The sequence below is a fragment of the Microtus oregoni genome, unplaced genomic scaffold (genome assembly GCF_018167655.1).
Source record: "Microtus oregoni isolate MIOR12 unplaced genomic scaffold, Mior012 000019F_ref0000042, whole genome shotgun sequence".
Taxonomy (NCBI): domain Eukaryota; kingdom Metazoa; phylum Chordata; class Mammalia; order Rodentia; family Cricetidae; genus Microtus; species Microtus oregoni.
Window position 1 is genome coordinate 20,300,463 of NW_024543078.1, and position 72,089 is coordinate 20,372,551.

General features: G+C 43.8%; 1 pseudogene; it reads right to left on the reverse strand.

Annotated features, from left to right (window-relative positions):
- Positions 1–31,257: 31,257 nt before the first annotated feature.
- LOC121459251 lies at positions 31,258–38,553 on the reverse strand (annotated as a pseudogene).
- Between the last annotated feature and the right edge of the window lie 33,536 nt (positions 38,554–72,089).

Sequence of the window (72,089 nt, forward strand, 5' to 3'; positions counted from 1 at the left end):
TAATTATCCTAGTGATTTAAGAAACGCTAGGGGCAAATTGCTTGTGGTTGTGTTTTATGGGGGAGATGGGATTCTCTGTTGGCATCATGGCTGACATCTCTACACAGGAAAGACTTTAGCAAGAGAAAAACAAACAGGTCTGCTTGATTATAACTTCCCAGGAGACAAGAATGTTCTGACTGAGCCGGGTGGTGGTCCCAGCACTCAGGAGGCATAGGTAGGCAGATCTCCGTGAGTTCGAGGGCAACCTGGTTTACAGAGCTAGTTCCAAGACAGGCTCCAAAAGCTAAAGAGAAACCCTGTCTCCCCCCCCCCCCCCCCCAAAAAAAAGTTCTGACTGAAGACCTGACAACACAGGGAAGTCTCTTCATATTTATGTTTGCATTTGATTAATTCTAGACAACCATGTAGAAATATTGCTGGTCAACAGGAGTGCAGTGTCAGGCTAACAGACTGAGTGGGAAGCATAGCAAGGCCTGCCTGTCCAGACTCTTTTTGACCTCTCTGTGCAGGAGTCTTCCCTCTGGGTGTACAGCAGGAAGCTGTAAAATGGGAGGCAGGTGATTTACCATCATGCAGAAGGATTACATAATTTCCTTATGACATCCCCCACACAGAAAGCTCGGAAGCAAAGACTCACAGTTTTAGGCTGTATGCCTTACTTTGGGGGAAAGGGGTCTAGTTTGGTCTTCTGCCTTGGTGAGAAATTCTTGTGTTACATGTTAGATTATCCACGGCAGCTGCCGAGGGACAGGGGTGGAAGGAAAGAGCAGCTTGGTCTGGCTTTAGGTGGAACCATGTTTCTTCCCAAAGGGAACATTTTGTCACTGACAGAATGTCTGTGGGGAAGATGGGATGTGGCCATTATAGGGGTAGAAATGACTGCTGTCATCCACAAGGGAAACTGGGAAGTGTAGTCTTCCATCAGGAAATCATCACTATTACTTCCCTTGAGGACAGGGAGAAGCAGACACAAAGACAACAGAAGGTTGGAGAGGAAGACGGCTGCTTGGAGACAGGGCCCCAGGCATTTACTTGGGGGATTGTGGTGGTTTTTTTTTTTTTTTCTCCAATAACTAAGAAAAGGGAGAGACTACAACTGTGGGTGTGTTGGAAATATAATATTGAGTTACCAGTTAATGAAATAATGAACACATTTGTATGCACTTCCCGTCATCACTATGTGTAAGACTGGGGTAAGAAGAGACCTGGTAATTGTTTTCAGTCTGTGATCTTTCAGACTTTCTTTGGAGTAGGCAGGGCATCAAAGCTTGGATGGGGCTTCAGAAACCTTTTATTACTGTCATGCTTCTCTCAAGTCACACAGGGCACTGGGGGAGGGGAGGGGATGGGAGTGGGGTCCTGTGAGAGAAAAGGATCTCTTGATTTTTTTTTTTTTCACAAGATGTAACTAAGACTTTCAAATTGCTTGGTTGTAGCAAGCTAATTGGGTTTTACTTCCTTTTTTATTCCTAAGTAAGAGGAATGTCACTTCCTTTAAAGGCTTTGGGAAGGACAACTTTCCGTTGTCACTTGGGGTGAAAAACTGGATCAAATTTGAATGGTATCATGCTAATCTGTGCTTTCACAGGTGTTGGTCTGAAAGCTCCAAAGCAAAGAGCTCCATCCCCCAGTGGCAGCAGTGGCCCCAACAGCATTCTCACAGCTGGGGGCTGGGGGAGGAAGGGCTGGTTTTCTGGTCTTGGAGTAGACAGGTTGCTTTATGTTGCTCACTAGGAATGCCTCTTTAATTCAGTCTGTGTCTTTAAAGAAAAGCATCCTCAGGCTTTAACTTCACAGGGTTGTATGAGCAAATTATCAATGTTGTTTGTTCTTTGTATCTTTACAGATTTGGATTACAATAATTCCTCCCATTCATATGAGGTTTTCCCATTGTTAAAGAACCTTATGCTTTTAATCCTCACAATAAACACTGGTAGGAGGATTCAGACAGCTCCTAAACTCACAGTGGCTTGACACCTCTGCTTTTATGACCTTAACTACAAAAGTGGCTATCCTGGTGTTGGCCAAATCCTACTCTGGTGTCTGACTGCGTGACTCTCATAGGCAATGAGGGAAAAGAGAGCTTATTCGATGTCAGGTCTAGGAGGTAATGCAGAAAACTTTAGGTCCCTGAATGTAGGGAGGTGAACCCACAATCCTCCACATACCTCCTGCTCTGGAACAACCTGGAAAGGGCTGGAGTGCATCCCTGCTGAAGACATGCTGTTTCTTGACATCAAAAGGAGGCCTCCTTCCAAGAGGACCAATGGGATCACTTTTGGAAGGTATCTGGAAAAACAGAGATGCTTTGGGAAGAAGCCACATTTGATAGAGTTTCTTCAAATAATTTGCCTTCAACATAATTTGCTGAAAATGAAGCATACTGACTGTGTTATAGAATATTGTTTTAACTAGACATAGATGTGTTACATTTGTTTATGCTGTGGGATATTAACTAAGTGAGGATGTGTCGTGTTTGTTTATGCTACATTTGTTTAATTATGTAAAGATGTGTTATTGTTTCACCTTGCCCATCTAAGGCACCTGATTGGTCTAATAAAGAGCTGGATGGCCAATAGTTAGGCAGAAGAGGGATAAGCAGGACTGGCAGGCAGAGAGAATAACTAGGAGGAGAAATCTAGGTGGGAGAGAGAACAAGAGAGAAAGAAGAGAACGAGGAAGAAAGAGAAGGCCATGACAGGGGCCAGAAACCAGGTATCCACCATCCAGTCAGACACAAGAAGCAGGAGAGTGGGACAAGCAGGAAAAAAAGCTAAACAACAACAACAAACCTTGAGGCAAAATGTAGATAAAGAGAAACAGATTAAATAGCAGCTAAGATAAAGACAAGCACTGATAAGTAATAATATCTCCACGTCATGATTTGGGGGCTGGTTGGTGGCCTAAAAGAAAGCCTGGTAACAATACTATGTGCTATAGGTTTGTGTCTTAGTTAGGGCCTCTATTGCTGTGAAGAGACCTTCAGTTCATGATCATCATGGTGGGAAGCGTGGTGGCGTGCAGGCAGACATGGTGCTGGAGGAGTAACTGAGAGTCCTGCATTTTTCAGGCAACAGGAAGTTGACTGAGATACCATCAACTTACAAATGCATCAATGGCTCAATCCATTGATGAGACCAGAGCCCTTGTTTTGCAATCATTGCACAAAAGTCTGTCAGATGGCGGCCAGGCCATTAACGAGCCTTCTGTGGGATGTTTTGTATACAAGCCGCAACTCCAGGGAAGATGCAGGGAATTCTGGCACAGTCTGAGAAGCAGTAGATCCCATGAGACTAAAGTTGATTTATGAGTTTCAATAACTCCTGCCTTTCTTTTTATTGTCCTTCCTGTGGTGGTTTGAATAAGAATAGCCCCCATAGACTCATATATATAAATCCTTAGTTACCAGGGAGGGACACTATTTAGGAAGGAATAGGAGACCTCATTGGAGGAAGTGTGTCACCGGGGATGGGCTTAGAGGTTTCAAGAAGCCCAATCCAGGTTGGTCTCTCTTGCTCTGCCTGCTGCCTGCAGATTTTCTGAGATGGGCTTAATTCACCCATATATATGATTTATATCCAGTTGTGACCAATTTCCTATAAACAACATAACTTCATTCTTCTTTGTGGCTGAAGTCAAATTGCATTGTGTTTATACATCACATTTCTCTCTCTGTTTTTCTGTTGTTGGACACCCAGGTTAGTTCCCTGACTTAGCCACTGTGCATGGTCCTGCCATAAACACTGATGTCTCTGTGACAGGCTGCCTTGGAGTCCTTCAGGTAAACACCCAGGAGAGGGAGAGCTAGTTCATAGGAAGGTCTGGTTTTAGTTTTTTGGGACACTCTATGCTGACTTTCATAGCAGCCCAGTATCCAGTTTGCACCCCCACCAGCTGTGATAGGGCCCCCCTCTCCCCATGTCATCACCAGCATTTGGTTCCTTAATGGCTGCCTTCTGACTGAGGTAAGATAGACCCTAGTTTCGATTTGCTTTTTTCTCATGGCTGCTGAGATTGAAGACATTCTTGCCATGTGTTTGTTAGCCGTTTGTTTTCATTAGCACACTTACTGATTGGCTTGTTCAGTTTCTTGTTGTTTAGGTTTCTTTAGACTCTTTATCTGTTCTAGATAGTAATTTTTTCTCCACTCTGTGGGCTGTCTCTTCACTTCTGTTTCCTTGGTGGCACAAAAACTTTTTAGTCTCATGCGGCCTCATTTGCTGATTGTTGGTATTATTTTCCAGGCACTGGAGCCCTGTTGAGAAAGTCCTTGCCTGTGCCTATACTGGGAAGTATTTTCCCTTTACCCTCTAGCAGTTCAGAGATTCAGGTCCTACTTTAACACACATGGTCCCTTTGGAGATGGTTTTTGGGCAGGGTGAGAGACAGAGATTTCATTCTTCTCCACCTGGACACCCAGGTTCCCAGAACCATTTGTTGAAATGTCTGTCTTTACTCACATCTGTATTTTTGTATCTTGATCAAAAGTCATGTGACTATAGATATATGGTTGATATCTGGGTCTTCTAGTCCATTGATCTATGTGTCTGTTTTTGTTCCAATACCATACTGTTTTTTAAATTTTTTTTATTGATTTTATTGAGCTCTACATTTTTCTCCACTTCCTCTCCTTCCTCTCCCCTCCTCCCTTTTCCATGGTCCCCATGCTCCCAGCTTACTCAGGAGATCTTGTCTTTTTCTACTTCCCATGTAGATTAGATCCATGTATGTCTCCCTTAGAGTCCTCATTGTTGTCTAGGTTCTCTAGGATTGTGTATTATAGACTGGTTTTTCTTTGCTTTATGTCTAAAAGACACTTATGAGTAAGTACATGTGATATTTGTCTTTTTGGATTATTTTACTCAATATGATGTTTTCTAGATTCATCCGTTTGTCTGGAAATTTCAAGATGTCATTTTTTTCTGCTGTGTAGTACTCCTTTGTATAAATGAACCACATTTTCCTACCCATTTTTTGGTCAAGGGGCATTTAGGTTGTTTCCAGGTTCTGGCTATGACAAACAATGCTGATATAAACATAGTTGAGCACATGTCCTTGTAGTACGATTGAACATCCTTTGGGTTTATACCCAAAAGTAGCATTGCTAGGTCTTGAGGAAGGTTGCTTCCTAATTTTCTAAGAAATCACCACACTGACATTCAAAGGGGTTGTACCAGTTTGCACTCCCACCAGCAATGGAGGAGTGTTCCCTACCCCATAACCTCTCCAGCATCGGTGTTTTTGATCTTGGCATCTGTGACACAGGTGTCAGATGGAATCTCAGAGTTGTTTTGATTTGCATTTCTCTGATGGCTAAGGATGTTGAGCATTTCCTCATGTGCCTTTCAGCCATTTTAGACTCCTCTGTTGAGAGTTCTCTGTTTAGGTCTGTACTCATTTCCCTGCACTCACTGAGGCTGCTCACAAGTGCAACTCCTTCTCCTGGAGTTTGACGCTCTCTTCTGCTGCACTCATGGATGGACACACAGACACACACACACAGACACACACACAGACACACACACACAGACACACAGAGACACACACAAACACACACAGACACAGACACATAGACACACACAGACACACAGAGACACACACAAACACACACAGACACAGACACATAGACACACACACAGACACACAGAGACACAGAGACACAGAGACACACACAAACACACACAGACACAGACACATAGACACACACAGACACACAGACACACAGACACACACACAGACACACACACAAACACACACAGACACATAGACACACACAGACACACACACAAACACACACAGACACATAGACACACACAGACACACACACAGACACACACACAGACACACACACAAACACACACAGACACAGACACATAGACACACACAGACACAGACACATAGACACACACAGACACACACAGACACACACACAGACACACAGACACACACAAACACACACAGACACACACACACAGAGACACACACAAACACACACAGACACAGACACATAGACACACACAGACACACAGACACACACACAGACACACAGACACACACACAAACACACACCCAGACACACACACACACAAACACAGAGAGAGAGTCTAAAAAGTTTTGTATTGCACATGATAAACATACAGTATATACTTGTATGAAAATAAAAACAGTGAAAAAGCAAGCAAAAACTTTACTATTTATAATCTCCATTCAAAACATTAATAATAAAAATGTGTCTTACTGAAAAATATCAAGAAGTACTTTATTACAGGGACACTTTGTTGATCACTGGGCATGGTTTTTCAGTGAGGAGGTCATGCTGGATGTCTTGTTTGTCATCTTTAGAAACGGGTGCCTCTGTCTCTAACTGAGGCAAAGTTGACCTGGAAGTTTCCTTTGCCGGCTTCCTCCCTCCTTACTCTACAAGCTCACTATCTCTAGTTTTAGTTTTCCACCGATTATCCCCTGACGTAGACACTTCTGTGTTAGTGTCTTATGATTGCTAAAAACAACTTTACCAAAACGTTTGCTCATTTAAAACAATCTACGCTTATTTTCCTGTGGTTCTGAGATTGGTGCCACTGGGGTAAAGCTGAGGTTAGAGCCGGGTCGATGTCACTGGAGGCTGGAGGGCAGAGTCTGGTCCTTCTTTCTCCCTGTTCCTGGAGGTGTCCTGCTTTCTTCCTTGTGTCCCTGCCACCCCGTGTTCCTGTCACTGCGCTGTCTGTGCTTACAGCTCCTTCTGCCTGTCTTTATGAAGACCCTTAGAGCCCACCCAGATGCTCCAAGACCATCTATCTCAAGATCCCAGATCTAAAACTGTACCAGCAATATAACTTTTTGCCATACAGAGTAATATTTACGAGTAAGTTTGGAGGGTTAGAATCTGGGTGTCTTTGGAGGTCACTATTCAGCTAACATAACCTTTTATCTAACCTCTGGGCTCAGATATGTTTCTTTCTCACCATCACCCATTATCTATAGCCCTGGCTCGTCCAATTCTTTGGATCTAAAGCTGAGGTACAGTACTGAAGTAAAGGACTAGAAATACAGCTCAGTGGTAGAGTGTTTGCCTCACACTGGGTTCAACCTGCAGCACTACAAAAATTACACACTACAGCTATAAATAAGTAAATAAAAACTGATCCATAATTTACCACTCACATCTGTTGGTCTCGCTTCTGTCCACATCAGTGATGTGTCACTCAGCTTTTTGTCCCTGTGACAACCATCATAGAGAAGGAAAGAGGATTTGGGCTAATGGTCTGAGCCTTTTTGAGCACTTGGCTTCATGGTTTCTGGGGCTGTGAGGCAGAGGGTCACACTAGCAACATGAGGTAGAGCAAAGCTGTCGGTCCATAGTGTTCTAGGAGAGGGGGGGGGAAGAGGGGAGGGAGAGACGGATGGAGGGAGAGAGGGGACGGAGAGGGAGGAGGAGAGGAAGAGGGAGGAGGAGAGAGGGAGAAAGGAAGAGGGAGGTAAGGGGAGGGGAAAGGGAGAGCCAGAACAGGATGGAGGGAGGGGATGAGAGGAAAAGGGAGAGATAGGGGGAAGGGAGAGAGAAAAAGAGAAGGAGGGAGGGGAGAGGAAGAGAGAGGGAGAGAGGAAGAGAGGAAGAGAGGGAAAGAGGAAGAGGGAGGGAGGGGTTGGGGGCTTGCTTCTCGGGACCTGTTTCTAGCTGTTACCTCCTAACGTTGTGCTCCTTCTGACACTCCATTTAGCTGCATTAATCAGTGGGTTAACTTATCCATGAGGCTGACCACCTCTCAAAGGAGCCGCTCTGAATGATGCTGCATTAGAGAAGACCCTTGAGAACTAAACCATTGCGTGTAGACTCTCTCACAAATGGACAGTGTTTAAGTCATGTCTATGCTGAATGTGGACATTGCCCTTGTTCATATTCTTGGAACCATATGGTATAACACCTATGATAGAGCTTTAGATTGCACTATGACTCTAAGACATTTCAAGAGGACATAGCTAAACTATATGCAAGTACTATAAGACAGTATACAAAGTACTTGAGCATCTTGGAACCAGTCCCCAGCAGATACCAAGGGACAACCTTATACATTTTTATAATTTTAGTTTTAAATTGATGAATTATAATTACTCTCACACTGTTTTACAACTTTTTTAAATGGCATTACTCCTATGGACAGAGAGCTCACAAAAATATTTGTGTATGGTACCATATATCTGAATACTTGGATGTTTTCATATTATTCTACAATTTATTATCTAATTTTTTTGATTCATACTCAGTATCTGATCAGAGCTACTTTCCAGAGTAGAAAACACACATATAGAAGAACCATCTGCAGGGGGGGCACAGTGGACAATTGATGGGCAGCTGAACGGTGCTCCACAGAGGAACACAGTAAGTGTTTCTGAATTAACAGGGGATGGTTGACCAGCAGGATCCTGAAGAGCTTGGAGCAAGAGAGGTGAAGAAATTTGTAACCCAGTTCATCATTCTGTGTCCTGCGGGTTCTGCACAATATGAAACCTGAGTTAATTTAGACAATCCAGTTCCCAAAACATCTAACATCATCCACAATATCAACCAAAAGTGAGTTATGTTTCAAAATAAAATAATCTCAAAATCCCTTTGCAAGCAAAGTGTTCATGGAAAACAGCTATTTAAACCCAGGGCCACAAAGTCATCTGGGAGTCTGCTCTACAAGATCGCATTGTTTAGGCGCTAGCTACAGTTTTACCTCTTCAGTGGATTTCCCTTAGAAAATGTATTCTAATTAAAACTGAGACCCTAAAAACAAATAAAAATTGGTGGTGGCATCATGTTGTCCCCTTCACTTAGTAGTTGGGCTAAGAGGCTAGTTAGTTATTTTTGTGGTTGACTGATGATGCCCGCTATGAACTTAACTCCATTGATGATAGTGATTTTTTTCTATATGATTTCATCCCCTCAATAGATTGCAAGCTCCACTTACTTCTTTTAAATACAAGGTAATAGGGCTTTCATGGATGCTCCATTATCTGTTCCTTCTTCCCAGCTGAGACGTGTTCCTAAGCATGGCCAAGGATTGTTTCCACTACAAATCCATGGCCCCTCCTACACCAGGGGAACCTCAGTGTTACCAGTGTGGCTTTGAAACGTCACCACAGAGCCATGTTTGGACACGTGTTCTCCAGCTGGTGCTGAAGTTAGGAAAGGTGGCAGAACCTTTGCGGGGCAGAGCCTTGCTTCAGAAAGTGGGTCACTAGGGGCAGGCCTTGAAGTTGTAGAATCTGGTTCCACTTCCTGTTCATTCTGCTTCCTGACTATGGGTGTACTGTGATCAGCTGCCACACCTTGCTGCCATGATGAACTGTATCCCCTAAATCTGCAAGCTAAAGGAACCCCTTTCCCTTAAGATGGTCATCTTGAGCATTACGACATCCCAACAACAAGAAAAGTAACAACACGACTGTGGTCTTTCAGTGCCCGGGAAGCCCCTCTCTCCTCAGTCCGCTAGCTGGGATTCCAAACTTCCTCTCAGTCTTTAGTCTTTCTCTTGCCTTTCTTTTCCCATACTATTAAGTTCCCCCCCTTCCCCACACCTACCCACTTATCTACACCCACATTCTTTGCTCCCTGAAAAATCCCCCAATTTTACCACTATCCAATTATTTTCTCCCTCTTTCACCCCTCATTTTTACCGTAAGTAGAACTTTTCATTTTGTTCATGATTAAATACTCCAGTTTGTTCTGATCCAATCTACCCAGAAACCTCATGTTCTCCACCAGGCTCCCCCACCAACACACATACCCAACAACTTCTCTTTGCCTTATGACTTTCCCCATCAACATACAAGCAAACTATGTCTTAGAACTAAACAAATGCGATGTATAATCAACTCTTCTTTAATCTAGTGTCTCTCTCAAAACCAGACTATCACCCTTTGCTATGAACTACAGGTCCCCGGCAGGCACATTTATGGTCACCTTGGCAGTGAGCATTGTACACCTAAACCACTCCCTGTAGGAGGCCTCTCAAATGACCCACTTTGTCTCTTTCTGTACAGTGACCGGAATAGACAGGATACACAGGAATGCATTAGGAAAGCAGCTTAGGGTCCAGAAAAAAAAATGTTTCTAGCTTCAGTTAGCTTCTGATGGCTGCTGAAGCCTACAGCTTTGCCGAGAGAGCGGTGGGCATTTTACTGTTCTTTGGAGAAAGAAGAATTGATTACAAATGTATTTGAGAGCCAATACTACAGTAAGTCTTTGTAACCATTCCCAAGTTACTTTAAATTGATGCTTTGGCTCAGGGTCATAGTATATATTGGTGCGAGTGTGTTCCCAAATCTCCAAAAGTTTTTCTCGGGGCCTGCCAACGTCTGAACATCTTCCCTTGTGGCAGCATTACATTATAGATGTCTGTGTCCTTCCAAGGAGCTCATCCCGAGGTCCATAGCTTTGTTAAGAAAGCATTCCTCCACAAGTAACGGCTTCTCTGGCACTGCCTATGCAGAAGGGAATAATCATCATTCTACGGGGAACCCCACGAGATACAGTTACAATCCTTGGGGACAATGAAAAGCATCATAAGCTCTTCCATCTTCCTTTGATGAAGGGAACCAAGCATCTCCAAGGCTGCTCTAAGGCTCTTAGTCTGGTTGGGGACCAAGCCTGTGAGATACATGCTAAAACACAGGTTCTGAGGCACAAGCAGTTGCTTCCGGCTTACGTTTTTGTATTCCAGGCCTGAGGACATTCAGGGTGAAGTCCAGCAGAGTGAGCTGACGATCAGCATTGGAGTTGTCTAAGGGTCAGTGTTCTGAGCGCCAGCGAAAATCACACCACTCTTGGAAACATGCACTGGCTGGGAGAGAGAGGTCAAGGGTGCATGGCAAACCAGCACCTGCTGCCTTGACAGCAGCTGTATTGTTTCAGCAGAGCAACGCTACATAGAGGAGGGACTGAATGGAGGATTCAAGCACTTAGATACATCACTCCCAAATTTGGGGGAGATAGTGGTGACATTCCCAAACTTCTTGGATTTTTCTGCATCTTTAGTTGTTGATGAGGTTCCTGCTGTCATGCATGATTTGAGGTCAGATTTCAGGAGACACCCCTGAGCAGCTAAAGCTATGTGCTTGTATAAAAACCATTCTATGATTGTCTGAAACGTCAAATGAGTCCTACGCCGGACTCTCCGCGTTGCTACTTGTCTTCGTACTATTGAATGACATGGGACTCCTTGCTGAACTATCCTTGAGGAAAGCCCCCTTGGAAAGTGGACTTAGATTTTCTTTCAGCAGGAGTTGTCATGCTAAAGCAACTGCACTGTGACAAGTGAACAGACCATTTGTGACGGAGAAAAACGGCTTGCAGTATATTACCCCCAGCTGGCTCTAGAAAAAGTTCTTTGCTTGCTGAACTGAGCAGGGTGGAGGTGAGAGGGCTGGGGGTGGGGAGGCGTGTCTGACTCAGAGTGAAGAGTCCTCTAAATTGCTCAGTGTTAGAAACCCTGGTTGATTGAGTGACTGATTGCAGAAGATGCTGAGGGAGTGCAGGGTCAGAGGGGAACAAGCAAGATGCAGAAGAATCCTAGCAAACTTAGGCCCCCTGTGTAGGCAGGATCGAAGGGTAGGATAGTAGCTGAGGGAACTTCCTGTGGAGATACCAGATTTTAATTTCTATAAAAGTTTGCCATGCTGTGCTTAATCCAGACTTTGCTTGTATCTCCCTGGGAGATCTACAGTTTAAAAAAAGAATCCATGTTTCTCCTTTAAGGTGTTGGAGAAAGTGAATTTGTTCTTGTCAAGAAATGAGAAATATTGAATTCTACTTGAAGTTACCTGTGAGCCTAAAACAGTGCTGCCCAGGAGGCCCAGGCGCATCGGGGTCCCGTGGCTTAGATAGCAACATCTCTCCTCCAGGTGCAGTAGGAAGAAGGACCCAGGAGCCATTGCCGAGGATGGCAGCTCAGCTCCGAGGGGCAAACGTCTAGGTTTACCTGGTAGTAGCACACCAAGTCCGAAATATCTGCGTATCCTCAACAACGGTCCCCACACCTCTGCTCCGAATCCTTTGTTCCGAATGTGTCGCTGGAGCTGCATAACTTGTGTGACAAGTCAAAGGAGGAAAATGTTCCGTAAACGCCAAACAGCTGAGAATTCTTTCCACACTCAGGAAGGCCAACAGCAGCCCCTCTCTGAGTTTGCCTGCCAAGAGAGGCCACTGTAATGGCGGCTCAGGCTTTCAGAGCTTCCAGCCGAGCTTTTGGGTCCATTAGCCCCACAGCGCTACCACGCAACAAGTCCGTGGCTTTTCCACAGTGGAAGAGGGCCTATTGGCAAGCAAGAAGTCGCTTTTCACAAAAAGGTTAGTGAAAAAAACATAGCCTTTGAAAAACTAATTGGAGTGAAAATTGGATACAGAGAAGGCCATCGGAGGCCAGGCGAGAACGCAGGAGCGGTCAAGGCCCGAGAGTGGTATGTAGTCGACCGCTTTGACACAAATAGCTACTCAAATGAGTGGAGTCAAGCTTTGTTTGGTACAGCACAAACAAAACATTAACACACCTCATGAAGCTTCCAAAGCTTTCTTAATGATAACCTGCCCTTCTTCTGCATCTCAGGACACTACTAATGACTTGTAATTAAGGAACCTCTAGTTGGCATCTGTGGCGATGGGTAAGTGCCCAGCTACACCACCAGTTTAAAATACCTTGAGCATCTCTCTTTATATATGGAACATTCCCAGCTCCCCACTGCAGGATGCTTCCTGCTCATCACAAAGACCATACTGATATGCCTCTGGACCATACCCTCTGGGGTGCATAAAACTGGAAACACATTGTAATCAATCACTTTTATCTATCATTATTTAAAAGATAAACTTATGAAAGTTTATGATTTTAAAACAACAAGACATATGAATTTATCTTTTTGTGGTTTGTTTAGGACAGTCTCTCGTTCTGTATGTAGCTCTGAAGCCCTGGAATTCACAACTCAAGCTGGCCTTGAATATTACAACTGTGATTGTGATGTATATAATTCTTTAAGCTCCTTTATTTACTATTATTGTTATTATTAGTTTGTGAGGGGAGCAGGTGGGTCTGTGCCATGGTGTGCCTTTAGCACTCAGAGGACAACTTCCAGGGGTCGGTTTTCCCGGTCTTCCACGGGTTCCCCGGGGTCCAACTATTGTCATAGGCTTGTGTCTTTTGCCCACCGAGCCATCTCACTAGCGATGAGGTATAAATCAGAGTCCACAAAGTTCATTCATTTCAAATGCACATCTCAGTGGATTTTAGTGTGCTGGTATACTGTTACAGCCATTGTCGCAATCTAATGTCTAACATTTTTATCACACCAAGCCTGGTTCCTCTGAGCAAACACTTTCTGTTTTTCTCTCCTCCTCAGCGTTTAGAAATGTGTGCCTAGCCAGTCAGGTGGTGGCACACACCTTTAGTCCCAGTACCTCTGGGAGATAGAGGCAGGCGATCTCTGGGTTCAAGGCCAGCCTGGTCTACAGAGTGAGTTCCAGGACAGCTAGGGATACACTGAGAAATCCTTTATTGAAAAGCAAAACAAAAACAAAGAAAGAGAGGGAGGAAGGGAAGGAGGGAGGGAAGAAAGGAGGGAGGGAGGGAGGGAGGGAGGAAGGAAGGAAGGAAATGAAAGAAGAGAAAAGCATTTGTTTTCTGAATGGCCTCATGTGGTAGACTGGGTTGCATTTTGTCCTCAGGGTCAGGAGTTCCTTTTCTGATGTTTAAATCTAGTTGGAATGAGAACAAATCCAGGGAAACGTTTAAAGCAAATGATCTAGAACCTAGGAGCACTGCTCTGAGAAGAGCAAAGAGGTGGGTCAAACCTGCTGGCTTCCAGTAAAGATTCCTCCATCCTGAGCACTAGTGAGGGTGCAGAGTGGAGGGGGAAGATGGGAAGGAGGGGCCCATGGTCAGATGTACCATTTAGAGCAGATGGTTGTTCCTGAATGCAGGGATAAGGCATGGACTCTTGCTCATCTCCCCAATGCTGGACAGCTGACCCAAGGCACTGATGCTGTCTAGTTCTTGACTTCCTAACGAGGTTAATTCGGATGTGGGACGGATGGGCACAGTGGTTCAGAGTGTTTGCTGCTCTTCCAGAGGACTTGAACTCAGTTTTCAGCACCTACACGGCATGGCTCATAGCCACCCATAGTTCAGGCTCCACACACACAAACATACACAAGCGTACTCACACACACACACAAATATAAAGTGGTCTGTTAGCTCCAGAACATAAGGTTGCTGTGAGGTTCAGTAATAATGGTAATGTTGAAGTTCAAGGGAAGAGAGACAAAGAAAAAAGGTTAATTCTGGGGGGCTAGAGAGATGGCTCAGAGGTTAAGAGCATTGCCTGCTCTTCCAAAGGTCCTGAGTTCAATTCCCAGCAACCACATGGTGGTTCACAACCATCTGGAATGAGGTCTGGCGCCCTCTTCGGCCTGCAGGCATACACGCAGAAAAAAATATTGTATACATAATAAATAAATATTTAAAAAAACGGTTAATTCTGAATGCTAAAGAACATCATAGCTAGACATATATGATGCTGATTCCAACAGAATGACCGCTGTTTAGTGAACACATACTCCATTTTCTTCTTTTGTTAGATTACAATTCTATTATAATATAATAGAATTATATATAATTATATATATATAATTTCTCCCCTGCCTCCATACCCTCCCCCACACTACTCCTTACTCTCTATTAGATTTATGGCCAGTTGCTTATTAATTGTTGTTACGTGCATATATATTCCATATATGTATATTTTTAAGTATAGCCTTCCTGGTCCATATAATGTTATTTGTATGCGTATTTCCAGGACTGGCCATCTGGTATTAGATGACCAATTCTCATGCTCTTTCCCTGGGGAAGACTCCCGCTCTTGGCCTCCTTAGATGCCTGTAGTTCTTTATGTAGGGTTGAAGCCTTTCCCCCATCTACTCTGGCACGTCTGGTGTTGCTGTCCTTGCTCAGCTCATGTTAGGCAGTCACGTTGGCGAGAGGTTATAGGTGTGGCTTCTGATATTACGGGAACACAAAGCCTCAGAGCAAACTCGCTGATCCTCTGACTCGTACAACATTCCTGCCCCTCTTCCACAATGTTCCCTGAGCCTTAAGGGAGGCAGTTAGACACGTTGTTTCTTGCAGGTAGTCCTCAGAGAAACAGTGAGATAAGTGTTCATGGCCTGCCTCATTTGGGGTTTCTATTGCTGTGAAGAGACACCATGACCACCGTAACTCTTATATAAAAGAAAACATTTCATTGGGGCTGGCTTACAGTTTCTGAGATTTAGCCCGTTATCTATGGCCATGGTGGGAAGCATGGTGGTGTGCAGGTAGACATGGTCCTGGAGAAGGAGCTAGGAGGTCTACATCTTGATCCACAGGCAACCAAAGCAACTCTGTGACACAATGGGCATAGCTTGAGCAAAGACCTCTGTAGCACAAATTCTAACTGGCATTAATAATAAAAATCCAGAGTCATATATAGGGGTTAATGCTGAAGATCAGGGAAACAGAGTGCCAGCCTCTAGAGAGACCTTTGACCTCCACCAATGCTCAGACTGAAGGAGCAATCCTGTCCTCAGACTGTTTCCCCAGACTTTGTCCTCTGACTGCAGGGATGATCCTCAGAGGGCAACTGTCTCTACCAAACCTCAGACTGCACTCAGCTCCGGTCTCCTCCCGCCTTATATTCCTCTTTCCACCCAGCCATATCACTCCTGTCTCCACCTCCCTAATGCTGGGATTAAAGGCATGTGATCCCAAGTGCTGGGGTCACCTCTGTGTGAGTTCCGTTTCTCTTTTAGGCCGATTCAATCTTGTGTAGGCCATGGTGGCTTTGAACTAACAGAGATCCCTCTGCCTCTGTCTCCCGAGTCCTGAGATTAAAGGTGTGTGCCACTACGCGCTGATCTCTGGTGGCTTAGCTCTACACTCTGATCTTCAGGCAAGCTTTATTTGTTAAAACATAAAATGTCACTACAGACCTCAAAACCCACTCCACAGTGACACACTTCCACACCTAATAGTGCCGCTTCCTATGGGGGCCGTTGTCATTCAAACCACCACATGGTCCTAGTATAGAATTAAGCATATTTAAGAGGTAAGTATTTCCCCAAAGCCACAGTTGCTTAGTTTTAGCCAGGATTTAATTGGGTATGGCTGACATACTAAAATGATCTCACTGTGGGCCCTAGGAACTGAACTCAGGTCTTCTACAAGCTCAGTACCTGCTCTTAGGGACTGAGTCACAGCTGAAATCATTCATCTTATGCTTTTAATGTTTTTCTTTCTACTTATCACGTTTATTATAAGTACCATAGACAATGTTAACTGCTTAAAATAAACCCTAGTTCATTTTGTCCAGGTACTCTGTGTCCCTAGTTCATTTTGTCCATGCACTCTGTATAAACATGACTTATCTGGACAATTATAACTCTAGCAAACTGAAGCCAGACATCAAGTCAGCAGGTCAAGTGTTATAGCTCTACTTAGAAGAGCCTGCATAGCAGCTGGGCAGTGAAACATCTGGCTATATTTATTCTGTTTTTCTCTTGGCACCAAATAAGTTTGATTAAATGGACTTTATTTTTCAATCTGGGTGTTTCGGCAAAAGTCGGACAAGCAGAATAGGGAAGAGATATATGCAAATATGTTTTTGAGTGGAATTGCACTTGGTGTCTCCAACTAGCCTGGAATTTGGCTTCTGAACGTTGATCCTCATGAGCTTAAACTTACAAGAAAGAGTCAAATATTAGAAATTATAAATTGTTAAGAGTTTCTACTTCCTCGCACCAAACTTAAGCCAGTTTTGATGAAAAAACTGTATAATGCAGAAGAACAAACAGACTTCTTTTAATAACACGAGACTTAGGAATTAAACATAGCAGGCAGAAGATCCGGTAGGAATTCCAAGTGATATTTTCCAGTGGTTCACTAAAGGATGTTTTAAGCCTTGGCTTGTATAGCATGCTACTTTATATAGTATTCTTTATTCTTGAGATCTCTGCAGGAGAAGATATTATATTGATATACATAATTGTCTGGACTTCCTTCCCAGATGGCCACATGGGAGGAGAATAAGCCAAAGCAGCGTCCAACTCTTGGAAGAGGTAAGGAAAAAAGTTTGCAAAGATTAAAGGCCAGCATAAAAAGGAAATGGGAAGGAGTGATATATTATGGATATACTAGATGGTAAATACGAGCCAAAAAATATCCTAGAATGATTAACTTTGAGTTTATAATTTTATAGTCTTTTCAAGGAATATCATATTTTATAAGGGTCTTATATTCATTTATACTATATTTTTTAAAGTTGTATAATCAGTGATTATTCATTATGCATATGCTAAAGATTCAAGGTATTTAAAAAGTGATGAAAAGAGAGAGTTTTTGCTCTTAGATTTCTTACCAGGGGTTTGGTTGGAGGGGGCAGTGGGACAGAAGAAATACTATGCAGTGAGTCATTGAGAGGGTTCTGTCGGGGGTACGCTGGGAGAAACAACATCTCCACTGACGTCCTGAGGGGCAGACTCCACTATGGAAATCCCCTTGACAAGACAAGCACTGTGGAGGGTTTTCCCCAAGGTTGGGAAGAGTTGAAGAATAAGCCTCATGGAAGAAAGTCTTGGTGTGGTTCAATGGCATGGATGTAGAGATGCAGAAGTGAGAAGAGAAGCGGCATGGTCAGTGAGGTAGGGCGGAGCTCAGTAGGCCGCACAAAGCCACAAGAACATTCACTGTGTATTCTGAAATGGTTTGTCTCCTTGGAACCCAAATCCCCGTACTTCTGGCATGGTCCAACACACTGACTACACTGACTTCTATTGTTTGACAGAATGTGTTAGCTGCTATCATGTGTGACTACCAACGAAGGAGCTGGACTTCATGGATGGATCTGGGAGAAGGCACCTGGGGGAGCAGGAGGCAGGGAAGGATGTGAGGATCCAAGGCTCAGAGAAATTCCCAGTCATCTTAAAGGACCCTGAGATTTTATTCAGATTTTAGGGCAAAGGAGGCCCAGTTTATACAAATAAAATGGAATAGGATATACACAGCATCTTAGTCACTTTTCTGGAGCTGTCACAGAACACCATGGCCAAGGCAGCTTACAGAAGGAAGGGTTCATGTGGGGTTCACAGTTCCAGAGGGTTGGAGTCCTTGACCATCACAGCAGAGAGCATGGCAGTAGGCAGGTTGGCAAGGTGATGGGGTAGTGGCTGAGAGCTGTGGGTTCATTCACAAACAGGAAGCCAAACACACTGGGAATAATGCCACCAATCTTTTGAAACCTAAAGTCCACCCCAAGGAATATATCTCCTCCAACTAGGCCATGCCTCCTAATCCTTCCTAAACAGTTCCACCAACTGGGAACCAAGTGTTGTAATAGGAGTGGCGGGGCTGCGTTCCCAGCACCCCGCCGCCCGCACGGCTAGCTTTACCCGAAATAATTACACACAAATTATATTCATTTAAACACTGCTTGGCCCTTTTCTATCTAGCCTCTTCTAGGCTAACTCTCGCACCTGGACTAGCCCATTTCCAATATTCTATGTAGCACAGCTAGGTGCGCTTACCGGGAAGATTCTAGCCTACGTCCATCCTGGGTCGGAGCTTCATTGCGTGTGTCTGCCCAGGAGAGGGGCATGGCGTCTCTTCTGAGGCGCGAGTCTGAGCTCACTTCCTCTTCCTCCCAGCATTCTGTTCTGTTTTCTCCACCCACCTGTGTTCTAACCTATGAGGGCCAGCCAAGCAGTTTCTTTATTTTTTTAACCAATGACCTTCCTCCATCAACCAAGTATTGAGATAGGTGAGCCAATGGGGGCCATTCTCATTCACACCACCACAAACTGTGTGCAGGTTTTTTTTTGTTTTTTTTAACAGGAGACTGTTTTCCAAGACTTGGTAGGTTTTTCCTTTTCTGCTAACAAAATACAGACCATGTGCCCATTTTCCTTTTTCCCTCAGGCACCAGGAAATTCTGTCACCTCTAACACATGAAACCCAGCGGTGACACTGACCTTTACATGTTCCTTTGTCCTGGTGTTTAGTCTCAGTTAATTTGTTATTGTTTGTTTTGTTTTTCCCCCAAAGGTTCCCAGACTCAGCTCTCAGTAGCGATAGGTTACAGAGAGAAACCACGACCACCGGCATCTACACTTCCCTGTCGTGGGGTGAGGAGGGAGCATGTAAGTCATTCCTTATCCTCCGATGGTTTGTACACACAGGGCAGGCAGGAATCAGTACTCTTGAAGCTCTAGCGAAACAAACGACGCTAGGCTTTGGAATTTTGGTTTACTTCTCTCATCCAGAGCTACACGGGCAGTCTTGTGTGACAGGTCTTGTCTTCACTCTGTATTGCAGGGACCCTGTTAAGACAGGTGTGACTAGATCTGAATCATGTTTGGAAAAATATTCACACGTGTAGTGGGGGAGAAAGCATGCTAGCTCATGAGAAGGTAGTGGTGCTCTTTAAACACCTATAGACTGACTGGGTGACCTTGGCTTAAACAACTCCTGTAACCTCTGAGCACTTACTGAGAGTGGGGACTGGCAGTCAGTCATGCGTGGTTGGCTGAGGTCTGAACAGGAGTCACATCACTGGCCAGTGAGATTCCAAACAGAAAAAAACAAACAAAAACCAGCTCACAAACACAGCAAGCCCAATGGCGCAAGGGGGACAGTAGGAACAGCGTCTTCTGGGTAGAAAAGAAGTAAAATAAGTCCCTTAGCAGGTACAGCAGGTGACATCTTTACGTTGCTAAGCATGTGGGGCACATGCTCGCCTCACCTCTGAGAGGGACGGTGGCTTAGGGTCAGACCTAGTTCAATGACTCTGGCACTTATTAACTGGATAGCCTTGAGCAACCCCCAAGAGCCAGGTTCTTCGTTTCAAGAGAGAGGGTAAAGATCCATTTTCAGGCATAGGAGGGTAACTAATGAACTCGAAGTGTGAATTTTAATTTTTATGATTCCACTTTGTGCACCCCCTCAAGGCCAAAGGGAAAAGATTTAAAAGTCTGTATTTTCCCTTTAAATCTAAGACTGGAGGTCACACAGACTTCTGCTGAGTAACGGGCCTGTCCACCTCCACACTTATGCTATTCCCTGAGCTGGCGGCTTCTGAGCTGTCTCTGGGGTAACTGGAGCACACTTGGCGGCAGCCCCAACTCCAGCTCATGGAGATTGTAAAACAGCTGCCGCTGGGATCAGCTTCTCAAAAAACTGTTGCTGAATTAATATTGGCAGTGTGTGCAGGTTATATTTGCAGAGCCCCGGGATCAGGAACCTGCTGGCTAAAGTCCCTGCTAACCTTTCTTTGTCACGCTTGTAACAGCTGGGTCTTCAGTTACTCTAGGCAGCCGGAGCCTACCCCACCCTCTGCACCCCTAGATTAGGAGTGGAGTCTCCTCCCAGAGGAGAAAACTGTCCTAGCTGGAGTGAAAATCTTTTCCTTGGAGGACCAGACACTATCACCTGGCAGTTTAAATTCTAAAATGGTGCTTGGGTTGTTCCCCATACTGCCCCGGTTCCCTCGCTCCAGCAGGTAGCCGAGTTCCAGAGTTCTGGGAAGCCTCACTTCAGGGCAGGATGTCCCCTGCACGCAGAGCAGTTACAGGCTTCTGTTGTATCCCTGCCGCGGCTGGCTCTTGGGCTGTCCAGACACCAAGAGGGGACTGGCGAGAACAGAGTAGCCACGCTTCTTGTGTGATTTTCCTCACCAAATAAACAAACAGTTCTTTTTGTATCGTCTGACTATTGAACTGCTCAAGTTAGCTGGGATTTTAACTCTTAATCACCCTTATTCTTAGCAAAGATCCAGGAAGAAACCTCAACTGTTTCTTTGTTCATTATCAATCTTTAACAGCACATTTGTTGACAGGATCAAATGTATCACAAGAGAGAGCTGAGCTGAATTGTACTTAAGATGAATGAGGGCCGGTGGTGGTGCACGCCTTTAATCCCAGCACTCAGGAGGCAGAGGCAGGCGGATCTCTGTGAGTTCGAGGCTAGCCTGGTTTACAAGAGCTAGTTCCAGGACAGCTAGGGCTGCTACACAGAGAAACCCTGTCTCCCCCCCTCCCCCCACCATGCAACTAAACTCTAAAATGCCCTTACAAACTTCTGAATAGACAATAGCTAGGTCTTAAGATGACTTCCTTCCTTCCTTCCTTCCTTCCTTCCTTCCTTCCTTCCTTTCTTTTTCTTTTTGTTCTCCAGACTCCATTTCTAAAATTAATTCTGAAGAGCCTGACCATCAGGTTTCAGATGAGGACCCTGAATAGATGATTTTGTTCAAAGGAGGCAGCACCAGCCAGCTGCCGATGTGGCTCAGTGGGTAAATGCTTGCAGCCCAAGTACCAGGACCTGAGTTTGGGCCTCAGAATCCACACAGAAATCCAGGCATGGTGTTGAGAGCCCGGAGCCCTAGCCTTGAGGTTTGGTGGGAACAGCTGGATTCTTGAAGCCCACTGGACAAATGGGAGAGCTGCAGGTTGAGGGAGGGCCTATCTCCAAATGCAGTGGTGGAGAGCGGCCAAGGGAAGATGCCTGATGTACACACACACACACACACACACACACTAAAAAAATTTAAATATTTTTAAAAAGTCACAGCTAAAAAGAAAGCCAAGCAGAAGAGAAAACACAGAGGGAACAGTCATTATAGACAAAGCTTCAAGTCCCAAAACGTCCCCCAAATGTTCACACTCACACATTTCAAATTAGGCAGTTCAAGAATAGTAATTTTACTGAAAATAAATTTTAAAAAAATATAAAAATGAAGCAGCTACAGGTTTGCCACTCGGTTTCCTCAGAAAGTCTGAATAAAGGGCTGCTTTCATTCGTTCCTGCTGTCTTTGAATTCATGTGGTCATCAGATGCTTAACTCGGTGGCTGACATGGGGCAGGGATGGGGGAGAGGATGGAAGAGGAACGCTTGGGTCAGGTTCCTTCTCAAAGGGTCAGCAATGGGACAGGTAGCTCCGCTCATGTCTTAGGGAGCCCCCACCCAAGCGCTGTGGGTGTCTGTGATGGTTAATTTCATTACTAACCTGGCACAATGGAGAGTCAGGAAAGGGGGTCTCAGTGAGGTATTCTGTCTAGGTGGGGGATTGTCTTGATTAATTGTCTTGCATTAATTGATGTGTGATGACCCATCCTAAGAGTGGGTGGCAGCATTCCCTGGCTTTGGGCTTTGGTTTGTACAAATAAGGAGAAGGTGAGTGGAGAGAACACACATGCATCCGTTTCTCCCTGCTCTTGGCTGTGGCTATGACGTGATCACTGTTCCTGCTGGTTCCCCAACGCCACGGGCTATGGAACAGGGAACTGGGCTAAGATAAACCCTTTCTAACGTAGGTTGCTTCCTCAGGGCATTCTGTCACAGCAACTAGAAAGGAAACAAAGATTTGTTCAGGTGTGGACTAACTACTTCACGTGGACCTCTCATGTGAGCAACTCGGGGGCACATCTCATGGAGTTCCTCAGGAGACTTCTGCCTGTCATGGGGTCCTATACCCATGACTTCTCTGTTAGACCCTAGTCACCTGGAGTCACCCGGAGAGGACTGGAAGCAGTGTTTTCCTCTTTGTTCAGAGTCCAGGAACCCTCAGGCAGCGAAATCAGTGTTGTTGCCATAGCTTCAGATTTTCCTGTCTCAATAAGCCAATCATCAAACACTTCTCCTCCTTGTAAAATAGTGGTAGAAAGCAGGGGCTTCCGGAGCTATGTGGGACCATCCCATCTTCCCGTTGTGTGGGACCATCCATCCCATCTTCCCGTTGTGTGGGACCATCCATCCCATCTTCCCGTTGTGTGGGACCATCCATCCCATCTTCCCGTTGTGTGGGACCATCCATCCCATCTTCCCCGCTGTGTGGGACCATCCATCCCATCTTCTCGTTGTGTGGGACCATCCATCCCATCTTCTCGTTGTGTGGGACCATCCATCCCATCTTCCCGTTGTGTGGGACCATCCATCCCATCTTCCCGTTGTGTGGGACCATCCATCCCATCTTCCCATTGTGTGGGACCATCCATCCCATCTTCCCGTTGTGTGGGACCATCCCATCTTCCCGTTGTGTGGGACCATCCATCCCATCTTCCCGTTGTGTGGGACCATCCATCCCATCTTCCCGTTGTGTGGGACCATCCCATCTTCTCGTTGTGTGGGACCATCCATCCCATCTTCCCGTTGTGTGGGACCATCCATCCCATCTTCCCCGCTGTGTGGGACCATCCATCCCATCTTCCCGTTGTGTGGGACCATCCATCCCATCTTCCCGTTGTGTGGGACCATCCATCCCATCTTCCCGTTGTGTGGGACCATCCATCCTATCTTCCCCGCTGTGTGGGACCATCCGTCCCATCTTCCCCGTTGTGTGGGACCATCCCATCTTCCCGTTGTGTGGGACCATCCATCCCATCTTCCCGTTGTGTGGGACCATCCATCCCATCTTTCCCACTGTGTGGTACCATCCATCCCATTTTCCCCGCTGTGTGGGACCATCCATCCCATCTTTCCCACTGTGTGGGACCATCCATCCCATCTTTCCCACTGTGTGGTACCATCCATCCCATTTTCCCCGCTGTGTGGTACCATCCATCCCATCTTTCCCACTGTGTGGGACCATCCATCCCATCTTCCCCGTTGTGTGGGACCATCCATCCCATCTTCCCCGCTGTGTGGGACCATCCATCCCATCTTTCCCACTGTGTGGGACTATCCATCTCATTCTCTCCCCTATGTGAAACCATCTCATCCTCTTCCCCCAATGTGGGACCATCCATCCCATCCTCTCCCCTGTGTGGGATCATCCATCTCATCCTCCCCTCTATGGGACCATCCATTCCATCCTCTCCCCTGTGTGGGACCATCCATCCCATCCTTCCCCCTGTGTGGGATCATCCATCCCATCCTCTCCCCTGTGTGGGATCATCCATCTCATCCTCCCCTCTATGGGACCATCCATCCCATCCTCTCCCCTGTGTGGGACCATCCATCCCATCCTTCCCCCTGTGTGGGATCATCCATCACATCCTCTCCTGCATATGAGACCATCCCATCCTTCCTCTCCATTCTCCGACTTGCTACTAGTAGCTACAGCCCTAAGACCAGTAAGGAGAGATCCTGGTTGGTTTTCTAAAAAGATTTTTAGTACAAAAGCCTGGACTCCAGTGGTCCTAACAGGCTAGGCTCAGCTATCGGTCCCCACATTCCAAAAGTCAAGGACTTGAAAAGATGAACTCAGTGTGGGCACACTGGGAAGAAGAGATAAAGGGTCCAGTGACTCTGAGTCCATCTTTAGGGCCTTGATATGCAATCCAGTACAGGAGAGGGACAAAGAGAGTTCCCATGGTGATGATAAAAAGTGAGTTTGTTTTGTTTTGTTTTTCAACACAGGGTTTCTCTGTGAAGCCTTGACTGCATGGAACTTGCTCTGTAGACCAGGCTGTCCTCAAACTCACAGAGATCCGCCTGCCTTTGTTTCCTGAGTGTAGGAATTAAAGGCATGCGCCACCACCGCCCCGGCAATAAAGACAGATTTTTAAGAGAGCTATCAATGGATATTGAAGACAGTCAGGGTCAGACAGCAGGATGGGCCTCCACAGTAGATGTGTTGGCCTTTAAGCCAGGTTTAACCTTCTCTTCCATCCTGAAGCTGGATGCTTGACTGAGCCTGTGCGGGTCTGATCTGCGTCATGATAATATTCTGATGGAGTTCTTGCTTCATGATCAGTGAGGATGCTCCTTTCATCTCACCAAATGTTCCTTGAAGTTTACATCCAAGAGCTGGAGACACGCTGGAAAGCTAAGAGTACCCTTATATGCTGGGCGTATTTTTAGCAGGCTCCGCACCAGTCTCACGGCAGCGATGGGTGACCCAGGACCGCTTTAGGACCTGGCGCATTGAATTTCCCAAAAGGGCCTTTTAGAAACCCTAGGGAAACAGATGCTAAGATTCTGCTGGAGGTCTCAGTGGTGTGACTGTGATCATTCATTGGGAAGCTACTGCAATTTCAGAAGTGAAACATGTTACCTACATCTAGAAACATAGGTGGCGAAACCAGATAGAGGGTAGACAATAATTAACATGAAAGCCTGAGTTGCTGCTAACAGCAGGTGGTCACTGAGGAGCACAAATAGGGCAGGAGCTCAGGCCTTGTAAGATAGTTAGCATTTGGAGCTCGAGATGGCTCAGTAAAGAGCACTTGTTGCTCTTCCAGAGTTCAGTTCCCAGCACCCATGTTTTAACTATAGCTTAAGGGGACCTGTTGTCCTCTTCTGGCCTCCACAGGCACCTGCACACATGTGGCAAATATACACACACATAAATAAAAAGGAGCTTTCATAAGCGACATAGTCAAAATTTTATTTTAAAAATGTTTTACTATGCTGGGCGGTGGTGGCGCACGCCTTTAATCCCAGCACTCAGGAGGCAGAGGCAGGCCGATCTCTGTGAGTTCGAGACCAGCCTAGTCTACAAGAGCTAGTTCCAGGACAGGCTCCAAAACCACAGAGAAACCCTGTCTCGAAAAACCAAAAAAAAAAAAAAAAGTTTTACTAGCATAAATTCTATATTGCAATGACTTCATTATAACATTTTAATAATGTATGTAACATATTTTGATCATAATATTTTAACCTTATACTAGGCTAAGAGGTCGATACATGGGTATTGGACTTTGAGTCTTTAAAATATACCTATATTTTAATAAACTGTTGTGAATGCAATAAAAATTAAAAGACTAGATGGCATTGAGTCAGTGACCCTGGTTAGTCTTTGAGCCACAATAGTCCCTACAGTCAATTCACCTTGGAATTTGGGATAAAAGATGTAGGACTGTCCAGTCCAGTTTCTTTTTTTATTATAGCCATGTTTATCAGATTTTAGTATGTCTCTGTATGATATAATTTATAATATAAGTTTGTAAGTTCATATTGTTTGGGATATTTGGTGAGTTGTTAGATTCCTTTTCTTATTTCTTGGTGATGTTTTGACTCCTCCCCCCCCCCTTTTTTGTTTGTTTTTGATACAGAATTTCTCTCTGTAGCCCTGACTGTCCTGGAACTTGCTCTGTAGACCAGGCTGGCCTCAGAGTCAGAGATCTGCTTTGTTTGTTTCTGCCTTTTTTGAAAAATGAGTTCAAGTTTTTCTTTGTATATGTGTATGTTCATGTTAGTGTCTGTAGAGGTGTAACATGTGTGTATTGATGTACATGTGTGTATTGGTGCATATGTGTGTAGTTGTATAGGTGTACCTGTGTGTATGGGTACACACACGTATATTGGTTATTTTACCCTTTACTCTTTGGGGGTTCACCACCCAGCTCCTAAATAAATACACAGAGACATTCTTATGATTGCCTGGCCTTATCTTGGCTTGTTTCTAGCCAGCTTTTCTTAACTTAAATTATTCCATCTACCTTTTGCCTCTGGGCCTTTACCTTTCTTTATTTCTGTATATCTTCTCTTCCTTTCTTATCCATGCATCGCTGTATGACTGTGTGGCTGTCCGCTAGCATCTTCCTCTCCTCTCTTTTTCATTCCTCTATTTTCTCTTTTTCTCCTTCTATTTATTCTCTCTGCCTGCCAGCCCTGGCTGTCCTTTCTCCTGCCTAGCTATGGGCTATTCAGCTCTTTATTAAACCAATCAGGTGTTTTAGGTAGTCAAAGTTTCACAGAGTTAAACAAATGTAACATAAAAGAATGCAGCACATCTTTGCATCATTAAACAAATGTTCCCCAGCATAAAGGAATGTAACACGTCTTCAGCTAATATTCCGTAACACATGTGTGCCTGTGGAGGCTGGAGGGCAACTTCACCTTCAGGTGTTGTTTCCTAGGCTCTATGCACCTGTGTGTGTGTGGGTGTGGGGAGTGCTGAGTGTGTGCATGTGTGTGTATTTATGTGTGTATATGCCAGAAGACAACCTTAGAGGCCATTTTTCTGGTACTACTCGTTTGTTGCTGTTGAGACATTATCTCTTACTGACCTTGATCTTGTCAAATAGGCTAGGAAGGCTTACCAGCGAGTCCTAGAGCCCCAGAGATCTGCCTGTCTCTCTCTTCCCAGCCCTGGGATTACAAACATGGCTCACCATGTCTTTTTCTGTGAGTTGCGGGGAATCAGTTCCGATCCTTGTGCTTGGTAGGAAAGAACTTGACTGAGTTAACTCCTCAGCGGCTCAAGCTGTTCTTTGAGACAAGATTTGATATGAAGTCCAGGTTATCTCAAATGCACGATCCTCCTGCCTCTACCTCCCACGCATACAAACTCATTCTGGGCTCAAATTTTTCTTCATTGATCTTGAATTCTTCATTCTGATTAGATTTATGGTTGAGATAGTAGACAAGGAGAAGAAAGGAGCAAACTTACCTTTTGCTATGAAAATCTTCTTGCCTTTACCTCTTGGGGTTACTCTGATCCATGCAACAGGTTTGAAGACTCAGGGTGTTTTTGCTAAACTGTGTGCAGACTCACCTACATATTTCCCAAGTGAGCCATTGGTTCACTGAGCAATATCCGGAGGGAAACTTATGTTCCTCATAATTATTCCTTCACCTTTTTTAAAGATTGCCTTTGAAGGCACCAGGCATCAGCAATGTCTGCCGTCAAAAGCTCCTTTGTCTGCGGGTTCTGTGGTGTCATTTGGCTCATTCACAGAGACTTTCTTCCTATGGTGATGGCTTCCCCTCTGTGAAAGTCGCCCTACCTGCAGAAAGGAAGTTGGCACAGATCCGGAGCAGCCAGTTGATCCCCAAGTCCTTCTTGAACAATGGCCCTTTCTTGAAAGCTCTAGAGGAGCCCCCTACAATGACAAAAGTGGAGTCATTTGTCAGTTAGTTGTCTGTTGCCAATAAACGGGAAAGATGGTCTGCCTGGGCTTAAAATGTGGGAAAATGGGTAGGATCAATAATTCTGGATCAAGGCTTGGGTGCACTGTGGAATCTCATCTGGATGAGGTTTTCTTACACATCTTGATGTTCTTGGGTGGAATAAAAGACATGAAGGGACTTGAAACCAAGAGCCAGTCCTAGGCAGCTGCCTTCATGGTTTAATGATGAAAGCAAAAGTGAACTATTGAAGCTACAGGAAAATTTGTCATGGCTTTTTTTTTTTTTTTTTTTTTTTTTGCAAAGGACAGAAACTCTTTTGCAAAGGCATAAACTTGATAAAAAAAGAAGTTTCCTGAAATAAGGATATAGGGAATACCATAGAAGCAAAAAAAAAAAATATGCAGTTTGTCCTTTAAATGGAGTGGAAGCCAAGAATCAATAGGAAGACACAGAACTCTGCCCTAGCTCTGCTGCACTCTGGCAAGTACTTCATTTGCCTGGACTTTCTGAAAAACAGGCTTTCTTCTTTTTCTTTAAAAAAAAATTCACACTATTTATTGATTTATTTAGTGTGTGTGTGTGTGTGTGTGTGTGTGTGTGTGTGTGTGTGCTGGACAACTTTCAACAGTCAATTCTTTCTTTCCTTCGTATAGGTCCCAGGGGACAAATGCAAGGCTTGGTGACAAGTGTTTTCCTGTTACCCACTGAGCCATCTTGCCAGCCCAGAAAGCAGTTATTCTTGTTTTTTGGTTAAACACAGACACGTCTGCTGCACGAGAAAGGTGATCCTTTGTTTGTCCCAGGCGCCTGGCCAGCTTACACCAGAAATAACCACACAGAAATTGTATTAATTAAATCACTGCCTGGGCCATTATCTCTAACCTCTAATTGGCTAACTCTCACATCTTGATTTAACCCATTTCTATTCATCTGTATATCACCACGAGGTTGTGGCTTACCAGGAAAGATTTAGCATGTCTGATTCTGGTGGCTCCATGGCGGTTCTCTCTCTCTGCTTTCCTTCTCCCAGAATTCAGTTCTGTCTTCTCAGCCTACCTAAGTTCCGCCCTATCAACTAGGCCAAGGGCAGTTTCTTTATTCATTATCCAATGAAAGCAACACACAGACAGAAGGACCTCCAACACCACACGTCTATGCTCATCACACGTTAGTCGAGATAGTCTAGGCCAGTGGTTCTCAACCTTCCCTAGTGCTGTGACCCTTCAACACAGCTCCTCATGTAGTGATGACCCCCCCATCATATTATTTTCGTTGCTACTTCATAACTACAATTTTGCTACTGTTGTGAATTGTTTGTAAATATTGGTGTTTTCCATTGGTCTTAGATGACCCCTGTGAAGACTGTTCAACCTGCAAAGGGGTCAGGACCCATAGGTTGAGAACCACTGTTGTGAGCAATAACTCCAATGAGAAATGAATCCCAAACATGTAGAGTTTTGTCCTCATTCCTGTCACATTTCTATGGACTCTGCATCCCACTTTTCTCTTCCATAATTATGTGTCTAGAATATGCGGCCTCCAAGGTGACAATGGTGGAGAAACAGACAGGGGAAAGACAGAGATGTTTCTAGCATCTGAGCCTAGATGTGGCCTGCATTGCCTATTTCCCACAGGCTAGAACTTACACCTGATCTACTCTTGGAAGAAACTGGAGAGTGTATGAGATCAAGCAGAAGAGAGTGCACACCGAGGGATTCCCTTACAGCACCAAGCACAAGCTACCCCAACCAATCAGTGCAAACTCTTGTTCTAAACCTTACAGCCCTAAGGGAGAGGGCTTGGCCCAGCTTTCGTCAACTGTCCACTCTTATCTGTCTGTTCTAGATTGGAAAAGGTGTCAGGTTGAGCGGAAGGGCAGTCAGTTTCCCATCTTTGATCGAATGACTCGAACATGGAAAGTAACGATGGCCCTGGGAAAGACAACCTTCTTCAGACAGTCAACGTCCCGAGCCTGCGGGCAAAACCTCAGATTATTTCTTAGTAGAGTTTTTGAAGTTTTGGGAAAACATAATTTTATTTATTTATTTTTTAATTTTTTCTACTTTTTAATTTATTTATTTGAAAACATAATTTTAAAAATGAAAAATTGAGAGACCTATATGGAGCAGGTGAGGCTTCTTATGTCACACGCATTCACGCACACACGCACAGGCACACAACCTCCCTCTGGAAATAAACTGATGCATTCAAACTACTAAATGCTCATATGCAGCTGTCCACAGCACAACAGCGGCTGACGGAGGGGCAGAAGCCCCGGTAACAAGGCAGAGTGTCCATCTTTCTCTGGGCCCTCTGTTAGAGGACTTCTGTGGCAGTAGTTGGGACACAAGCTTGTTTACATGTCCCTTTTTCACGAGAATCACATGAAGCATAGATACACTGATATTTTAAACTGGAAAACCTTCGAATGTAAAAATCTATAGGACAGACCTGTGGGTCTCCACCCCTTTGGGGGTCAAACAACCCTTTCACAAGACCACTGGAAAACACAGATATTTATGACTCGTAACAGTAGCAAAATAACAGTTATGAAGTAGCAACAAAATTAATTGCATGGTTGGTGTCACCATGACATAAGGAACTGTATTAAGGGAGCCCAGCATTAGGAAGGTTGAGAACCACTAGGTTACATAATAAATACTTAGACTCTCCTCTCACCTGAAGTGAGTGTAGACTGATTCCCTACGCTCAACCACAGACTGCCCATCACAGGGTCTGCTTTGTTAGACACTGAGCACTAAATAAAGAGCGAAGAAGTCACCAGATGATGCTTTGGTTCCGGTTTTTTTGCTTGTCTCGCGTTGTTCTTTAGAAGCCTGTTTGTCTCGCTGTAAACACACAGCTAGAACAGCCTCCACAGCCCCCAAAAAACCCCACTTAACACACTTTCTAACAGGTTTGGCTTAAGGATGTTTGGAGGTCAAATCAGGAATCAGGCTAATCTGATCACTTATCAGAGCAGCACATTTTTACCTTAGTTCTTAAAGATAAGATTGAAGTGCTTTAAAGGAGTAAGGTGGAAATCAAAGAGTTTTTTTAAACAGGCAGGACCAGAAGCTGGGAGCAAGCGCACTGGATTTCTGCAAGCGCACTGGATTCCTCAGGCACAGAGTTAATGGCAACAGGTAAAGATGAACTGGGAGACACCGGTGGCAAGCGTTCACAAGGGAAGCTGCCCAACAGTGGTCTAACCATGAAGCCCCTTGCCAGTGTCCTCCACTTGAGTGCTTGGGTTGTTTCCTCGACATCCTCTCAAACGCTGGGCCACTCTCTAAGAGGACTTAGTGTCAGCATGTGTATACTACCCTGATGTCGGGAATCTGCCTCTGGAGAAAAAAGGAAAAGGAGGGGGGTTGCTGTATTAGGCTTAGGGCCCAGTCAGCCGGTAGCCTGTGGGAACATGAGCAAATTCGTCCCGTCTTCTTCAATGACGCAGGCATGAGCCAAGGGGTTCAGTCTGGAAAGCAAACCAGAATTTAGCCTGCTCATCTTCTTGGCTGACCCTGAGGTACAGGACCCAGCATGTCTTCCTGTGCTTAGAAGACCTATCGATCTGCCTGGTTCCCTGGCTCTCTTTGGTCTTGCCTAGGAGCCAGAGTATACCCCAGTTTAGAATTCGATACGCAATGCCCCAAAGCAGCTTTGATGAGGAGGAGATGAAGGATGGGAGTGGTGATAATAACTATTGCTAACCATTAGTAATCTTACTGTGGTTTTTCATTAGTACGGCAATGGAGTTTCTGGTATACTCCCAGAAAAGCCTGTTTAATGATTCATGCTGCTAAAATCCCCGTGCTGGTCATACTGGCTCCCTTTCCTGTTCCTAGGAGTATGGGATGAGGGACTGAACTACAGCAGGATGTGAAGGAGACAAGCAGAAGGAGAACGAGCAGAATGCTAGCATCTTTTTAAGGACACATTTAGAGATTAGAGATGTTTGATGGTGTATCATCCCCCCGTCCTCCTTCCTTCCTTCCCTCCTTCCTTCTCTTTCTGCCTTCCTCCTTCTCTTCTTCCCCCCCTCTACTCCTTGACAGGGTATATACTCCACACTGGCCTGAAACTCACTATGTACTGGCCTAGAGCTAACGACTTCCCCCTCTACCTCTGTGTACACCACCATGCCTGGCCTGCTCTAATTATGCACCATATTCTTGCATGGTCTCCCTTCCCAGCAAATGAAACCCCATCGTCTTGGTGCAGCTGATCTGCAGGGATAGAAGCAAGCTGGGCTGAACTTACAGTGTTAAGATGAGAAAGGCGATTGCAATGTTTTCCTAGAGGAGCCCCCTCCCCTCTCGCCCCGTTGTTCAGCTTTTATTTGTCGATTTGTTTGCTTTCATGAGGATGTTTTTCCAGGAAGGGCTCACTCCTGGCTGCTCCTTGCTCCTGGATGCAGCTTCATAGAACCGTTCCTCTTTACTGTAATGTCTTCCCTTCGGAACTCTGATTTTTCTAGAGTCTCTACTTTTTATCTAGTGACCCTCTTGTGGGAGAAGCAGGAATGGGCGGAGAGGTAGGCCTAGGGAGGGCGGATGGATTAGAGGTTGCACCCATGTTTTCGTTTGGAAACACACGTGTTAAATTCATGGCATTCTCAGGCTGGCCTGCCCACATCCATAGCCAGCACACTCCCAGTGGCTAAAACCCTCTGCAGAGGAGGGATGCTTCCTGTAGTGAGACATGCCCAATTAGAGTCAAGTCAAACATGCATCAATGCAGAGAATGAGAGTGGTACAGAGGGCGCCACATCACTGTCAGCGGGTAGCTCAACTGACACCGAATTGCCTGGAATTTTACATTACAAGAAATTCGCGTTTAATTTAAATGACTCTGTGGTGAATTGCATTGTTCTAAAGTGAACTCTAAGTGGGCTAATAATGCCCCACTTTATAAAGGAAGCATGGTGTGGGCAGAGAAAGTCGTATTTGAATGGATCTGCAACTATGCCTGAGTCGCTATCACTGGAGGCCGATAGAAGCACATTCATTCTTAGACTATCAATTTCATAGCCCGTGAAAAGTACCGAAAACAAAGTCTTGAAATCCAGACAGAAGTAAACCATCCTGGCTGGATGAATGACATTCTCAAGAGATGCTCATGCTCCTCCCTCAGCCATCAGCCCTCTACACCCCAAGGAATTGGAAATTTCCCAGGGGTGTCATCTGGGAGAAGGAAGGGCTGAAGCCACTGTCAGTCAGAGGAGAACCCTGTCTCCTGGGAAGATATTTCCCACAGTTCTGACAATCTGTCAGGCCACCTCACAGGAGAGCTGGGAGCCCAGACAGAGATGGGTGGAAGTCAGTGTGGGGCTGACAGGACTGCACCTCGAAGGAACTTAGTTATGCGCACTGGATCTCCTACCTGCATTCCAGAGCTGGACTTAGGTCAGGAGGGGTCTCCTTGTTTCTCTTTTCAGCTTGGGTCACATTGAACAACTGCTTTCTACTTTTCAACCCCCACCCCCATGGTCAAAGATGTCTTTATAAAAATGTTTCACAACTTCATTCTAAATATACAGAATAAAAAAATGGTGTGTTCATTTGTGAGACAATGAACCAACCAGATTTTCTTTATATTGTCTCAAAATCCCCTGGGGGTGGGCAGTGCATTGTAAAATGACCTTTTCGAGGGAAGAGAAGGAAGATGTTTTAAATTGTTCCATGATAGGTGTGCAAGACTGCTCTCCAATGTAGATATAGCTTAAATACACTTGATGACTTCTAAAATCCAATTTGGGACAAGCCTAAAAAGCCTGACATATTTAACATACTTGAGAAGGTTTTGTGTAGCAGGAGTTCCCAATTGACCATGCAGGCCCTTGGAAAGTAACAGAAGGCCAACTTTTGTTGAGTCTACAGTTAAACATCACATCCATGCTAACGAAACACAATGTGTGGTGAACAGAGGGTGGAGACCTTACTTTAACACATAAAGGAAAAGTATGTCAGTGTAAAATGTGGACTAAAGTGCTTTCAGGAAGAAGGTTCTAAAAATCTATACAGGCTGGAAAAGGGGATCTCCCTTCCTGGTGAGAGCCCCCCTAATGTAAAGTGGGACCCCTCGGTGCTCACTTCTGCAGAGACTGACCTCCTGGGGACAGCACCAGTGAAAGCCACCTTCTGCTCCACAGTGTGTTTTCAGAAAGTTATTATAACAAAGATTCTCTAGACATGCATTTTAATGATTGCTTTTCCAATCAGGGTTGCACCAAAGAAGGTCCAAAGGGTACATGGATGTGTCCACATGTCATTCTAGCCAGGTCAAACAGGGGACTTGGAATAGAAGCATGGACCAAAATTTAAAACACAAAAACAAAACAAACAAACCTAGTACTTTCTGTTCTAGGTTTTAAGCTGCCAACTTAGCCCACGATGCAAAGTCCTGTGGCTCCTCTGCATGGTCAAGCATTTCTTCAGATTCCCAGTACTCTTCATCATCTGGTCCAGAACCTGAGAGGTGAGCTTCCCTGGCCTTGAAATGCAGAGGTCGGATACAGCTCTCTGATGGCTGTACCAACACCAGTGTCTCTGAAGATGATAGATAATCCACAAGGAAACGCCCCTTCAGTGCGTTCTCATCCATTCAGGGTAAGGTGCTCAGGAAATCAACTGTATTGCATAGCAGTGGGTTGCTTTTACTTTTACTCTTTGGCTCTTTGCCCCCAAATAAATGGCACAGAGGCTTATTGTTTCTTATAAATGCCTGGCTTTAGCTTGGCTTGTTTCGAGTCAGCTCTTCTTAACTTAAATTATCCTATCTGCCTTTTGCTTCTGGGCTTCTGTCTTCCTCTCTATATATTCTACATACCTTTCTTTACCTCTTATCCCATGGCTTGCTGTGTAGCTGGGTGGTTGTCATCTCTCCTTCTTTTCTCTCTCCTTGATCTCCTTTCCCAGACTTCTCCTATTTATTTTATCTGTATAATGGTCTGTCCTGTCCCTTTAAGAGATAAGCCACACCCACACCCTCCCATGTTCACCGAGGCAAGCTGATCTTCAATTTCCAGCCTGAGTCTACCCCCTTCTCCCCACTCCTCCCCTTCCCCCCTCTCTGTTTCTCTCTCTCTCTTTCTCTGCCTCGCTCTCTCTGCTATTTCCCCTTCCCTTCCATAACCCACTAAATAAATATACAACTTTACTCTGCATGGCATGCCTATCCTTCTTGGTCTCTCACCCACCACTTGGCTTCCTGCCTGGGACACCTGGCTGCCTTTGTGGCTGTGGTCTCAAGACCTGCTGCCCACTGCCTACCACCACTCAGGAACCTGTGGCATGGTCTCATGGCCTGCTGCCCGCTGCTACCACTCGGGGACGTGAAGTATTTTACCTAATCCATTACAATCTGCCTGCCACCCTCATCTATTTCTCTCTCCTGCCTAGCTATTGGCTGTTCAGCTCTTTATTAGATCAATCAGGTGTTTTAGACAGCTTCACAGCTTCACGGACCTAAATAAATGCAACAGAAAAGAATGGAACCCATCTTTGCACCATCAAACAATGTTCTGCAGCATAAGCAAATGTGACACATCTTAAATTAATATTCCACAGCCTTGCATTCATAAGTAGCGAATGTAATTGAAGGTAATTGTGGGCCCAGGTAAACCAGGAAAGTGTGCAAGCCTGTTCCAAGACCAACAGAGGACACAGCCGCCAAGCCTATCCAGTAGGGGTATGAAATGAACTGCTTCTCTATAGGCTGCACGTGCTGTTAGCATGTTCCTCCCACACTGGGCGGAGCCATAAGCACAGCACGCAGCAGTGAAGAAGATACCACAATGCTTTGATCCCACCACCATTTTGAGGTCCATTCCTTCATACTGCAAGGTGATGAGTGGCTGTCTCCACAGGACAATATTCTGGCTTTCTTCTCGGTCTCTCCCCTTCTTCTCATATACTGAAGAAGGGTCTGTGAAACGTCCATTATGCTGTGCCTTACTCATGGCTACGCATCTCTGGTCACAGGTTTTTCCAGTCTCTGCCAGTCCATAGATCAGTAACTCTGGAGGAGCTGTCCAGACCCCAGCTTCTCTGGATCTCAGGATCCTGGAAGCGGCACCCACCACCGCTCTTACACCTGCTGCGGAGACAACTGTCTGCCTATGGCTTCTATCTGTCAGTTTTATCTACCTATTGAGGCTGGGTGATTGAGCCTAGGTATCAAGGCTGCCACTGGGACCCTAAGAACTCCATCTAGTAGCAAGCTCTCTGCAGCTGTAGTTTCCACATCTGTCATGGGTCAAAAATAGTCAGCGGAATTGTGTTTCTTCTGAACTTGCACATGCCATGTATGGCGCCCCCGTCTGCGCTCTATGTGCTGGAACCCAGTTCACGAGCTTCGGGCAAGGGGCTGGAGGTTGAGGAAACACACGCAGAGACAGACCGACACACAGACCTTCCAACAGTGGTACCAAAAGCCCATCTGTAATAGCACCATGGAGGCTTAAATACCCTGCAGTCAATGGCCAACAGGCTAGGCACAGCTTCTAGTAACTTCAATTAGAAGGCTCTAGACAGGGAAGAGCAGCTGAAGGCCAGGACTCAATTAGTCCCAACAGCACATATGCTCTTCTTGCCTTTATTCCCTAAGACACAATATAATTGTTAGCTATTTGGTATTCACATGGTATTAGGTATCAGATTAATCTAGATTGTTTATATAGGAGGATGCCCATAGGTTATATGCAAATGCTCTGCCTTTTATATAATAGACTTGAGTGTGTGGCTTGGAGCCAGCCTCCCCTGGAGACAGAGGAACAGCTATGAGTTAAGTTTGGTCTCAGGACTTCAGTGGGAAATCAGCTGAGTTCCATATCAAAAGGCCCTTTCTGGAGTTTCCCAGCTTCTGGCCTCTGTGTCATTTGCATAAGCATAAAAGGAATGTGTTGATCTTTTCATTTTTATTCCCCAAACAGAAATTAGAAGTTCTTTTTGATATGACAAGACTCAAGAACAATCAGAAGAATTGTCCTTCAGAATCAGGTTTGGGTTGAGGACAAGCTTACTCAGCAGCTTCCTGCCACCCTGGGCCATCAGCACTCCCCAGGAGACCAGGATCTGTGCCTTCAGTGGGAGGGGTGAGCAATGTCATTGGTCCCTAGGTCTAAACGGGACCTACAATGGCTACTTTGTTTTCTGCTTTTCCAAAGAAGGATAAAGACTATGGTACTCGTGGTTAATTCTGAAGGGAAAAAAAAAAAATCATGCAACTAAATTTTCCCCCCTAAGAATTAAAACAGAACAAACAATATTTTCACCCCATATGCCAAACATTCTTGGGATAGCTGCTGCTGTGCTGTGCGGAGGGTACTTAGTAGAAGGTTCCATTTGTTCTCATATTTTCCAGATCTAATGGTCATGGCAAATTCCAAAGCTAGCAAAGGATGAAAGCCGTGCAGCCCGGCACCAGAACAGAGCTGAGCAGCCTCAGGCAGAGCACGGGGTAACTGAGAGATGAAGGCAGCCTGCTCGCCTCTCCAGGCTGTGAGACCCTGCCCCGGTAGCTTTGCTTCCTGGGTCAGTTTGCCTTTCTGCAAAACAGGAGACAGGATTGGGACACGTTACCCAGCATTTCCCGTGAGGTTCTATGAACCTCTGAAAGTAGATCTTATCCCTCCTTTCTCTCCAAAACATTAGTCTAAACCCTCTAGCCACCATGTTCTCTTAGTTTTTATTTTTAATTTTTAAAGATTCTTACTTTTTTTTCCATGTGTGTTTTTCCCGCATGTATGTCTGCGCGCCATGTGCATAGCTAGTGTTCTCAGAGATCAGAAGAGGACATTGAAACTGCTGGAACTGAAGTTACAGATGTTGGTAGGCCATCACGGGGCGCTGGGACCCAAACCGGGATCAAAAACAAGTGCTCTTAACCACTGAGCCATCGCTCACGTTTTTGCTTGTCGTGAGTCTGAAGTCAGTATATATGGATGTTCATTTTATCACCAAGTGTAGAGTTCCGTCCCAGATGGGTAAATTGCCTGTCACTCCTTCCATTGGTAGCTAAAAGAGGAGAGAAATAGATGTTGAAAACATGAAAGAAACTAAACCAGAAACGGAGCTGGAATTTTTGAAATGGAGACTTGGGCAGAACCGAAGAAGCTGAACAACACAACCCTGGCCCTGGGAGCCCTTCCCATGCGTCAGTGGGGAGGATGCAGGAGACACTCGTGCCTGGTGGTCTCAATTCCCCAAATCCTAGGTGTTGGGAAGATCGATTTTTAAAGGTTTGTCCATTTCCAGCCCTCTTGCATTTCTCCGGGCCCCGGATATCGAGGTAACAGGGCCCAGAGGACGGGAGTGAAACGAAATTGTAGGTTTAAGCAGACACAAAGCCTAGATTTTTAGCATAAAGGGCTTATCCAGGTGTGACCCAAAGAAGTCAACATGAACTTCTTGTTCCTGCTGTCAAGTGGGGAGCCACGACTCCAGAAACGTCTGGAGCAGTGTTCAGGGCCGATCTCTGAGGTGCCGCACTTGAAGAATAAAGAAGCCTGTCCCCTTATTCTTTTTTGCCCGTGGAGGTTGTTGTCCGCCGAACGCCTAGGATGTCCTCAATTAAATTTGACGGCGCAATTAAAGATGTCTTTAGGCAGGGTCACAAATATTACCAGAGGCCCTTGGCGTATGAGGGATACGGATAGGACAGAGGTCGATCTGATGGAGACTCCCACGTCATAAAATAGGAGGGGCTTCAGCCGCTCAGAGGGCCACCCCAATCAGAACTCTTACTCTGCTTAGGTGTAGCCGTCCTGCTAGATGTTTGCAAATATCTTATTTATGCTATGGAAATGAATTCCTGGGAAATGTCTTTTACCACTGATTATTTTGGTAATAATGGGTTTAATCCATGCCTAATCATGATTATGAATTTAAGATACATAAAAGTCACACTCATTTTAACATTGTTCATTCTAAATACATGGTAGGTCTGCCTACAACCCCAGTGTTTGGTCAGGGAAGGCAGAAGGCCAGATTTAAGGCCAGTCTGGGTTGTAGGAGACTACCTTGGAATAAAAATAAACAACAACAACAACAACAAACACACACACACACACACACACACACACACACGGCTGTTTGGAGAAATTTATAGCAAATATCATTGCTCCAGTCTGATTTTCAAAGTTTTAGACAAAGCCCTTCCTTCTTCTTCATCCTTAAGAGAACAGACAGTCTTAGGGTCTTGGAGATTGCTCAGTGGTAAAGTGCTCACTGTACAAGCCTGGAGACCTGGGTTTGAATCCCAGGAACCGATGGGAAGCTGGTTGTTTGTGTCTGTGATCCCAGAGCTCCTCCAAAAAAGGGGAGGTAAAGACAGAAAAACCCCTGGAGGTTCATGGGCCAGTCAACCTGGTCTATTCAAAGGAAAAAGCGAGAGACCCTACCTCCAAGGGGAAGGCAAAGATTGATACCTGAGCTTGTTCTCTGACCTTCACATGCATACCATGGCATGTATGTCCCCACATTCACACACACACACACACACACACACACACACACACACACACACACACTGTGCATGCACACATATACAAAATTGATTTTAAAAAGAACGTGGTCTCCATATTATATAGCCTTTTCTTACTGAATATTTTCTTGATTTTGGTTTTGTTGCTTATTTTATATGTTTTAGTGTTTTGCCTGCATGTATGTCTGTGTATCACATGCATTCCTGCTGCCTCTGAAGCCCAGAGAGGGTGTCAGATCACCTGGAACTAGAGTTGTTGATGGTCGTGAGCTGCCATGTACGGCTGGGAGTCAAATTCAGGTCTCTTTATAGACAGCCAGTGCTCCTAAATGCTGAAGTACTTCTCTAGCCCCTTGCCTCACTGGTTCAGCCCAGTAGGGAAAAAATTCGTCACAGTGCTGCAGCCCTGACCCTGTCCTAGCACCCAGAACTGATTAAGGAAATGATACACATTTAGAAGGGAACAGAGTCTGATTATATGGCCCTGTCTTGCCTGGAGCTTGCTGTGTAGACTAGGATGGGCTTTACTTCACAGAGATCCTTCTGCAACTGCTTCCTGAGTGCTGGCGTTAAAAGTACACTATCATGCCTATTTTTTAAAAAAAAAAAATGTGTGTGTGTAGTGTGTGGTGTGTGCAAAGTTGTCATTGCTCAAGCACAGAGGTCAGAGGACAACTTTGTGAGGTTGGTTTTTCTCCTGCCCACCTTTACATGTGTGTTCTGGAGATCTAATTCAGGTCACCAGGTTGCACAGCACACACCTCCAACTATAGAGTCACCTTGCAGGTCCCAGGAAAATCTGTCTTGGTGACAAATAGTTGAAGCAATCAGATCATGACTGGAGGGATGCTCAGCAGCTAAGAGCACTGGCTGCTCTTCCAGAGGACCTGGTCCATCTATATGAGCAGTTCATGCAGGAGAAGGAGATTCCCACGAGAGTTTCATGATTCTGTAAGTTGCTGTTCTTTATTGAAACATTCTGGACATATATGGCATAAGTCAGATTAGACCTTTTAAATTATTTATAACTTGAATTTATTCTTCCACAATAAAAGAGTCAAATACATTGTCTGAGGAAAACACCCACTGTGGTGGGTGAAAAGTGGGAAATGAGTATTTATTGAGTTTTAGGAAGCAAGAAGTGGTAAAACTTTAACAGTAACTGAAGTGGCGGAATGCTTACAATGTGTTGAGCGTAGATCTGAGGGCTGACATTTACATATCTAATAATTGCACAAGATGGGCACCATTACTGTTACTGTGCTTTGAAGGGGTGAGGAAACCTTGCCCTAAAGACATTAAGTAATCTGACCAGGTCCTGAGAAACAGCCCAGCCTGCCAGAGCTTGCATACTTGGCTGTACGTTCCATGTTTCCTCATTTTACTCTGGAATGCGTAACATAAACTGCAGGATGATTTATAATTCAGAATTCAGAAAACAAAAAAGAAAGACTGGGAAGACGTCTGAGTCAATAAAGTGCTTACCCTCAAAGAATGGAAACCAGGGGACAACCTTGAGTGTCTTCTTCATTGGCTATCTACCCTGGTTTTTTGGGACAGGGTCTCTTGTTGGCCTGGGGTTTATAAACAGTAGGCTGGCTAGCCGGTGAGCCCAAGGGTCTGCCTGTCTCTGCTCCCATAGCCAACAGCTAGGGAAAGACACACGGGCACAACATCAGTGAAACGGGTGGTCACAGCGATAGTGTACCACTACAATAAAGCATCACATTGCTGATGAAATGAGAAATAGGAGAAACACTGATTTTAAAAAAAAACTAGAGAGAACAATAGCAGATAAGGACGCATACAATGTAAGATGGTCAAATACTGATCCTGAAACTGCATGCAATGGCCTATATGCAAAGTATTATGGAGAAAGTTTTGAGGTTTGTGAAAACATGAAAAGTTGGGGGCTTGTTTTCTTCAGTAATCTCATGTGCTGCTGCTGCTTAGGCACTCCTATTTAACCCTCACTATAAGGTCATTTAAGTACCATCCTCAAACCCAAATTTATTGAAGATTTAAGCAAATGTTCATTCAGTACACTATAAAAGAGAAATATGCGAGGTTAAAGTTTTTTTTTTAATTTGGAAATCTCATTTGAAGAATATAGATTAAAACAGGAAGGCTTATAAAAGATGCAGGGACGGTTAACTTTAGCTGTCAGTATTTGAGGCTAAGGGTGACCCAAATAGTAGGTAAAACATTATTTCTGTGACCATGTTTATTTTATCATGAGGGCTGCCTTGTCGCCCTGACCACCCAGCTAGCTTAGCCCCGAAATAATCACACAGAAAGTCTGCATTAATTATAAACTGATTGGCCCATTAGCTCAGGCTTCTTATTAGCTCTTAAACTTATATTAATCCATGATTCTTATCTATGTTAGCCACATGGCTCAGGACCTTTTTCAGCAGGGTAGGTCACATCCTGCTTCTTTGCTGATCTAGGCAGGACTTGGGAAAGAGCTTCCTTCTTCCCAGAATATTCTTGTTCTCCTTCGCCCCACCTCTACTTCCTGTCTGTTCCTGTCTGGTTGACCCGCCTATACTTCCTGCCTGTCCAATCAGCATTTATTTAAAACATGATTGACAGAATACAGACAATTCTCCCGCACCAGTTTACAGAAGTGATAAGCATTTGAATCAATAACCCAAGCAAAGATGATCTCCCTTAACCAAGGTTGATGGGCTTGCTCCAGCCTTTGAGGCACCAAGGAGAAGGCAGAAGGTAGTTCACACTCTTCTTGATTCAGAGTATCTCCCTTTCTATACTCAGATACTTGGTCCTTTGATCTCAGGCCTCTGGAGTTCAGGACTTATACAGTGTAACTTACAGTTCTCTTCTGAGAGCATCATCGTTAGCCTCCGTACTTCCCAGGGCTTTGGACTGGGGCTGAACTGCATTGTTGGCTTTCCAGTTCTCCAGTGTTTGCACCACCCTCTGTGTGGCTTTGCATATGCATATGTGCATGTGTGCATGCGTGATTGCATATGTGTGTGTGCTACACACACATACAAGGGATTGAATTTAGGGCTACATATACTTTGGCTAAACGCATGCTCTATCTCAGCCCCAGCAGAGTCTTTCTTTTCACGGCTGTTTGCTTTTGGAAAACAGTTTTAAAGCCAGTTTTCATGCTCCCATTTGATCACAGTGCATTTCTTGAAATGAGCAAAGTAGATTGGACTACACCGATTCTTTACCAAATAGGAAAGAGCATAAAGTATCAACTTCAAACCCTAAGAATCCTGAACCTTCTTCACACGATTGTTACTTTAAAAGCAACATAGCTCCCACAGAAGATTGTAGTTGCACTGTGTTAGCCCTGACCTCCAGGGGCCTGAGATCAAGGGACCAAGGTAGAAAACCATCTGACCGTCTTGATGACTCTTCCTTCCCTCTTTGTCTGCATGACTTTTAGGCATATCTTGTGAAAGTTCTAATTATAAACTCTTTGAGTCTTAGGAGCAAGGTCATGAATTATATATAACGTATGAGCAACACTAAGCTAACCAACTATTGGTATAATGTTTTTTTTTTTTAAAATCTATTGCCAGCCACAAAAGCCTAAGGACTCTCAGGACCCTTCTATAATCAGGTAATTCCCCTGTCTTTCTCATTAAATACAAACCTTTGTTAAGGAAATTATCTTTGGGTAACTTTTAGCTTATTGTCTATCTTCCTTCTCTCATTAAAACATAAGCTCCATAAGAACAAAGGTATTTTCTGTTTCGTTCAGCATGGCTTGACATTCAGTAAACACTGCATGCTGAATACAGGAATAAATGGAGGGGGGAGCGTTTGTGGCTTTGAAGTCTTCTGTAGGTGTTAACCCAGATATCCTATCGCACACATACAGGCCCACCTTGTCAGTGACTTTCACCCCTTCCATCCTTCCTCACCAGTTCATCATTTAAACTATGTCATTGCTGCTCACGCAGAAGGATCCATGTCACTATGTAGAAAAGGCAAATGCTGGCACCAGAGAAGTGGCTGCTTTTGCAGAGGACGACGGTTTGATTCCTGCCACCCACATTGGCAGCTCACAACCGTCCGCAACTCCTTCCAGGGAATCTGATGCCCTCTTCTGACTTTGGAAGTCTCTTGCATATATGTGGTGAAGACACATATACCCAGGGATATGAATATACACATAACATAATAAATAAAAAAATTCAAAATGGAAAACAAAATGCTTTGCTTTTGCAAAATCTTTTGTGGGGAACTCGCATGGGAAGAAGAGATGTTTGCAATGCCAACATGCATCTTGCTTTATTAACTCCAGATCCTTGGTGGAGTCCCTCCGCTAAGTCACTCCCAAGCAAAATGGATTGTTTGTTATTTTCACCAAGAATTTACAGGAAGCGATTTGTGGATGTTGCCATCGGGCTGAAGTCATCGCTGGCACTGGGAAGCAGTGTGTCATCAGCCTTGTAGTGAGCGGTCACTTAACCTGGGCCTGCTCGGAGGAATTTCCGTCATACAAGGAAGATGGAATTCTACTGGCTCAGATCATAATCACATTTGATATTATTCCAATTGGATCATAGAATCTGAACTATTTCACCTCTCAGTTTCTCTTATCTACCCATTGTGTTAAAATACCTGTTCTGCATGTACTTCACTGCTCTGGCTATTTGACAAGTAGGTTTTTAGCCTTTTTTCCTTTGTGCTCAGAAAGCTGCAGTAGACATAGCTGGGAAGTGAATGGTTTGCCATCCCGTTCTGACGCATCCTATCCAGTAGTCTGTTTGATAATTACACAATAACAGCCAAAAATTGTACATATGCTAGACAAACTATCTTTCAACAGAGCTGATAGGTAGGAGGAATATTCCAGATGGAGGTATGAGGATGTCAGAAACAGATGCTGGCATAGACGAATGACGGGGTACTTCTGTCCTTCCGACTGCCCCCAAAAGAAAATCAAATGACTGTTTTTATCCTAATCCACATAAGTGCTGCTCAGTTCGTTTACTGGTTTCTCAAAAGTGTGTAGGATGATATGAGCAGTCTGCATGGGGTTGGCTGAGAAAATAAGACAGAAACCTCCTACTGCATTGGCTTCCTGCTACTAAGTGACTCTAAACCAAGATTTCCCTGATTACGCTCGCAACAAAGTCTTTCTGCTTGCCTCAGATAGAAGCTGTGGCTACAGTAAGTTTAAGTGCTCTTGGATACTGCAATTAACCTGGAAAAACACTGCTGAGAAGAATACAGTCCTTTCTGGATGACACACTGATTCCCAGGGCCAGCAATGACTTCAAGCTGATGGTGACACTTACGAATCATTTCCTATAAATTCTTGGCAAAAATAGCAAGCACACACACCCATACCCTATATCCAGTTAGCCAGACGGCTGAATATGAGTCTTGTCTTCATTCGGGTCTTTGGCCTTTCCAAATTGTTAACAGATTCCTTGACTGAGTTAAGCCACAGATCAAGTCCGTGCACCCTGCTGGTTCCTGACCCTACCCAACAAGGGCGCCTGCAGAAGTTTCACGTGCCCTCCTGGCATTTCCACAGTCATCCTGCTCTTCTTATTACTCGCCCATCACAAGCCCGATTGACAGCTTCCTGTCCAGGGGTTCATATACATCTGTATTAATCAAGTTTTTGTTGCGAACTAGACTCCAAGCTCCCCTTGCTTCCTGTCACCGAATACATTAGCTATGTTTCTGTTCTGTGACTAAACAACAGGCAGGGACAACTTGAGGGATAGAGGGATTTTTGTTTGTTTGTTGTTTGTTTGTTTGGCTCAAGGCTGTAGAGGGATTTCATTTCATCGTGGCAGAGACAAGTTTACTGTTGTGGTAGGACCATGAAACAGAGCAAATGTTCATATTATGACTGATCAGGAAGCAGAGAAAGCAGGCAGGGACAAAGGGTGAGACTAGTCTTCAAGGGCCCTCCCTCCTGAAGGCCTCACAGCCTTCAAAATAGCACAATGGGCCAGGGACCCCAATCTCAAAAACTGAACCTGTGGGATTTACTCTGTGTTCAAACCATAGGACAATAGAGTTGGTCAGCATCTCCTTAATGGTTACACTATTAAGTGAAAGGTATCTATTGAGCATTTGCCACATGGCCCGGCACTCTACAAAATACAGCAGATCCAACAGACCACATAGACTCCAGAAGTCAAGAAAACATACACATTTCTCTAATTTCCCTATAGTTTTACAATTCCAAAGGAGCACTAATATCACATTTCTGAAGCCTTAAGCCCCTGTTTAGTACTTCCAAGTCCTTAAGCATAAACAACCATTTCTTCTAGAAGACTAAAGAAAACTCACTCACTATTGTCCACTCTCCAGAGTTCAAAAATATTTATTAGCCAGCTGTGGTGGTGTGCGCCTTTAATTCCAGCACTTAGGAGACAGAGGCAGCTGGATCTCTCTGTAAGTTCAACATCACCCTGGTCTACTTTCTGAGTTCTATGTAGAGAGACCCTGTCTCAAAATATATGTATTTACTATCTAGAACATCTAGGATATATTTAGAGATATGACTTACAAATATACTAAAAATAATATTATGCTATATTTTATTTGATCATTTGCTTAATACTCATGTATAATTAAGTTTATTTCTGGAGTTTCTCTTTTACTGACTTCCTTTTCCTGTTTTTTTCCAAGATTGTTTTTTTTTTATTATCTATGACTTTTTATTTTTCTAAGTAAGTATTACAATCTTTTTTTCCTAAATTCTAAGAAAAAAATCCCATTGTGATTTTGTTTGCAACTGAATTCGATTTTTAAAATAAGATTGAGATATGACATCTGGCTGGCCGTGGTGGTGCACACCTTTAATCCCAGCACTTTGGAGACAGAGGCAGGTGGATCTCTGAGTTCAAGGCCAGCCTGGTCTACAGATAGTCTAGGATGGCCAGGACTACACTAAAAGAAAAACAAAACAAAACAAAAAAACAAATAAAACCTAAACAAACAAAAAAGATATGACATCTGTCGTTATTGTTCAATATACTTCATTGTTTTGTCTATTTAGTCAAGCACAAATGAAGTCTATTCCTTGTTATTGTAAATTATTATTATTGTAAGTTATATCCACTTTTTTGTTTTATTGTTCTTGTTTATTTTTTATTTTTTTTGAGACAGTGTTTCTTTTTGTAGTCTGGGTTCCCTGAAACTAACTGTAGACCAAGTCATCTTTGAACTCACAGAGACCTGCCTGCCTCTGCCTCCTTTGGGCCGGGATTAAAGACATGCACTACCATCACCCAGCAATTATATCTACGTTTAAATTTAGTTTTTCTAGATTGTTATTGTTAATATTCAAGAATATTTTCATTTGTTTTTGTTTTGAGATAGAGTCTCACTATGTAACTCTGGCTGGCCTGGAACTCACACTCTGGAGATGAGACTGGCCTTGAGTTCACAGAGATCTGCCTGCCTCTGCCTTCCTAGTGCTGGAATTAAAGGCATGTGCTGTCTTGCCTGGTATATGCAAGAATCTTGATTCTTTGTGTTTTAGTAACTATCTGTGTGGAGGTTTGAATAAAAATGACCCCCAGAAGCACATATATTTGATTGTTTGGTCATTAGGGAGTGGCACTACTTGAGAGGATTAGGAGGTGTGGCCTTTTTGGAAGAAATGTGTCACTGGGGATAGGTTTTGAGGTTTCAAAAGCCCAAGCCAGGTCACAGGCCTTTCTGTCTTCTGCTGCCTGCAGATCTGGATTTACAGCTCTTAGTTACTTCTCCAACACCACATCTTGCCTGTGTATAATGACAATGGACTAAACCTCTGAAATTTTAAGCAAGTCCCAATTAAATGCCTTCTCCTATAAGAGTTGCTGTGGTCATGGCATCTCTTCACACCAATAGAACAATGACTAAGACAGAAGTTGGTACTAGGACTGGGGTATACTAGGACTGGGGTATTGCTGTGACAGGCATTACCATGTTACTTGTGGGCAGAATGTAGACTTTGGGACTCTGTATTAAGAAAGCAGTTGAACACTTTCAGTAGGTTTAATAGGGCATACTAGTAGGAGCATGGAAGACAGTGGTGCTGGGAGTGATGTAGATTATGATGGCCCTGCTCACAAGGTTCCAGAGGAAAAGAATATTAGTACATGGCCTAGACACTGTTCTTGTGATATTTTGGTGAAGAATGTGGCCATTTTTTTTTTTTGCCCTTCTCCAAAAAAGTCTGCCTGAAGATAAGTTGAAGAGTTTTGGATTCATGGCATTGGCAAAGGAGATTTCAAGACAGCCTAGTATTTATACTCTGCTGTGTGGTTACTAGCAGTCACTCTTATGCAAATTTATAATAAAAAGAAGAAAGCCGAGCAAGGAAAAATGAGAAGTGTACAGTTAAAAGAGAAAAGTTGCATCAAAGAATGTAGTGGAGGCAAGTTCTGTGCTCAAGGAGATGAAAAGTTTAAAGAAAAGTCTGATGCTAAATGGAATAAAGGGAGTGGGGACCTCAGGGTAAGAATGCACTCAGCTAAATTTCCAACTTGTAGAAAGAAAATTAAAGAAAAACTTAAGCAGTGAAGGAACCCATCAACAATAGAAAGGTGATGCAGATGTAATAGAGCTAGGGGTCAAGTTTGAGCCCCAGGGAGCAGCATAACTTGGCAGTTTTGACCACATGGTTCTGGTTTTATAGTCAAGAATACAAGAAAAAGAGTTGTAGAATCTCTGTCCCTGCTGAGACGGGGCATGTGCCAGGAGTGTGTCTCTGCATGGAGGCCTAGAGAAGCCATTGTGTGAAGCTGTGAAGGTGAAGCCTGGATTGCCTTGGAGACCCTAAGATGTTGAAGATGCCTAGGTCGTAGGATACCTGCCAAGAAGAGCCACTGACAGTGAGTGGACCCAGCCCAAGAGAAAGAAGTGTGGTACACTTAAGGCTGAAAGGAGTTGAAGATCTGAAGAGTGTTTTGACATCAGACATGGAGATGCAGAGTTTGGAGTCTGTCTAGCTTTTTTTTTTTAGTTTTGGTCCAGTATTTCTTTACTGCACTTCCTTTCCTCCCTTTGGGGATGGCAATGTATATCCTGTGCCATTGTATATTGAAAGCTGTGATCTGCCTTTTGATTTTGATTTTACAGGGGTTATAGTTCAGACATTACCATGAGTCTCAGAAGGGACTTTGAACTTTTAAACAGGGTTGAGACTGTAATAGACTACGGGGACTTTTGAAGTTGGACTAGATGCATTTTGCATTATGATTTGGCTATAAGCTTATGGGGCCAAGGAGTGGAATATGGTGGTTTGGATAAGAATGGTCTCCATAGGATCATATATTTGATTGTTTCATCATCAGGGAATAGCATGAGAAAAATTCAGAGGTTGGAGAAGGTGTGACCTTGTTGGAGGAAATGTGCCACTGGGGATGAGCTTTGATATTTTCAAAAGCCCAAGCCAGGCCCCATGCTTCTCTGTCTTCTCCTGCTGCCTGCAGATCTTGATTCAGAACACTGTGCTACCTCTTCAGCACCATTGTCTGTCTGTGTGCCACCATGCTCCCCTGAAACTGCAAGCAAACCCCAATTAAATGCTTTCTTTTCAAAGCCGGGCGGTGGTGGCACACGCCTTTAATCCCAGCACTCGGGAGGCAGAGGCAGGCAGATCTCTGTGAGTTTGAGGCCAGCCTGGTCTACAAGAGCTAGTGCCAGGACAGGCTCCAAAGCTACAGAGAAACCCTGTCTCGAAAAACTAAAAAAAAAAAAAAAAAAAAAAAAAAAAAATGCTTTCTTTTCTAAGAGTTGCCATGGTCATGGTGTCCCTTCACAGCGATAGAACATTGACTAAGACAATATGACGATTACCAATCTATTAACTCTGAAAATTTAGCGGACTCATTTTGCTAGACACATAATTGTCTTCCAAGTAGTGATGTTTTAATTTCTCCCACGATTTATTTCTCTTGGTGTGTTTCTTCTTTTTTCTTAGATTGATTGAACCCCCTCAACAATGGTAAGTCAGAACAGTGAAAGAGGACATGTCTCTAGTGGCATCATATTATTGATACTTTTCCTGCCTCCAGCTAATCAACACAGTGAAGGCAGGAAAATAGCAGAGAGTTTAGGACCACACTTGGATGCATGGAAACATTGGCATTTTGTAAATTTAATCACTATGACGAGCTTAGTCTTTTGGCCAAGATCTGGTCATGGCAATATTAAGTGCTACTGATAAAACTGACATAGGAACTAGAACTATGTTTGTCATAGCTTAGGGCCTTATTCTAACAACTAGGGTTGACACTGTTATAATGGTCACAAAATTATAATTTGTTAGATTTCTTCCCAAAACAGCACTTCATGCTGATTTAAGAGGCTATACAACTACAAAAGAAACAATATGATTTTGAGTAACAATATAGAGAAAGTTCTTTGTTCCACTGTGCTAGTTGCTGGGAAAGCTTCTTGGTGTTGGGTTTCTATTTAAGAGAAGCAGAGTTTTCTCCACATAAAACAATCGTGTAATAAATTCAGTTTTGAATTTATAATGAGGCATCAAATTTCCAAATTGCCCTAGCAATGACTGCAAACACTATATTAATTAATATACATGGTATGTAACATAGAGTTTTGCTAAGCTTGTGTTTCACTAACTGACCTATTAATTCCTTGACTGGAATGTGCAGTAACCCGTCACTTAACTTTATGATGTCTCTGGCATTCTCACGTTCAATAAGCATTTCTCAGTTTAATTTTCACTCCTTCCATTTTGAGGGAAATAGACAAAGTGCATTAGTTTAAAGCCTCGCTTTTTAAGTTGTGAGTCACAACCCTGTGTAGACTTCTACAATCTAATGTGAAACTTGAAAAAGCTTTGACAGCAGCAAAGGGTCTCTGGATGCACAAAAACGAAACCAAATTCAATAAAACAACGAAGCTGGGGTGTTTCTGGCAGTGTCCGGCTTCGCTGCAGCTGTGGTTCTGAGGCCCAGCATGCACACTTGGCCCTGTGCATGCCATCACACCATGAGGCGTGCCGAAGACACCCGGCTTAGTCTGGAGACTGAGTATGTTATGAACAGACTCTTGTATGTTATGAACTGTGATGTGCTTACTATATACAGGGTTTTCTATGGCTCAAGTACAAAAAAAATCAGGCTTTTGATATTTTCTATTATTCTTCAGCAGGGAATTATCAATTCTTTGGGTTATGTTGTGTTAGAATGTTTGATTTTAAAATTGGTGTTTGAGTTGTTGTCTTAAGTTCCATAAGAAAAAAATCATTAAACAAATTTTGTTCCAAGATCAGGACAGAATTTCCAGCAGTTTCCGAAGTTACCCTAAACATAATCTGCCATTTGTTCTACGCACAATTATATGAAGCAGCATTTTCAGTACAAATGATGACAAAATCAAAATATTAATCAGTTCCAAAAACTGTGGCTGCTGCTCATGTCCCACTGTATCCAATATCCAGCCACACCGTTGCCACCTTTTATGTAAAGCAAAACCATGACGCCGTCTCATTAATATTCACATTAACATTCTTGTTTAATAAACGGTCAAATTACAGGCACACTAGAGGACTGCTTTGTCATAGCTTTTATGATTTGTATCAGTAAATGCTTGGTTTGTATACCTATTTCCTATAGCTATATATCCATAATTATGCCAAAATGTCTTGAGTACAAAGAGACCTAAGTAGAAAAAGCTGAAGAAACTTTAAAGCAAAGGTTTGGAACAGATATTTTAATATAAGGCATAGTTGGGTCCAAAGTCTAATATCATTCTTAATTCCTTTAGAGATATGTATTGACTTCTAGAAACTGAGCACATACCGGCATAAAGTAGACAGTGTCTCTGCTGTCATAGCTCCCATGTCAGAATCTCTCACTAGTCATTGGATCAGAAAGACCAGATAAACATCATAAACTTCAATACTAATTTTTAAAGCAAGAGTAATAGCATCTACCTTTTTTTAATGCCTAGAAGTGTTTAGCATATATGAGATTCAGTAGTGGTAATTGGGTTTCCTATTTTGTTATGTAGCCCAGGCTAACCTGAAACCCATAATCTTTATGACTCAGAATCACACATGCTGCTTCTACAGACCTGCATGGCTGTGTCCTCCTGATTCTACAGACCTGCATAGCTGTGTCCGCCTGATTCTACAGACCTGCATGGCTGTGTTCTGCTTCTACAGACCTGCATGGCTGTGTCCTGCTTCTATAGACCTGCATGGCTGTGTCCACCTGCTTCTACAGACCTGCATGGCTGTGTCTGCCTGCTTCTACAGACCTGCATGGCTATGTTCTCCTGCTTCTATAGACCTGCATGGCTGTGTCCTGCTTCTATAGACCTGCATGGCTGTGTCCTGCTTCTACAGACCTGCATGGCTGTGTCCGCCTGATTCTACAGACCTGCATGGCTGTGTCCTGCTTCTACAGACCTGCATGGCTGTGTCCTGCTTCTACAGACCTGCATGGCTGTGTCCTGCTTCTACAGACCTGCATGGCTGTGTCCTGCTTCTACAGACCTGCATGGCTGTGTCCTGCTCCTACAGACCTGCATGGCTGTGTCTGCCTGCTTCTACAGACCTGCATGGCTATGTTCTCCTGCTTCTACAGACCTGCATGGCTGTGTCCTGCTTCTACAGACCTGCATGGCTGTGTCTGCCTGCTTCTACAGACCTGCGTGGCTATGTTCTCCTGGTTCTACGGACCTGCATGGCTGTGTCTGCCTGCTTCTACAGACCTGCATGGCTGTGTCCGCCCAGTTCTACAGACCTGCATGGCTGTGTCCGCCTGCTTCTACAGACCTGCATGGCTGTGTCCACCTGCTTCTACAGACCTGCATGGCTATGTTCTGGTTCTACAGACCTGCATGGCTGTGTCCTGCTCATACAGACCTGCATGCTATGTCCACCCAGTTCTACAGACCTGCATGTCTGTGTCCACCCGGTTCTACGGACCTGCATGGCTGTGTCCTGCTTCTACAGACCTGCATGGCTGTGTCCACCTGCTTCTACAGACCTGCATGGCTGTGTCCTCTTGGTTCTGAAGAATTGCACAACTATGTCTCACTAGTTTTCATACTATAGCCCCCTGCTTCTTAAAAATTGTAAGAAATGATCACATGGAAAAGCATAGCGTTTATTTATAATCTTACCTAGAGATACCTATTACAATTTAATATTTTTTTTTCTGATTACATTTTGTCTTAGTCAATGTTCTATTGCTGTGAGGAGACACCATGACCACGGCAACTCACGACAACTCTTATTAATGAAAGCATTTAATTGGGGCTGGAGGCTTAGTCCATTATCAGCTTGGGACACACAGAGGCACACAGGCAGACATGCTGCCGGAGAGTAGCTGAGAGTTCTACATCAGGATATCAGCAGGGAGAGAGAGGCACGAGGCCTGGCTTGAGCATTTGAAACCATCACCACAGGCATTTTTCATACTAATGCAATCACAGTCTGCGTATTCTTCGAGTATTTCAAACCTACCCCTAATTATTGAATGGCTAAAAGTGTTTCCATTTCAGGACGGTGTCCACTGATCTGCTATTTTTGGACTATATCAGTCCATCTAGCCCATTTTAGATAAGATATTTGGATGATTATTTTTAAATTCTGTTCCTTGTGTAAGTATATATAGTATAAACCTAAAGGTGTGAGTTCAAAATATTATAATTCTAATAGTCACATTATGCATAGTTAGTGGCTGTCACTAATAACTATACCAATGTCCTTGACACCAGAAGCGTGGAGACTGATTTCCTATGTGCCCTGTTTCTTTCCTTTCCATCTTTTTCTTCCCAATCGATGGACTCTTGTGAGTTGCATTTCTGTCATGTTTGTAGCTTCCCCCATTATTTGTGCTATTAAGGTAAACTTTTCAAGGCATTAATCCCCTCATGGATAGTATAGAATCCAATAATTTCCAGTACATCAGCAATCGAGATAGCTGTAATTCCAATCAGCTTTAGAAAACTTCTGCCCCTTTGTAGTTAGTTCTCTACATTCCTCAAGAACTGGGTCATATAAGAAGAACCCAGTGCCCCAGAACTACCACAGACCCTATGCAGAAGTGCCCCAAATCCTACCACAGACCCTATGCAGAAGTCTGCATGCCAGGGGATAATATAATATACCTTATGTTCTAGAAGAACCTTCACTAGTTGAAGAACTACCTTCTTTGATAAGACTTAAGCTTGTGATGAAAAAATGGATCAAGGAGACTTGAAAAGTTAAATAATTCATTGGAACACATATTAAGAATCAGAAATTCTGCAGATTACCTTGGTAACACAACATCCTTGAATCCAGAGACTGGAGCAATTCATTTATATATTTCTCATGACGCCAAGTACACTGAGTGATTTAACATAAAGATGATACTTCAAATATACTTTTAATGTAAGCTCTACAGCATAACGATGACAAATCTACAAAGATTATTCCCTCAGAAAGTTTTTGACTCCACATTAAAATTTATTTAGAAAATTCGTGGTTTTCATGTAAATCTCCCAAGCTTATAACTTTAAGTCTAATGTGAAATAAACCACCATAAGCATTGTACTCCCAAACCAGCACCCTGTCTGTTCTTAGACCAAGCCAAATGGTTCATCATAATACTAGCGCTACATAGCAAACAGCGCACAACGATAATCACATAGTGTTAGCTGCTGTAAAATGCGTCGGATTTAATTAACCAGAAAAGGCTTTTTATGATATTATAAGATGACTTTTTGTTTGTTTTCCCCACTGTAGATGGCAGGCTAGCTTCTGGGGAATCCTCCTGTCTCTGCCTCCCATCTCCCCCTAGGTGAATCAGGCAGCAAGGGCCTCTACCCACGGGACATCTCATCAGCCCCAGGGTTTCTTATTGACTGCACCTCAGTTTGCAAATAGGAATAATTTCTCCTATTTCTACTCCATTTGTCTCTTGCTCTTATCTTCTTACTGTAGCTGGAAACCTTAGTTTGATTGACTAAAACTGGAAGAACAGACACCCTTGCTTCATTCCTGATCTGTGAGGAAATACTCAGATCTTTTCCTATCCGTTTGTCATATGCGGGCTTTGTCCTGTTGAGATATGTTTCTCCTGTGCCTCGTTTCTTTAGGATATTTTTTTTTTTATTGAAAAGAAAAAAAAATTTCCGCCTCCTCCCAGCCTCCTATTTTCCTCTCCCTCCCCCCACTCCTCTCCCCCTCCCTCTCCAGTCCGAAGAGCAGTCAGGGTTCCCTGCCCTGTGGAAAGTCCAAGGTCCTCCCCCCTCTATCCAGGTCTAGGAAGGTGAGCATCCAAACTGGCTAGGCTCCCACAAAGCCAGTACGTGCAGTAGGATCAAAACCCAGTGTCATTGTCCTTGGCTTCTCATCACTCCTCATTGTCTGCCATGTTCAGAGACCTGAAATAGTCCTATCCTATAGCCATACTAATGAATATCTTACATATCACCATAGAACCTTCATCTGGCGATGGATGGAGATAGAGACAGAGACCCACACTGGAGCACCGGAATGAGCTCCCAAGGGAGAACATGAGCAAGGAAGTCAGGACTGCGAGGGGTGCACCCACCCACTGACAGTGGGGCTGATCTACTGGGAGCTCACCAAGGCCAGCTGGACTGGGACTGAAAAAGCACGGGATAAAATCGGACTTTTTAGGATATTTATTATGAAGGCATATTAGACTTTATCTAAGGACTTTCCAGTACTTAACTGAGATGATACTATGATGTCCAACCTAGAACCTATTTATATACCACATCAAGTTCATTGTTGATGTGCGTTTAGCCATCCTTGTATCTTTGGAATGAGGCCAATTTGGTCATGACAAATGATATTTTTAATACGCTGTTAAATTTGGTTTGCAAGTATTTTAAAATACATTTCATGAATTCTTTAAAGATTTCATACACGTGTACAAGGTATTTTGATACTATTTATTGTAGAGTGCTGCGTGGAGCCGCACCTTAAAGATGGCGCTGGCTTCAGCACTCCGCGATCTCGAAAGCGAGTGCTCTCTAGGATAAACAACTCCATATATGGCTAAGGCCAGGCTCACGCTATCATCACACGATAATCGTAAGCTGCTTGCATATACGTGAACCTATGGGTGATGCCCACGTGGCGATCCAGGATTGGCGGCCCAGGCCTACTTAAGGGCGGGGAGAGGCTTACCTGGGGAGAGAAAGAGAGATTCGATTGTCAACAAGGTCCTGAATAAACTGTTTGTAAGAAGAGCTCCGGTGTCGCGTCATCCTTGCTGGTGGAGGCAGTCGCGACAATTTATCCCCTATGACTCCTGCATTCACCCCACCCCTCTGAACTTTATGTCTTTTTATTAAAATAACCTGTCAAGTCTAAATTTGTGTTGTCTAAATACTCACCGGCATGGAGCCATCCCCAGGACCATGGTTGACCTATCAGGGACTACACCCTTAAAGAGAACTACCCCACAGGCAGTGGCCAGCAACACCAATAAATAGCTCCTCAACCGGAGGCTCCTGAGCCCTTCCCTGGTCCAAATTTGCAAGGTGACGGCACTGACCTTTTGCGAGTCTTGTCAGGGGACACCAGCTGCTGTGTGTTCGTTCATGAGTGCCGTACTGCTGTACTCTCCAGAAGCCAGCATTTCATGCCCGTCCTCTGGCTCTTAGAATCTTTCTTCCCCTTCTTCTGCGCTAGTCTCTGAGCTCGGAGGGGAGGGGCATGTTATAGGTATCTCCTTTGTGGCCGAGTACTCTGCACTTTCGCCACTTGTGAACTTTTGTGTTAACTGCCGTCAAAAGCATCATAAAAGTTCATTGATGAGGTCAGAAAGGTAATCTGTGTGAAGAGAGATATAAATTTAAACGACAGTTTGATATTATGTTCATTTAATAAGATATCACTGGGTAACCCCTGGGGCTATGTCGATGTACTGCATCTGAAACCAAGGTTGGCACTATCTATGTGGGTTCCTGCGGTAAGGAATTTGAGGACGTCCTCCTCCTTCATCTGCAGGACATTAAGGGTCATGGACATTGTGTAAGTTTCCTGTTAAATTATGAGGGGAATAAAGACCCATCCCTGGGCAGCACAGATGGGGGTTTTTTGTTCTTTGTTTTTAAAGAACCCCTACACTGATTTCCACAGCGACTTCTCCAGCACACACTCCTGCCAATGGCGCCTCAGGGTCCATGTTCCCCATCCTCATCTCACAACTTTTATTGGTGTTTTTTATTTTTTCTGTCTTGGTCATTCTGACTGGGGTAAAAGAAATCTCCAAGCACTTTTAATCTGCATTTCTCTGACAGCTAACAGTGGTGAACACTCTTAAGAAGATTTCTTCTTCTGAGAACTCTGTGTTAGGCTCCACAGTCCATTTTTCACTACATTGTTTGTTTTCTTGGTATTGATCTTCTTGGGTTCTTTTTCTAGTCTAGATGCTAATCCTCTGTCAGATTTTTAGCAGCCAACATTATCTTTCTCCATTCTGTAGGCTGCCTCCTCAGTCAAACGTGCTTCCTTTGCAATACAGAAGCGGTTAAAGTTCAGGAAGCTCTGCTTGTTGGTCTTTTTTCCTGAACAATTGGGGTCCTATTCACAAAACCCTTACCTGAGCCTATATCTTGAAGTACACTCCCTACTCTTTCTTCTAGAAATTCCAGCCATGGAGTCTACCATTGGGATCCTTGATCCACTTGGAATTGACTTGTACACAGAGTGGGAATGCTTGCAAGTATTTTATTGAGAATTTTTGCTTTCATGCTTCATCAGAGAACGAGACATGCACTTTTCTTTTGTGTTTGTATCCTTATTTTTTTGTGTGTGTCAGTGATAGATTGGTTTTGTAGAGTGGCCTTGGTAACTCTCCTTCTTTATGGGTTAATTTCAGTAGTGGAATTCAGCAGTGAATCCATCTGCCCCCTCCCTTTTGTGGGAGACTTTATTACGGCTTCCATCTGATTGCTTTTTATAGGTTTGCTTAAGTGCTCGTATCTTAGTTAATTTCAGTGGATTGTGTATGTCTAGAATTTAGCCATTTCTTTTAGATTTTTCCAGTTTATTAGAACACAGGTATTGTCTATTGGTTTTCTGTATTTATTGGTGTTTATTGTAATTTCTTCCCTTTCATCTCTTAATTTTATTAGTAGATATTCTCTCTCTCTCTCTCAGTTTGGGTTTGTTGATTTTGTTTATCTTTTCGAAGAATCAGCTGTTTCGTTGGTCTCTGTATGATTCTTTTCATTTAATCTTATATTATTTTCTGCTTTGATCTTTATTATTTCTTTCTTGATTTGAGATTTGTCTTATTCTGATTTTTCTAAGACTTTGAGGTATATCATTAAGGTATTTATTTGAGAGTCCTCTGATTTTCAAAAATTTGTTTTATTTTTAATTATGTAAGTGCATGTACACACGCATGTGTGTGTGTGCATTGAGTGAGGGTATCTGAGCAGGTCAGAGGTACCAGATTCCCCTAAAGTCAGAGTTATAGATGGTTGTAGGCTACCTCGTGTGGGTGCTGGGAACCAAACACTGGTCCTCAGCTAGAAGAGTACATGCTATTGTCTGCTAAGCCATTTCCAAGATTCTCTTACTATGTAGCTCTGGCTGTTCTAGAATTCAAAGATATGCCCACCTCTGCCTCTAGGGTGATGGGATTGACAGTATCTGCCACAACACCTAGCTTTCTGATTGCTTTAAATTAGGAATTTATAACTATAGATTTCCCTCTTAAAACCACTTTCACTGTATCACAGTTTCCAGGATGTTGTGTTTTTGTTTGATTTTATTTTTAAAAATATATCCCTAATTACATTTTTATTTGTTCACAGTATGTGCAAGCATGTGTGAGTGTGCATGTGAGTGTAAATGTGCATAAATGTGAGTGTGGACATGTGTGTGCATATGTGAGTGTTCATGTGTGTGAGTGTGGACATGTGTGTGCGTATGTGAGTGTTCATGTGTGTGAGTGTGTGAGTGTGCATGAGTAAGTGTGTATGTGTGAGTGCGAGTGTGCATGTGTGTGCGTAGGAATATATATGTGAGTGCATGAGTAAGTGTGTATGTGTGTGTGTGAGTGTGGACATGTGTGTGCGTATGTGAGTGTTCATGTGTGTGAGTGTGTGAGTGTGCTTGAGTAAGTGTGTATGTGTGTGTATGAGTGTGCATGTGTGTGCGTATGTGAGTGTTCATGTGTGTGTGTGAGTGTGCATGAGTAAGTGTGTATGTGTGTGTGCAAGTGTGCATGTGTGTGCGTATGTGAGTGTTCATGTGTGTGAGTGTGAATGTGTGAGTGTGTGAGTGTGCATGAGTAAGTGTGTATGTGTGTGTGCGAGTGTGCATGTGTGTGCGTAGGAATATATATGTGAGTGTGCATGTGAGAGTGTTCAGAGTATGAATATATAGAAGTGTGCATATGTGTGAGTGGGCTTACCATAGCAACTGTGTGGCTAGACAAGTTGCAAGAGTCGGTTCTCTCTTTCCACTGTGTAAGTCCCAGGATCAAGCTCGTTCTCAAGTTTGGCAACAAGTGTCTTTACCTGCTGAGTCATCTTGCTATCCTGTGTTTTGCTTTGAATTCGGTGTTTTAATCAAATAAAAGATGATTTCACTTTTATTGTGTTCGATAAGACTTGCATAAAGCACATACTCGGTCCTTTGGCGATGACTTATCGATTGCGTATGCGCAGGTTCTGAATGTATCTGGTGGTCCCCCAAGCGGAGGTGCCCAGGATCTTTAGCCACCACTTGCTGATGCAGACGCCCGCCGAGGCTATGTCTTACGCCTCTTGCTTTCCAGTCTGGGGCATGGTGTCTTCTGAACTCTGTATGATTTCCCTCTGAACAGAGGCTGTGGCTCAGGAGTCAGGCAGTGGATTTTACCTGAGGTCGTTTCAGCCTGTAGGTCCTAGAAAGTGCTGTGGCAAGCTTCCCGCTGGCACGTGCTCTAGTGTCTTAAGTAGTTGTCGCTAATCAGCCATCTTCCGGGAAGTCAAGGAGTCTCCCTGTAGAGTACGCAGACCACTGTGTGGAACACGGAGCAGCTCTGACTCAGTCTGCCCTGTCTAGACAGAGCATTCTGCAAGCCAGGACTCAGAGACTGTCTGACAGTTGTCTGGGTTACCAGAGTGGGTAGTGCAGGGGAGGGAGCTTTGCTTCTAGAGCCTCCTATCTGCTGACTCAGCTAGACCTTTAAAATGGTCTTCTCACTGCCGCTGCAATCAAGTGCCAAAGAGAGAGGATTTCCCACTCCCTGTGTAATACACAAACTCCAGAAAGAGGATTTCCCACTCCCTGTGTAATATACAGACTCCAGAGAGAGAGGATTTCCCACTCCCTGCGTAATATACAGACTCCAGAGAGAGGATTTCCCACTCCCTGTGTAATATACAGACTCCAGAGAGAGAGGATTTCCCACTCCCTGTGTAATACACAAACTCCAGAAAGAGGATTTCCCACTCCCTGTGTAATACACAGACTCCAGAGAGAGAGGATTTCCCACTCCCTGTGTAATATACAGACTCCAGAGAGAGGATTTCCCACTCCCTGTGTAATACACAGACTCCAGAGAGAGAGGATTTCCCACTCCCTGTGTAATATACAGATTCCAGAAAGAGGATTTCCCACTCCCTGTGTAATACACAAACTCCAGAAAGAGGATTTCCCACTCCCTGTGTAATATACAGACTCCAGAGAGAGAGGATTTCCCACTCCCTGTGTAATACACAGACTCCAGAGAGAGAGGATTTCCCACTCCCTGTGTAATATACAGACTCCAGAGAGAGAGGATTTCCCACTCCCTGTGTAATACACAAACTCCAGAAAGAGGATTTCCCACTCCCTGTGTAATATACAGACTCCAGAGAGAGAGAAGATTTCCCACTACCTGTAATATACAGACTCCAATATTCCTGTGTTTGCACAGCACTGATTGTGATTTTTAAACCTCTGTCATCCCCCCACCTCCCCACTCGACTTTAGACTCTGCTGGCATGGTCGGTCTGTCTCTCTGTGTGTGTCTCTGTATGTGTCTCTGTCCCCATCTCTCTCTCCTCTGTAAATTACCTGGTACTGAGAGTGGAGTGGTAGTCTTCTGAATCTCTCCTTGTCTGAAGCTGAGATCCAGCTTTCTGTGATTGCTCTCACTGCACTCTGGAAACCTAAGTTCCGGACTCCCTGCCTGGGGCTGAGTGCTCTGGAGTGCTCTCTGGACTGCTGGTTCTGCTTAGCAAGCATTTCCCCTCTCTTCTTTGTCACTGTTTTTCTGTTGCCACCTCCTCACGGGGTAACTGCCTTTCAAGTATCACCAGGTTATTTCCAAGAAAGTCCAGCAGCTGGTACGCGGGCGGAAGGTGTGCAGTCGGTACAGGGGTAGCAACCGTGTACAGCTGGTACATGGGTGTCATCGTCCCCCTTTCTTCCTCACCGTTTAATACTGTTTCTTTATCTGTTGTCAGTCGATGGACATTTAAGTTGCTTTCACGTCTTAGGTGCTGTGGATGACGCTGCTGTCTCTCTCAGATCCCCTCTCACCACTTTTGGGTACAATCTACCCAGAACTACTCTTTCTTCACCATACGGTCAATCCACTTTTCCATAGAAAAACAGAACAATTTTGTTTATTTCCTTTCCTCTCCGAATGCCACATTTCTTTTTTTTTTTCTTGCCTGATTGCTTTGGCTAGGACTTCCGGTATTATATTGGTTATACGTCATTAAAGTGGGCACTCTAGCCTTGTTCCTGATTATTTCAGGGCAAGTTTACAGTTTTTAGCACTTAAATTCAATGGAGCCGTTACATATAATTAAAGATGCTCGGTGTGTCAGCACCGATTCTCTAAAGATGGAGGACATTCAAAATTTAATTGAGATAATGAAAAGCATATATAACAAAAGTTAGTATACGAAGCAGGAGATCAGATCAATAAATTGTGTTTTCTTCCAGATCAATCACTAACTGTTGGTTCTCCCATGGACAAGTTTTCCTATTCCTCCTCCAATGATTTATTTTTGCTCTATAAAGTGGGACAATGCTATTAGATTCATTTTGCCTCCTAAGGCTCCTATGAGTCTAAATTAGACTAAAGTTTGTATGTAAACTACTTTATGTCAATTCGTGATCAGAATAAAGTTAGGGAAATGCAGGATTATAGCAAGTCTTTGTAAGGGAAAAGATTATTGAGATCCTCACTTTTATTCTGAAGAGAAAAGGAAACTTTGTAAAGATGGTAATTTTATATTTGCATATATGCTAATCGTTAACAGTAACTACTACCCACATATAAATAAAATAACCATAAATTTACATATAGTGCTTTGAATAAGTGTGCAGGTTTATTGACTCTAAAGATAATTATTTTAAGTGTTTCTTGTCGACAGTTCTATATGTTTATGCAATGTATATTGTTCACATCCCTCTTCTACCTCACTCTAACTCCCCCTAGTACATTGAACCCCAGCTCCCTTCCAGATTCATGTCCTCTTCTCATTTGCTGAGAGGTTGGGGTAGATGTCCCATCAGAGCTGAGCACGGAGCGGCTTATTCGCAGTACTTTGACCAGATATGTCTCTGCATCAATCATACCCACTGCAAAAAAAGCTCTCTCCATCTAAAGTAGAAGACTTTTTGAAACAGGATCTCACTATGTATCCCTGGCTGGCCTGAACTCCCCACACAGGCTAGACTGACCTTGAACTTGTGGCATTTTCCTGTCTCTTCCTTTCAAGGACTTGGATTACAGGCATGAGCTATTAATGCCTAGAAAAATGTTTAGTTGTAGATTTTATTACCTTTCCCTTACCTGTTGTATTCATTTTCCTCTGTTTAAACAAAATAATTTTATTTTATGTGCATTTGTGTTTTGCCTGCATGTATGTCTGTTTGGGGTGTCAGATCCCCTGGAACTGGAGTAGACAGTTGTGAGCTGCTATGTGGGTGCTGGGACTTGAACCCTGGTCCTCTGGAAAAGCAGCCAGCCAGTGCTTTTAACTGCTGAGTCGTCTCTCCAGCCCCTCATTTTCTTTTCTTAATCTATGTTATCTAAGCCAGATTCAGGTTAGGTTCTGGTTACAATTCATATTAAAGAGCATGGTGTCTCTGCCCATAGACCTGGAAAACTAGAAAACCAGTTATTTGTTCTGAAAATACAATGCTGAGATAAGCATGGGACAATTATAGATATTACAGTTCAAAGAGGAAGAAAATAGACGAAGCACAAGGAGGGGCCGCCACCAGAGTTCAAGGCCTGGGGACTATCCTCTGCAGTGTGGGCTTCATAAAGTTCCATCTCTCCTTTCCTGTCTCATTGAAAAGCCTGTTTGCAACGACACGATCTTAGCCCGTCTCCTATCTATAGAGCTTGAGAGTCGATTGCTTTTTCTTTTCATTTTGCTTTGGCCTGGGTTGGCAATGTTTCTGCTAGGACAAAATTCTCAAGAACCTTGTGCATCTTTCAGGTGAGCCATGCAGAAGAGGCCTGCTCAGAATCTCTCCTCGTTGTTCGTGTATCTATTATTAGATTTTTTTTTTAAGTAGCTGAGGGCTGGTTTTCGCCTTTCCCATTCTAATGGACTATATCCCCTCAAAGTAAGCCAAAATATATCCTTCTTGTCTTAAGTTGTGTTGTGCTTTGTTTTGTTTTGAGGGTCAGGTATTTGACCACAGCAATGAGAAAGTTATATAATACAGCATTCATTTCCAAATGTTCTTTGGTCTCATTTTTCTGTTTAATACAAGCATCACTGTCAGAACACAGTCTAAGAATGGAGTCGTGCAGAATTCTGGGTACTTGTGAGAAAACTCCAAGAAAACAAGAATCTTATGACCTCAGTTCCTTCAAAACACAGGATTGTTCTTGGCATGTGTTCTGTGTTCCTCCCAGGTGTAGGGGATGGGAGTGAGCTCACTTCGGCTGCTGTTGCTCACATCCCTCTAAGCAAAAACATGTCTTTGTCACATGCGTTTCGTCCTTGTGATTGTATATCTTACTCAGGCCACTCTTCTTAACCCTCAGAGTGTAAACTGTCTGATGTTTGGATAAAACTGATTATTGCGTGAGACTTTAGTCTGCCTCAATTTTAGGCCCCGGTCTCCCAGGTTCACACCGTCAACTAGAGCAGCAAACACATCACTTATAAGTCTGATTTTAAAATTTTCAAACAGGTGTGTATATGTGTGTATGTGTGTGCGTGTGTGTGTGTGAGAGAGAGAGAGAGAGACAGAGACAGAGAGAGAGAGACAGAGAGAGAGAGAGAGAGAGAGAGGGAGAGAGAGAGAGAGAGAGAGAGAGAGAGAGAGAGAGAGAGAGATTGTATGTGATGGGGTGGGTTTAATGCCATAAAATGTAACTTTTGCTATTCAGCTTCAGTGATTTCGCTGGGATTGTTTTTGTAGTTTAAAAGATAATTGGCTTTTGTAAATAGTTTTTTTTTTTGTTTTGTACAGCTATGTAATTTCTATGCACCAGCTATAAACTCCTATGCATTCAGGATATTTAGTTTTAGCTGTGTTAAGCACAGTCCCGGTGCCCATGTCTGTTTTTACTAGATCTGTCTGTCTGGTTTTGAGTTTGAAGTCTATGTTAGAATTGAAATTATTCTGAAATGTCCCCGCCACCACCTCCCATTTCCCTTCTCCTCCCCCATCAAGTCCCCCTCCCTCGTCAGCCCGAAGAACAATCAGGGTTCCCTGCCCTGTGGGAAGTCCAAGGAACCCCCACCTCCATCCAGGTCTAGTAAGATGAGCATCCAAACTGCCTAGGCCTCCACAAAGCCAGTACGTGCAGTAGGATCAGAAACCCATTGCCATTGTTCTTGAGTTCTCAGTAGTCCTCATTGTCCGCTATGTTCAGCTAGTCAGGTTTTATCCCATGCTTTTTCAGACCTAGGCCAGCTGGCATTGGTGAGTTCCCAATAGAACATACTCATTGTCTCAGTGTGTGGGTGCACCCCTCACGGTCCTGAGTTCCTTGATCGTGCTCTCTCTCCTGCTCCTGATTTGGACCTTGAGATTTTAGTCCGGTGCTCCAGTGTGGGTCTCTGTCTCTGTCTCCTTTCATCGCCTGATGAAGGTTAATATTCAGGAGGATGCCTATATGTTTTTCTTTGGGTTCTCCTTATTTAGCTTCTCTAGGAACATGAATTATAAGCTCAATGTCCTTTATTTATGGCTAGAAACCAAATATGAGTGAGTACATCCCATGTTCCTCTTTCTGGGTCTGGCTTACCTCACTCAGGATAGTGTTTTCTATTTCCGTCCATTTGTATGCAAAATTCAAGAAGTCATTGTTTTTTACTGCTGAGTAGTACTCTAATATGTATATATTCCATACTTTCTTCATCCATTCTTCCGTTGAAGGGCATCTAGGTTGTTTCCAGGTTCTGGCTATCACAAACAATGCTGCTATGAACATAGTTGAGCATATACTTTTGTTGTATGATAGGGCCTCTCTTGGGTATATTCCCAAGAGTGGTATTGCTGGGTCCAGGGGTAGGTTGATCACGAATTTCCTGAGAAACCTCCACACTGCTTTCCAAAGTGGTTGCACAAGTTTGCATTTCCACCAGCAATGGACGAGTGTACCCCTTTCTCCACAACCTCTCCAGCAAAGGCTATCATTGGTGTTTTTGATTTTAGCCATTCTGACAGGTGTAAGATGGTATCTTAAAGTTGTCTTGATTTGCATTTCCCTGATCGCTAAGGAAGCTGAGCATAATCTTAAGTGTCTTTTGGCCATTTGAAGTTCTTCTGTTGAGAGTTCTCTGTTCAGCTCAGTGCCCCATTTTATAATTGGGTTGATTAGCCTTTTACGGTCTAGTTTCTTGAGTTCTTTATATATTTTGGAGATCAGACCTTTGTCAGTTGCGGGGTTGGTGAAGATCTTCTCTCAGTCAGTGGGTTGCCTTTTTGTCTTAGTGACAGTGTCCTTTGCTTTACAGAAGCTTCTCAGTCTCAGGAGGTCCCATTTATGAGGCCTTTAATGTCTGTGCTGCTGGGGTTACACTTAGGAAGTGGTCTCCTGTGCCCACGTGTTGTAGAGTACTTCCCACTTTCTCTTCTATCAGGTTCAGTGTGTTCGGACCGATATTGAGGTCTTTAATCCATTTGGACTTGAGTTTTGTGCATGGTGATAGATATGGATCTATTTTCATTCTTCTACAGATTGACATCCAGTTTTGCTAGCACCATTTGTTGAAGATGCTCTCGTTTTTCCATTGTATACTTTTAGCTCCTTTATCAAAAATCAGGTGTTCATAGGTTTGTGAGTTAAAGTCAGGGTCTTCTATTGATTCCATTGGTCGACTTCTCTGTTTTTATGCCAATACCAAGCTGTTTTCAATACTGTAGCTCTGTAAAAGAGTTTGAAGTCAGGGATGGTAATGCCTCCAGACGATCCTTTATTGTATAAGATTATTTTGGTCAAGCCCTTCTTGAGCAGCGCTGTGGCCCATTCCGGTGGAGGAAAGCAGCTCACGCTGCACACCAAAGGATCGACAGCTTTGCTACTACTCTCTCCCGGCACATCATGGAGGGCTGACACCGACACTGAGCTACCAACGGGGCTCCTCTTTCTTACCGCTGCTTCCAGGGGTCACCACTCTAGAACCTTTGAGAATAAGAGAAATGTGGGGTGAAGGATTCTGAGCTGGTAATGGGATGCTATAAACAATTTCGTCCCCAGCCCTAAAGGAAAAATTATGAGACAAGGAAGCTTCGGGGGTTAGTTGTCTTCTGCATCTGCGGTGGTCAAGCTAGAGGAGACTTGAGAGGTGGCATCAGGGTTTGGACAGCATGTCGGTTTATTGTCCAGGTGAACTGTTAGTGAGCTTGTTTTTGTTCAGATTTCATATTTTTCAGGTTACTCTAGTGACCCATACCTTTCGTGTGATTAATATCCCAAGTGCCACCTGAAAAGAAACTAGAGAGAAATTTAAATCTCATAATCCCGTCTTAAATATAGAACTCTGCATTCCTGCATGAGGGTACATCCAGAAAGAATTGCTCCCAATTTTTTAATGAAAAAAAAAAGACATCCTTTAAGACTTATAAGTTTCCATTCTTACTTAATCTTAAGTACCTTAAGTGCCCTGTCGTTGAATGCATTTAGTTGGAGAGCTAAGAAAATGTAAAAACCTATTTTAAGAACCACACTTTGCTAACTTACATTAGGGGAGCAAATTCAACAGGGTCCTGGTGATAACGGCCCCTGAAGATTGACTGTCTTAGCCATTCCCAGGGCTGAACCTTTAGGTTTTCTGCTTTTCACAGAACTGGTTACTCTGCTCAACTTTGAATTAACAAAATAAAACCATCTGGAGCACAAAAGGGAAGAAGCAGCTGCAATTTCCTCTTATCGGAAGAGACAAGGCATGAAATCTTCGGCTTTAGGGACAAATAGTAAATCATTTATGCAAGAGAGATTTGAGAGAGGAAACGCGGCAGGAGGACAAATAAATAAAGTACTGACGGTGCAGTATTAAAATGAAGTTAGCATTTGACCAAAGGCGGAAAGGGTCTGGTGTTAGCTGCTGCGGTCTGGTTGAGGAGCGGACAATTCTCCGGCTGCCTAGTGAGAGCTGTGGTCTGGTTGAGGACAGCAGACTTCTTGGGTTGCTTGTGCAGACCTGCAGACAGACCTGTAGACAGGCGCTCATAGCCTGTTCATGAGCCAAGGAAAACATTGCTAGAGTTTAGATTCACCCAGAATGGGGTTCGAGATTGCGGGAATACACATCACTTCACAGGAAGAATCACAAAAGGCTGAGTGAGGGTCATCTCTCCCAATCCTTGGCAGCTGCTCACTAGTTCCTGAGCTATAAAATCTTTTTTCCTTTGTCTGAGCCAGAACCTTTGAGACCCCACAAGAGCTTAAGTTCAAATCTTCAGCTTTGCCTGAAAAATAAGTGGGACCGGGCCCACCGACCTCCTTGACTAGACGTGATCTTTCTCATGTACTTTTGAATTTTTTGCATCAATCAGCATCCATTTATTTTTCAAGAAGTACATTTTCTGTTACTGACTTTTAATTTTTTTCCCGTTATTGAATGCTTTAATTTTACATTTAATCACCCAGATCGTCATGAATTTTGAAGTCAAAGCCCAGGCATTGCTCTCAATTGGTTAAGAAGTAAAGGAAGGGTTGGCTAGGTGGTTCAGAGTGTAAGGGTGCTTGCTGCCAAGCCTGATGATCTGAGTTCCATTCCTGGAAGTCAGAGAGTAGCAAAAGAGAACTGACTCCTGCCAGCTGTCTTTGACTTCTCCACATCCACCATGGCATGCATATACCACCATCATAAATAAAGACAAATGTTTAAAATTTTTAATAAAAGAGGTAATCCAAAGAGATCAAACAAGTGGTTATCTCTGTCTGCCCTCAGCTATCGCAAACCCACAAGACCAGAGAAATACCCACACACCTGTCTCTGGCTGTCTGTTTAATGAGGCATAGTCCAGGCTGCCTTGAACTCCCAATCCTCGGGCCTCAGCCTACCCAGTTCTGGACTAGTGCATGTGTACCACCATGCCAGGTATCATTTTTAATGACAGCGTGCAGAGCTTAGCCAGGCTCTCTGGGGTAATGCAGTCGTTATCAAGGTCACTACCAACCAGAGACAACTACTGGCATCTTATCACAGACGTCCCATCAGGTACACCTTGCTGGAGAACTGAGGAGGGGATCTGCAATGAGGGTTGGGGATATAGTCTGTGATATAGCACTTGTCGAGCGTGCACGAGGCTCCTGACTCACTCCTAAGCACTGGAAAAAAAATAAGAGAAATATCATTGAAATGGAGGGGCCATTGAGGATCAGGGCCTGAAGGGGACAGGATGCAGGATCAGGGAATAGCTAGTTGAGCAAACAGATGAAAAGAGGGCTTAGGGAACATCAAAGGTAAGAACAGGCAGCGTCTGTACTCTACACAGTGATGCCTCACAACTCATGTTCAAGTACCAGAGACACGGAAGGCGTGTGTGAAGCACAAAAGTAGGCGTGGGGCTCACAAAAGCAGTCTCTATCTACAGGGCTTCCAAAACACAACAGGATTCTCTGAGTTCAGATTGAGGAGGCTAAGCAAAGGCCCCTTTGCTCCTCCTGTTCTGCTGTACTCCCCTGCATCCTGCTGGAGTTATCCTATCTCGTTCCAACATCACCTTCCACAAAGTGTTTTCTATTCATATACTCAGCTCTATCTGAATGCCTCTTCCTTTGTCCCTGCATTCAGGCTGCCGACATGAGCTGCCTGGACCAGAGATGGGCATTCTCCGCCAGGAGTTGTCCTGTGAGGCTCCTGGTTTTGGTTGTCTTAGCATGTGTTTGCGATATCAGTGCCTGAAGTGGCAATAAAGTCCTATTCATAGAAGATGCTATGTCAGGCTCCCACGCTGGCTTCTATTATGCCAATCCTTTGGGCTGCTCTAAAGAGCTTTATCTGTTCCTCCCACTTCCTTAGCATTAGCCACGTGCTCATTTCTCCTGGCTATTTATTTAAGTCCAGGGTACCTGTTTGGTCTGCTTGGACAGGAATTAGAAGGTCTTGCTGATGGTAGCTTACAGGGTTACTTGGGGTCTGTGCAGGCTTGCTGTTTCTCAGATTATTTATACAATTTATTTGTCAGCTTTTTCTTACCCCCGTATCTTTAAAATTCATCTTAATGCAATACAGCCCTTAGTGCCAAGCCAATTTTTTTCTTTCTAATACATGTTTTCCCTAAAGCCCCAATATCTTCATTCCTTTGTTCTGATTTATTGCTGCTGCCTAACCACAGCTACGAGGCAGAAAAAATAATAATAATAAAAATTTTAAAACCCTAGTAGCAGGCACATTAGGATTAACATACTAGGTCCATGTTAAACCACCCAACAATGGACTAACTCATCTTTAATTTATTAGCTTGATTCTGATATAAATTCTGAATGAAAGCAAAAGGTTGTGTAGATTAATAACATTAAAGTCGCAAAACAAACCTCTGAAAAATAGAAAATGTTAGCAAGGGGAGCGGTGCTGTCTTGAATTCATTTCACTGTTCCTCGGCGATTCCTTGCATGTAGGACAAAAAAAAAAACTCACAGATGCATTTTCAAAGACTTTCCCAGCTCTCCGTGTGAGGTATAATCAGAACAGCGCGTTACTTGAAACTTCAGGACCTAAGCCGTGTGCGTTCTGTACGACGCTGGCAGGAAAAACACTGTCGGGAATAGGCCCATATATTCCAGAGGCCAAGGCTGCGGGCCAGGCATTAAAAGAAGACCACAGCAAGTTTTGCCTGGCACCCAGAGTAGAGCATTATTAGACTACAGCAAGAGATTAAGCCCTGGAGAACCGAAAACATCTCGGAGCAACAACCAAAAAATTACTCTGTTGATTTTGGCTTCTCAAAAACTTTCAGTACTTAGAAGTACTATGTTTATTTAACCCAGTTGGAGAAACGGGTCCAAATCTGCAAAGTGGATGCAAGACAAAAGGCTTCTGGATAATGGAAATTGTTTACCGGTTTCCAGTGAGCTGGTTATTCCAGTTCACTCTTGGCACTGCTAAATTAGGGTTCTGTACCTCTTGTTTGAACTGACAAGAAAATGCTCAATTGATTATAGTAATTCTCAAACCATTAGAAGACTCTTCTAAATTTAGTTAATAATTAGCACAAACGTTCTCCTTTCAATATTTACATTCCCAACGGGACACACTGATATTTTGCACGAGCCTAATGCCAATTGGGGTAGAATTATCAACATTTGCAAACGATTTACCTTAAAAACATAAATCAGAGAAAATTGAAGGTTATTGCAGGAGCACGCTAGTACTACATTCCAATGTATTTTCTTAAGAGAAAATGAAAAGGAAGGACAGAGGGACAGAGATGGGGCCAGCAACTCCATATGCCCCTGTTGCTCAAACCAGCTGTCTCTTGCATCGCCATGCAAGAAAACAGGGAGAGATAGTTAGTCTTTACTTCATGTGTTTGCTTAACAAACACTTTCATCCTAAAACTAGATGCTCCCTCATCTCTCTAATCGCAACTAATTAGTTTTTATTTTGTGTCTAAACCTGCATAATTGCAAAGAATGCAGATCTTGGCGATACCCAGGAGTGGGTGACTGCGTATGGTTACCGAGTGAGTCCTGGCAGAGAGGAGGAGAGAAATGGTGGCAAACTCAAAGGTGGCGCCACCTTGATGAGGTCATCCTAGGACAGTCTTTGAAGAGGACAAACACTCCCTGCCGGGCTGTAACACTTGCCACACTGAGGCATCAGGTGTGGGCTGCACAGCTACGCCGTTGTTGTACCTTTATCCTCTTATAATTTGGGATGTGTGTGTCTAATTACCAAAGCTACTTCCTGATCTCCTAATGCTCCAAGTTGAATTTGTAATTATGAAGCTGCCTAATAAATGAGGAACCAAAGGAAAAAGTGGAAAGTGGTCTTAGGCATATCCTCTGTCTAGATAATAATATACTAGACAGGTCCAGACGCGGGGGAGAGGCGCAGCGGCCAGACAAGGCGGAGAGGCACCGCAATCAGGAAGAGGCTTTGGGGGACAGACGCAAGCGGCGGGGACAGGCGTGCAATAACGAGAGCAGATCACCCTACTACAATTAAATCAAAGAGGTAGGCCTTTTGTTGGTCACTGGCAAACGGGGAGCCTGGTCCTGTCCTGAAGACCCTTCTGAGGGGTGAGAGGGTTCTTGGCCTGCAGCAGGAACCAGGTAACAGAGCGAGAGCATTTTGTAAGCGGAGCCCTTGGCCAGCAGGGAAACCTGATCCGGTTTTTAAAAGACCCATTAGATAGAATCGATAGGAGGAGATGGGCAGGCGCCAAGGCAAGAATTCACCCAATAATCTGAAAAACAACATGAAAACACCAGAACCCAATGATCTTACAACAGAAGTATTTGAACAACCTAACACAGAAGGAGTGGAAAAAATTGACTTTACGAAAGCAATAGAGTCCCTTAAACAACATGTAAAAAATGCCCTTATAGAAATGGATGAGAAGTATAACAAAAAGTTTGAAGAAATGAGTAAATACGTACATGATACCCTGGGAAACCAAGAAAAAACGATCAAACAGGTAATGGAAACAGTTCAAGAATTGAAAACTGAAATGAAGGCAAGGAAGAAAATACAAACTGAGGACCAGCTGGATATGGAAAATCTAGGTCAACGAGCAGAGTCTACAGAAACAAGCATAATCAATAGAATACAAGAGATAGAAGAATCTCAGATTCTGAGAACACCATAGAGAAAATAAACAAACAGATCAAAGAAAACAGCAAAGCCAACAAATTCTCAACACAAAACATTCAGGAAATATGGGACACAATAAAAAGATCAAACCTAAGAATAATGGGAATAGAAGAAGGAGAAGAGTCACAGCTCAAAGGCCCAGAAAATATTTTTAACAAAATTATGGAAGAAAACTTTCCCAACATAAAGAAAGATATTCATTTAAATATTCAAGAAGCATACAGAACACCAAACAGACTGGATCAAAGAAAAACATCTCCTCGCCATATAATAATCAAAACACAAAATATACAGGTTAAAGAAAGAATATTAAGAGCTGCAAAGGAAAAAGGGCAAGTAACTTGTAAAAGTAAACCAATCAGACTTACACCTGACTTCTCTATGGAAACCATGAAAGCCAGAAGGTCCTGGATAGATGTAATGCAGAAGCTAAGAGACCATGGATGCAAACCCAAACTACTATACCCAGCCAAGCTATCGTTCACTATCAATGGAGAAAACAAGACATTCCAGGATAAGAACAAATTTAAACAATACGTAGCCACAAATCCAGCCCT